A 72089-nucleotide genomic window follows, 5' to 3' on the forward strand; every position below is an offset into this window, starting at 1 on the left:
AGAAGTTAAACATCCGGTAATACTAGCCAAGGATCTACATATTTCAGATTTGATTCTGCGGCAAATTCATAATGACATTGGACATTGTGGACGGAATTATATGCTGGCTAATCTACGACAGAGATATTGGATCCCTGGTGCTAGCACGGCTATAAGAAGAATTTTGTCAAAGTGTGTAGTTTGCAGACGCCTTCATGGAACCACGGGTTATCAGCAGATGGCAGATTTGCCGCAAGATAGAGTCACACCTGACAAACCACCATTCACGCATGTTGGATTGGACTGTTTTGGTCCTTTTGAAGTGAAACAGGGAAGAAGTGTTGTAAAACGTTACGGAGTAATCTTCAAGTTTGACTATAAGGGCTGTTCACCTTGAACTAGCAACTTCACTTGATACAGACATCGTCTTAATGCATCTTTCATCCATGCATTAAGACGATTCATTGCACGTAGAGGACAAGTAGTTGAGATCCGTTCAGACAATGGTACTAACTTTGTTGGCGCTCAACGTGAACTGCAGGAAGCTATGAAAGGCTGGAATCATGATCAAATCAACTCATGTCTGCTTCAAAAGGGAATTAAGTGGAACTTTAATCCCCCGGCTGGTTCGCACTTTGGAGGAATTTGGGAAAGGCTTATAAGATCAGTAAGGAAGATTCTGAATTCTATCCTTAGAGGACAAAGTTTGGATGAGGAGGGTCTCTACACACTCCTTTGTGAAGTTGAATCCATCCTTAATAATCGTCCTATATCCGGAGCATCTATGGATGTGAATGATTTGGAAGCACTTACTCCTAACCATCTCCTTCTGCTAAAAACACAGCCATCTTTACCACCTGTACTATTTAATAAGGACGATCCGTATTCACGACGGAGATGGCGTCAGGTCCAATATATGGCGGATTTACTCTATTATTCTACAAGAACGCCAGAAGTGGCTGGTGAAGAAATGCAATTTTCAAGTGGGAGATATTGTGCTTATAGTGGATGATACTGCCCCAAGGAGTTCATGGGTTATGGGCAAGATTATTCAAATCATGCAGGGTAAAAAGGGATTGACACGTCAAGTAAGAATCAAGACCAAGAGCACCTGCTTGACCAGACCTATTACTAAGATTTGCCATATGTGACGTTTTAGCTTGTCAGTTAACTAATCAGTTAGGTTGCTAGGTTGTAAACCTGCAATGAAAACACAAAACAAACATCAGAATTAACTAATGAAATTACACAATCATGAGATATTAATTCTTAGTCTGAATTACTAGCAATGCCAGTTTACAGACACTCACCGGCAAGCGTACCAGTCCTGATCAACAACAGAATGAAAATGAACCTAGGCGGCGCTTGCGCACTGACTATGCACTAACTACGCATATACAGATACACAATCTGGTGACTAGGAACGATAATAAAACATATCTGTAACATAGTAAGATTATAACATATATGAAATATAACATAAATGTGCCTGCATTTAGAATAAGATGGTAAATATACACACTTATTTCTTCAAATACCCCTGAACATAATAATAACATCTATCACTTGTAATATACATACGCAAAACAATAGTGACACCTGCTGGAAAGTTCTACAACATGACCATTGATAGCTTGCAGACGATCGCTATGCAAAAGCTGCGCGTGCTCGTCACTCTTTAGCTCCGCTCACATGGCACGCCTCGGCAGAAATTCCCAGAGGATCATCATAAAATAGAAATTCCACTTCTTATTGTCATTTTCAGGACTCGACCAAAACTCATCTGGACACATGAAACATTCAGGTGAATCTGTGAAAGACAGAAAGAAATACAGAGAACAAGAGGGAAAATTATATAATAATTACATTTACATACTTTCCTCACCTGTTGTATTAGAAATCTCTCCATCTCCGCATGACAGACAGTCAAAACAGCAGACGGGAAGTCCCTTCCTCCTGACCCGTCTGGTTCCTGGGGGGCAGCTTTCACTGCAAACAGACCGTGGGGGCTGCAGGGGTATTATTAGTATTTAAATCTATGGGTATTTGCATGTACTTAAAAAGTATATGTATGAATAGTGTATAGAGTTGACCCAGTAATCCAGCTAATGAAAACCATTAATATAGTAATTAATTATTAATTTATGTAATTAAGTAATTTATTGTTACTAATCATCCAATGAAATGTTACTGAAGTTTGTTAATCGTTCAGACATCTTCATCAAGAATTAAAGTAACATGCTTTATGCTAATTGCCTTTTTTGTCTCAAAGTTCCAATATAATGCATCGTCATCCAGTGTGAGCACCTTCTCTGTTTTCGCCCCTTCATTTACCACACCAACCGTGCAGACAATGATCGACCCATCAGACCTCAGGAATTAACTTAAAGCTTCCAAAATAGTCCATTACAATCCAAAACAAAATAACACAAAATAATTGGTCTATCATCGAGACAAACACTGCAACAATATTAGGGTAAATCCAATAATAAAGTTGGTCATTTTCACTACATCAGTTCTGATAACTAAGACACACGTTGGTGCCATGATGGATGCTTTTGTATGAAACAAGAGTACGAGTCTGCAATGTGATACAAATTTAACAGCAGCTTCAGTTATACACATGATGAGTGTATTGGGAACATCTGACTGCTGAATGACCAAACAAAGTATTCAAGAGAGTCTTGTAATAATGTATGCTATATAGAAAATCTGGTTGACCCACAGTGTCTGTTTATGTCTACTAGGTGTTACTGAGTGTACCAAGTGTCCCCAGTACTATTGGCCAAACAACCGAAAGGGTTTTCTGTGTTGCTGGTGTGGCAGTACCAAATGGAGGGGAATGTTAATCACCATTTAAATTTATCTGACTACGCCACCCTGGTGGGAGGCCAGGGAAATAACTCCCAATAAAAGGACACACAGATAAGTTTCACCAATTGAAGGCAAAGAGATAAGGGAGACGTGAGTACCAATACAAAAATAGACTTTATTATAAAATCACAAGCATTGATTAAAACTCTCTCTCACAGGAGGAACTCAGGAGGTCATCCAAAACCCACCTCAATTCACACCAAATCAAACACCACGACCACCCACCAAAGGGAAGTTGTATCAGCACACACAGCACACTGTGAAACACCACAGAATGAAAGCAGCTAGCCTCTCCAGTTGCACACAAGAAAAAAAAAAAAAAGAGCATTTAGAAAGAAATTCAAACAAAAATTATATTAATTATTAATAAAAAAAATAAACCAAACACCAAAATAAAGTAACAAACACTACTGTAGCAGCTCTGACACTCAGGCCCCAGAGGACACCACATACAAAACAGACAAATAACCAGCACCTGAGTGGAACTAGAGCGATGAGTCAATGAATAATAAAAAAAAACCTTTACAACGAACAATACATAACCAAAAGAAAAATGAAAAATGTAAACATACTACAATAGTGACAAAATAAATCAAAATCAAGACAAAAATACCAGACCAGACCAGCAGATCAATATCTTCTGATGAGACGGTAACACTTTATAATAACATTCAGTTATAAGTCCCTTGTAAATTGTTAGTTAATGATGAACTAATCATTTACAAAACATGATTATATGTTTATAAATGATTGATAAGTGATATGTTAATATTTTATGAATGTTGTATTAATTCCGTTATAGGTCATTTATAAATTATTAGATAATGTTCAACAAATAATTTACAAAACATGAATATGCATTCATATATGATTAATAAGTGATATACTAGCATTTTATGAATGTTTTATTAATTTGGCTATAAGTCATTTATAACTTATTAGTTAATGATCAGTCATTAGTTAATGATTATTAGTAAATTATCATTAGTAAATGATCAGTATATGATTTATTGATGAAGTTGTAAGCTGGTCTGTGTTCAAAAGCACAAACATGCTGGTATGCTAAAGCACTATTTTTAAGAAGAGTAATTTATTTGTTTTGAAGTGGATAAATATTTATAAATGCCTTACAGTCAGGTGATTCCAGTGGATTATATTAAATCCTTTCACTCGTCAGCACAGACTTGTGTTCTGTGTGGAGTGTGTGGGGTCTAGTGATGAAGTCATCCTCTGATCCGGATTTACCTTCCACTGAAGCTCACGTCAGGTGCACAGAGTTAAACACTCCATGTGTATCAGAGAAGACAGCTGTCTATACCCTCAACAGTCAGCATTTACACTGCAGTACACACTACAAAGTGTTCAACAACTGTTATATATGATGTGTAAAGGCATGAATAAATCATTTACAAAGCTTTCTGCATTCCCTATTCTAGTGTAAACTATTCATCACTTATACATGTTACACATCATTTGTAGACCTTTCTTTCCTGTTACAAATTATTTGTATATGTACAGTATACAAGTCATTTATAACACTTTCTGCATCCCCTATTCTAGTGTAAACTATTCATCACTTATAAATGTGTTACACATCATTTGTAGATATTTCTTTCCTGTTACAAATTATTTGTATATGTATACAAGTCATTTATAACACTTTCTGCATCCCCTATTCTAGTGTAAACTATTCATCACTTATAAATGTGTTACACATCATTTGTAGACATTTCTTTCATGTTACAAATTATTTGTATATGTATACAAGTCATTTATAACACTTTCTGCATCCCCTATTCTAAAGTGTAAACTATTCATCACTTATAAATGAGTTACATATCATTTGCAGACCTTCTTTATAAATTAAATTTACCATTTATTTGCCATATGCAAAGTATATATTTCAGTTACAGGATCTAAAAATCTATACGAATCCCGATATTTAAATTATATATTTTTATATAAAAATTATGATATTTTATGCAAATATATTTTACTATTACTATATACTATATTTTACTTTGAGCCCCTAACTCACCCCTTATACCTAAACATGACCACTTTTTAGCCACTTCACAAAAATAAAAACGCAATATAGATATATTTACAGTGACTGTTATCTTAGTTGATATACTGTTGTATAAAAAGTATAATTTTAAGCTCCCTACTCCACCCTATAACCTTAAGCATAACCATTTTGTTACAGATACATGTACGTTAGTCACAATAATTTATTTAAAACATTACAAAAATTAAATTAATTAAAAAAATTAAAGTGTTTAATCGCTGCAAGCATTCCTCTGATCTGCATTTCCATCCTCCAAAGCGTCGCGCTGAAACTAACACAGCTTCTCAAATTCGTCATGTCGCAAACACTCTATGGTAGTCGCAAATCACATGTGACAGCCAATAAGGAGCGAGGTTTGACGTTACTGCCACAAACCTGTGTCGTATTGTAAGACGCGCCAATTTTAATTTGAAAGTTATGAAACGGCGGATTGATACGATTATTAATGTATAATGGTTATATTAGGTTATAAGAATCTTTTCCTCACACGATGGCATCCTACGACTTCTGAAGACTTGAAAATAATGCACGAAATAATGGACTACGTTTATTATCAGTTTATGGTGCGTTTTCATGTTATGGTGAGGAGCGGTTCCATGAAAAACAAAATAAAAATTAAATGATTAAGTGCTGGTTAAACGGTGGCAGAGTGTTGATTTTTTTTTTTTTTAATAATGTAAATTTTAGGCTTGGGTAAAGTGATGGAGTGAGATGATAATGTAACAGTGTAATTCCTCCAGGTACCAACAGACACAAGTGGCTTTCTCATACTGATGGATTTATTGAATCCAGCTTAGTCAGGATCATAAACACACCGTGAAAACTAAAGCACAGAACAAACAATAATTAGCTTAAAGAAAGAAAACTAACAGATAAAACTATTTTGACAAATACAACATACAAAACATACCTCGTTGGCTGAGTACCGAGAGAGGAATTAGTTTAAGTCTTTTTCTTCTTCTTTTTGTTGATCTTATTTCTCTTATTAGCTTAGTGACCACACTTTAGTCATGCATCTTTCTTTCTCTAGAGAGATCGCTTCTTTCTCTAGAGAGATCGCTTCTTTCTCTAGAGAGCTCGCTTCTTCTTCTTTATTAACCTCTTCTCTGCATACGAAGCTTGCTCTTAAGCTACAGCGCCCCTAGTGGCACTTAACGGTAATAATAATAAAATACAGAAAATGAATAGAAACGCAAATGTGGCAGTAACACTCCCACCAATCTCACAACTCTTACTGTGGGATTTCTATGACTTACACTCAGTCTGACAAACTGAACATGAAAATAAACACAAACCCTTAGTCTGCTTCTAGCAAAACAATAACCTTATGAATAGGTCGTTCTAATGAGACTGTCTTAGTCACAAGTTTACTATGCTTGTCATATGTCCTTTCACTAACCAAAAGTCGAACCTTTCTCACTTTGTTATCAGTTCCTGGATAGACATCAGTGACTTTGGCAAGCTTCCATTCATTACGTGGTGCCATGTCATCTTGTAGAAGCACTACATCATTTATCTTCAGATTCCTTCTGTGTACATTCCACTTCTGTCTTGGTTGCAAGTTGAGCAAATATTCTTTCCTCCAACGAATCCAAAACTCATTGGCTAAATATTGTACTCTTCTCCATCTTTTTTGAAGATACAAATCTTCTTTCATAAACTCTCCTGGAGGAGGTTGAACAATGGTTGACTTCATAGTGAGGATGTGATTGGGCGTTAATGGCTCAGGACCTGTTGGATCACTTAAATGCTCGATGGAAAGTGGCCTACTGTTGACAATCGCCATGACCTCATACAACAAGGTTCTCAAGGATGTACTGTCGAGTCTCTTTGCTGACTGGTCAAGGATGGCTGAAAGAACACTACGGATGGTCCTGATCTGTCTTTCCCATATTCCACCCATATGGCTTGCCGAAGGGGGAATCATGAGAAATTCACATCCAAGCGCTTTTACCTTCTCCTGATTCATTTCTTTCATGAGATCTGCGAGTTCTCTCTGGGCCCCAATGAAATTGGTTCCTCTATCACATCTCAGTTGACGCACATTTCCTCTTATTGCAATAAATGCTCGCAGAGCATTTAGAAATGCGTCTGTACTCAGGTCGTCTACTACTTCAATATGTATGGCTCGTGAACATAGACAGGTTAGTATGAGTCCATATCTCTTGAGCTCCTTTCGTCCATCTTTGACGTATATTGGTCCAAAGCAATCCATCCCAACATAAGTGAAAGGCGGGGTAGACTCAGTTCGTTCTACTGGCAAATCTCCCATACTTTGATGCTCCGTTTTCCTTCTGTATTTGCGACATCTGACACATTTGAAGATGTATGATGAAACTGCACGGCTGCTCCCAAGAATCCACCAACCATTTGCACGCAACTCATTCATAGTCATTCCACGACCTTGATGTTGAACCTTCGTGTGAAAATGTCTGATCAGCAAAGTTGAAATATGACTGTCCTTGGGAAGTATGGCTGGATGTTTTACATGCGGGTGTAGTACAGCTTGACCCAAACGTCCACCCACTCTGAGGATTCCTTTTTCGTCCAGAAACGGACTTAGTTTGTACAGATTATGATTTGTGGTCTTGGAGACTATTTTCTTTGATTTTAGACTCTTTATCTCTTCTGCGAAAGCTTTCTCTTGAACAATTTTGATGATAAACAGTTCTGTTTGTTTTCTTTCTTCCAAAGTTGTACTTTCTTTGATCCTTTGTATATCACCCTTGTGTTCCTTGACCCTTCTTCTCAAGATTGCAAATGCTCTTATCAATCTGGACCATTCTGAAAACTTCTCAAATCTGCTGAAAATGGTTTGCTCTTCCTTTGCATTGATGGTATACACAGAGGCTTTGCGAAGTTCTGGATCATTTTCCCTGATCTCTCCCACCTTAACATCTCTATCAGGAATGTTCTTCTCCCAGAGAAATGCTGGCCCCTCAAACCATTCAGAGGACTTCAGTTGTTCTGCGGTTAAGCCTCGAGAAACGTAATCTGCAGGGTTCTGCTCTGATGCGACATACGCCCATTGTTCTGGCTTTGTGCTTGACTTGATCCTTTGTATCCGATTCGCTACGAAGACTTGAAACCTTTTGGCATCATTATTTATGTAGCCGAGAACAACGGTGGAGTCGGTCCAGAAAAACTCAGTAACGTATGGGATTTCAAGTTCTGTCCTGAGTAGATCACTGACTCTAACTGAAACAACTGCTGCTGAGAGTTCGAGTCGAGGGATAGTTGTGACACTAGTAGGTGTGACTCTTGACTTGGCCATTACCAAGCAACAATGGACTTGATCTGATTGGTTAATGGCTCGCAGGTAAGTACAAGCACCATATCCATTGACACTGGCGTCTGCGAAGTGATGAAGCTCGTAGCTTTTAACCTGACCGAAATCTGTAGGAATGAAACATCTTTGAATCTGCATGTTAGCTAAACTTGGAAGGTCTTTAATCCAGGATTCCCACTGGGGTTTTAAGTGCTCTGGAAGCTCGTGGTCCCACCCAACCTTATCCTTGCACATTTGCTGAAGAATCTGCTTTCCCAAGAGGACGAACGGTGCAATAAACCCCAGGGGATCGTAAATGGAGGCGACAGTAGAAAGTAAACCTCTTCTTGTAAGGGGGTTCAACTTGACTTGAACTCTGAATTTGAATGTGTCTGAAGTGACGCACCATTCAACTCCAAGAGCTCTTTCAATGCGTGGTAAACTTAAAGACAAGTCAAGGTCTTTCACTGTGGCACACTCTTCTTCTGGAATAGTGGACATAACTCTCTCACTGTTACACACAAATTTGTGGAGTCTTAACTTTCCTTTGGAACAGAGCTCTCTTGAGTCTTTGATGAGCTGAATGGCTTCCCTTTCAGTAGGAACGCTTGCCAAACCGTCATCAACATAAAAGTTTCTCTGTATAAAGTGTATGGTGTTTTCTTTGAATTGACCTTGTCCTTGGGCAGCAAGGTGTTTCAGGCCAAAGTTGGCACAGCCTGGAGAAGACGCTGCTCCAAAAAGATGGACCTTCATACGGTAAACTGATGGTGATGCTTCCAAATCTCCCTTCTCCCACCAAAGAAACCTTAAGTAATCCTGGTCTTCTTTTGTGACATGGAACTGGTGAAACATCCGCTCTATATCACACATGAATGCGACAGAACTTCTGCGGAAACGACAAAGAACACCAACCAATGCGTTTGTCAGGTCAGGACCAGTTAAGAGGTGGTCATTGAGAGAAGTATCCTGGTACTTGGCCGAGGCATCAAATACTACTCTGATTCTTCCGGGTTTGTGTGGGTGATAAACCCCATGATGTGGGATATACCATGCAGGAGTGTTATTCAACTCTTTGTCAGGGACTCTTTCAGCATCTCCTCTTGAGATGATGTCATCCATGAAGTTTGTGTAATCATTGTAATATGATTTGTCTTTCTTTAATCTCCTTTCAAGACACTTTAGGCGATGCATTGCACATATTCTATTGTCTGGTAATGTGGGTCTTTCGTCACGAAACGGTAGTGGCATCTCATAGTGGCCGCTCTCATTTTGTGTGATGTTTTCTTTGAGTTTTGTGAGAAACTTTAAATCTTCTTGTGATACAGGGTTGCCCTCAATGGCTCTTTCAGAGAAGTCTCCTTCAAGTGCTTTGATAATGTCCGAAGGGGTGATGTCCTTTACTGTTGTCCTATTGACATAGTGGACTTTGTTCTGAAGCTTTAGAGAAGGCTTAAGCTCTGGGATGACTTTCTTGACAATAATGCGATGACTAATTCCAATTGCATCTCCATAGTTCAGGCAGTGATTGGTTTGTCCAACTATACTCCAACCAAGATCGGTGCGTTGAGCGTATGGCTCGCCTTCCTTGCCTGACACAATCTCTCTCGGCAGAAGAGCTTGTGAGCAGTTGTATCCGATCAACAATCCTACCTCGCAATCTTGCAAAGGTGCGATTTCTGATTGAAGGTGTTCCAGATGTGGCCAAGCTTTGGCTGTTTCATTAGTTGGAATGTGAGCTTTGTTAGCTGGAATGAATTCTCGTGTGTATGTAGGAGGTAAAGTGATTCTTTTACTTGAGTAAAGGCCACGAACTTGAAGATTTTGAAGTCTGTCGGACTGAACAACTGTAGTCTGGGAAGACATAGTAGACAGTTCTAATTTAACAGGTTCTTGGTTTGTCTCTAGTAACTTTGCAACTTCACTGAGAACAAAGGTTGTATCGCTTTGCGAATCCAGTAAGGCATACACAAGAACTTCTTTGTGTTTTGTGGAAGATGAAAGCCACACAGGAATGATTGCAGCTGTCTGTGTGTTATTTTCTTGACTTGCAACTCGGTTAGTCGTAGCCATGGCTGTAACTTGTTCTTGAACTCGGTCGCTTTGACTTGACCTATCGTTGCTTGGATTTAGATTAGCTATTGGTTGCCTTTGTTCTCCTTTGTCCTTAACTCTATCTTCATGAAGACAAGTCGGATGCCCTTTACTGCACCTTTCACAAATATTGCGGTTGGTACAGCTCTTCGAATGATGGCCTGGTTTGAGACAACCAAAACATAGCCTTTCTGACTTAATAAAGCTGACTCTGTCTGACACAGCCTTTTCCAGAAAACTTCTGCATTTGTGTAAACTGTGCTTAGGTTTCTTACAGAATACACATACCAGTTGTATCTTTTCTTGTGAAGTTGTCATCAGGGTTTTAACTCCAATTTCTTTCTGTTTTGTAAGCTTCGGTTTGTCTGATTTGTTAGGCTCACATTGTTTAAGTGACTGTAAAGATGTAACAGGATTACAGGCTATCTTGGCTTCTCTCGATAAAAACTCAACAAACTGGCTGAAAGTGGGAAACTGATTTGTTTGTTCTTCAATTTCAATAACTTTGCGGTTCCAACTAGCAGCAAGCCAGTCTGGAAGTTTGGAAAGTATCTTTTGGTTCTCATTGCAGTCATTCAAGATCTCTAATGACTTGATGTGAGCTGTAGCAGCTTCACAACTGCGCAAGAAATCTGCAAAGTCTCTTAGTTCGAAACTGTCTCTTGAAGTAATTTTGGGCCATGCATGCAGTTTGTCTCTAAAGGCTTTCGCGATTGTGAATGGATTTCCATATCTTTCATCCAGAATCTTCCAGGCAGCAGCATATGCAGATTCAGTTCCAAGCAGGAAATATCCTTCAACCGCTCTCTTAGCCGGTCCATTCACATATCTCCGAAGGTAGAATATTTTCTCCTTGTCTGGGATATTTTTTTGGTCTATCAGCGTTTGAAATGACAGCTTCCAGTCACTGTAACTTAAGGAATCCCCAGAAAACACAGTAGGTTCCGGAACAGGGATACGGCTAGCACTTAATGCACTTGCTAGCACTTTAACAAGATCTGATGTACCATCACTTGTAGGAGTGACTGCAGCTTGGGGTATGACTTGTTTAAGCAGAGATGGGAAGCTTACATGTTCAGCGACTTTCATTTCGTTGTTAATCTTTGTTACATCGATCTTTTGCGCTTCTACTGCACTCATTTGGTCATAAACCTGCATCTTTGCTTGTGCTGCCTTTAGATCTTTGACCTTTTCCAGGTGCAGTACTTTTCTTTTCTTTTCATCAAGTGTTCTCTGCAGAGCTGCATACTCTGCTTCTTGTTGAGCCTTAAACTTTGCTTCGTCTGCTTCTCTCTGCATTCTTAATCTAATTTCTTCTGTCTCTCTTTCTAAGCGCTTTTGTCTAATCAATGTTTCTTGTTCTACTGCTTTTTTCCTGACTTCAGCTTCTAGTCTTTCTATCTCTTGCTGTTCCGTTTCTTGTTCTTCTAATATTTTGAGAACAGCTTGACTCGCTGCTGCTTCTGCTGCGGCTTCTTGACGTTTTATAGAGGATCTATGTGAATGCTCAGATGAGTTCTTAGTGGTGTTGAAGGAGCTTGACTTATTGCTTACAGTTTGAAAGAGGGAGCCTGTTTCCGGCCAATCTTGTTCCTCTTTTCCTTCCAATCGGCTGGTTGCTTTATTCACGAGGAAACCTGAGATCTCCACACACAGATCAACTCTGCGACGTGACTCCTGATCCGGTGGGGTGAGCTTACGTAACTCTTCATAAACTTTTGTGACATCTGCACAAAGACCTCTAACATCACCAATAATATCTTCAAGTATGTCTTTATTCAAGGGTTCTGTTTGAGAGAGGGGTAACTTGGATGCTTTTGCACGTGTTCTCCACTTTTCATAGTTGTAGTTAAATCTTTGCTGGAGTCCTTTAATCCTCTCATCCTGCATTTCTCTTCCCTTTTCTGTGAGTGTTTTCACTCTCTGACTTCTTCTAAGTTGTACTGATTCTTGCTGCTCACTAAGATCAGTACATTGGGTTTCTTCAGACTGCATCTGGGGTTCTGCACTATTTAGTGGTATATTTGGATCAGTCATTTTAACGTCTTGTCACTTGTCACTAAACAGCAAAATCTTTACGTTAACTAAAAGTCATCCCTGTACTGCAGGCAGTTAAAATATAAAGGCAGAATAAAATAAAAATGTAACACTGAATCTTAATGCAGTAATATGAATGTAACTTAAATTACTGTCAACTTAAATATACCCAAAACGTATTCGAATAAGAGTTATTCACATTTAAACCGTTCACATAAAATACAGAATTTTACAAATAGCCCAATAAAACAAAACTAGGAATAGCAAAACGTTACTTTCACTTTTCACAGTTTGATTAATCAACCATAAACTTGTGTTTTGTTTTCCTTGTTTAGACAAACCCTTAACTTATGAGTGTCCACAAATCTTATTGTCTTATCTTAAAGTGTTGCTCTTCAAATCGTGTGCTTTGGTCCCGTGCGCGCTCCCTGCTCTGTTCACGTGCCGATCACGCTGTGGCAAGACTGCTGCTCCTTTGATCATGCCGCCTCACCTCCACCCGCATGCAGATCAGTACGAGTTTTCACTGTAATTCCTCCAGGTACCAACAGACACAAGTGGCTTTCTCATACTGATGGATTTATTGAATCCAGCTTAGTCAGGATCATAAACACACCGTGAAAACTAAAGCACAGAACAAACAATAATTAGCTTAAAGAAAGAAAACTAACAGATAAAACTATTTTGACAAATACAACATACAAAACATACCTCGTTGGCTGAGTACCGAGAGAGGAATTAGTTTAAGTCTTTTTCTTCTTCTTTTTGTTGATCTTATTTCTCTTATTAGCTTAGTGACCACACTTTAGTCATGCATCTTTCTTTCTCTAGAGAGATCGCTTCTTTCTCTAGAGAGATCGCTTCTTTCTCTAGAGAGCTCGCTTCTTCTTCTTTATTAACCTCTTCTCTGCATACGAAGCTCGCTCTTAAGCTACAGCGCCCCTAGTGGCACTTAACGGTAATAATAATAAAATACAGAAAATGAATAGAAACGCAAATGTGGCAGTAACAAACAGGAACATCTGCAAATGATGTGTAACACATTTATAAGTGATGAATAGTTTACACTAGAATAGGGGATGCAAAAAGTGTTATAAATGACTTGTATACATATACAAATAATTTGTAACAGGTAAGAAAGGTCTATAAATGATATATAACACATTTACAAGTGAAGAATAGTTTACACTTTAGGGGATGCAGAAAGCTTTGTAAATGATTTATTCATGCATTTACACATCATCCTTTTGTCAGTTCTGCTGTGTTGTCAGACAGCGTTTAGATTGGTGTAGTCCTCGTGACTTGGTTGTATTCGTCTTCCACTATGTTCGACCATCTCTGGCGGTCTTTAACCATGAAATAGAACGCCGGTTACTGGTGTAACCTTGGTTCTATGAATAGTGGAAGACCACCAGAGTCTCTGGTCACTCGGACTGAGAGAATGACTTCAGAGGCTGACCGTGACATGAGCAGAACGTCACTGGTTTGACGAATTTGTAGGTGTGCCAATAATTGTGGCCAACATGTATTGGAGAAAAACATTTTTTCATAGTGTGAATTGCACATTCACATTTTTTTCACAGCCACCTTTGCTCATATTTGCTAAGGGTGCCAATATTTGTGGAGGGCACTGTATAATAAAATTCATAAAACTTATCAGTAAAGTTTTGGCCATCATTCGGACGGGGTCCACTATAACACGCTTGTACTACTAATAAACTAAACTATAGCTGTTCTGTCTCCATGCAGCATATATTCTCTGGCTCTGCAGGCATCATGGTCTGACTCCGGTTCGAACTGAACACCATTACTGACATTTACAGTGTGTTGCACTTTTTTTGACTGTGAAAGAGACAGCTGCTTGAGTTCAAGCTCAATAAATTCTTCACCTTTTGAGCGATGTTCACTTCAAGTGTCCTTTCTTCTATTAAAGTATGATATAACTAAAGTAAAGCTAATTTAATCAATGGCAACTAATAGTAAAACTAGTAATAAAGTATGTAATTCACCTCTATTCAAAAGAAGAAGAAAAATCACTCAGAGGTGTTATTACATCAAAATAGAATGTATTAATAATCAAATCAAATAAACAAACAAAATAAAATAATATAATAATAAAAAATGTTTCAGTTCACAAAATCACTGTAGAAATAAACTACAGTTCCACAGATTTGGGTATTAAATGTTTTAAATAACAGTATAGCATGTATGATATCTAACAATGATTGATATATAAAAGAGTTGTGTGTCTTAGTGGACTTTTGTTGATACTTTACCCATTAAGTGTTTTTTAGTATTCTGATCTGGCCTAAATACAATAATGAAACACTTAGGAGCAAAAATACAGAGAATCAGACCAAAGCTTGAAGCTAAAATGGCAAATATCTCCACAGCTACAGTAAATTTCCCTGGAGAGCTGACATAAGCTGGAACAAATGTGATCCAAACAGCACAGAATATGATCATACTGAATGTGATGAATTTAGCTTCATTGAAGTTATCAGGCAGTTTCCGGGCCAGAAAAGCTAAGATAAAGCAAAGGAAAGCTAGAAAGCCAATATAACCTAGTACAGCCCAGAAACCAATAGCTGATCCTAAACTGCATTCTAGAATGATCTTTTCTTTGTAGTGTTGCATATTATTGTAGGGAAAGGGTGGGGATATTGTTAACCAAAGCACACATATAAGAACCTGTACAATAGTGAGACTAAAAACACAAAGTCTCTGTTGATGAGGCCCAAACCATTTCATAACATTACTTCCTGGAAGTGTAGCTTTGAAGGCCATTAACACCACTATTGTTTTCCCCAGAACACAGGAGATACAGAGGACAAAAGTTATCCCGAACGCTGTGTGACGCAACATACAGGACCACTCAGTGGGCCGACCAATGAAAGTAAGTGAACAGAGGAAACACAGAGTCAATGAGAAGAGCAGCAGGAAGCTTAGTTCTGAGTTGTTGGCTCTTACTATTGGAGAAGCTCTGTTTTTGTATAACACCCAAGAAATACTCAAAGCCACTAAAGAGCCTGAAATAGAGGAAGCAGCCAGTATAATCCCAAGGATTTCATTCCAGGATAGAAACTCCACTGGTTTAGGAAGACACATGTTCTTCTTATTATTAGGCCAGTACTCAGGAAGGCATTTGTGACAATCTAAAGAATCTGTAAAATAAAAAATAAAAAAATAAAAACATCAGTGCCCAACAGTCATTCATGAACCACAGGAATAAGAGAGATTCTAAAACAGTGTAGTCTGATAACCTGTATACACTGTATACACTGTTTTGGAATAAACAACCCATAAGGTAATTTTGTCCTATAAATTATTTATAAAATACATTCAAATGTAATTCAAACATACAATGACTTGAATAAAACCCTCCTCTTTAATGAGCATGTTCTTAAAATGATTACAAATTTTTAAAGGAGTCATGAATTGAACAAAAAAAAAAAATCCTAAATCTTTTGATGTACAAGAGGTCATTGTATTCTCTCTCTCTCTCTCTCTCTCTCTCTATATATATATATATATATATATATATATATATATATATATATATATATATATATATATATATATAACATATGTTTCAGAACTCACAACTTCATTGTTAGTCCAAAAACAACTTTTATTGAAATCAAGTTAACATTACCTTTCAAAGGATCCTAATGTAAGGAAAGGGGCTGTTTATTTTCAACTATGTGAATGTGGTTCCAAAAGGGGGTTTTCGTAGCAATAGCATAGAAGAACCATTTCCATTCCCCAAAGAACCTTTCAGAGAACAGTTCTTAAAATAACCAATTTTTAGTGTGTAGAACATTTTGATAATAAATCCACCTTATTCCTGACCATCAGTTTGACTGAATAAGCTGTCAATTTTTCTTTTATGTTTTATTTTCAGACATCATAAGAATAACGTAACACTTGGTATTTTAACGTGACATGTTATAACAAGAATACTACGGCAAGAGCTCTTTTCAGTCGCTGCTTTCTATCCTCATGATTATTTTCTTTAGTCCCTTTGCATTCCGCTGTAATAGTATGAAAAATTACAACATACTACACATGTGTGGTCTGTTCTCCTTATATAATTTACAATATCCTATTAATAATTCACTGGAATGCATGAAGAATCTCTCATTTTCTCCTCAAATCCTCACATCTCTTTCCAGGTTTGTTTTTACAGGTAAAAAATGATGGAAATCACTTTGAAATTCAGTGTCATTCTGTCAGTTCATTAACCTTTTTTATTAAGGCAACATATATTACATAATACAGATATATTTCACTACAGTTATATTTAACCTGTCTGTTATTGCTGTGGAAAGAATCACGGTTTTTCCAAAAAAATGCATTATTGCATTCATAGAGTGAGCCTTTCACTGACTGTTTACAGCTTAACAGGAGTTACACCCATAATTTGCGCAAAGCGTCATGGGCCGTTGGAATAAGGTGGTTAACATTTTTCCAATGCAACAATGGAGCGGTTACAAATGTAATAAAGAACCTTTATTTTTAAGAGTGTATAGAATTATTTGTTTTGTATATTTCACTGTGGATTATTTGGTGCGATTGACTACAGTGCTCATTCCTGCAACATTTTATGCAGTGAGAGTAGATCTAAATATGATCCTGTATCAGCACTTCCACTATTAGTTAATCTGGATCTTTTGAGGTCCAGAAAGGTAGTAAAGACATTGTTAGAATAGTCAACCTGACTAAAGTGGTCAAACCTTAATGTTATGTAGCAACAAGAATACTTTTTGTGTGCAAAAACACATGCGCCGTGCTGCTTGTGTGTACAGTGTCAACCAATACTGAGCCCACATTCGGATGTAAACATGGAAGCGCTGAACTGTGTTCACTACGTCAACTGCATATGACTACAGTTTAAATTGTTAGTCATTATTTTTGTTTTGTTTTTGCGCACAAAAAGTATTCTCGTTGCTTCATTACATTAAGGTTGAACCACTGTAGTCACATGGACTATTTTAACAATGTCTTTAATACCTTCTGGACCTCAAAAGGTGCAATGACATTACTGCCTATGTGTGCTTCAGAAACCCTCAAATTTCATCAAAAAATATCTTAATGTGTGTTCCGAAGATGAACAAAGTTCTTAAGGGTTTGGGACGACATGAGGGTGACTACTTAATGAAAGAAATGTAATTTTTGGGTAAACCAACCCTTTAACTCATGGGACTGTGATAAGTTGTTGCCACAAGATCATTTTTTCAAGGTAACAACATACTTATGTCGAGGCCATGGGATGCCTCAAGATCCTATGATGAGGGAGGACATATTTTTCTCGTGGCCACAACTTCTTTATATGCTTGCACGACCATAGTAACCTGCAATTATCAGAAATGGATAGTCCTATAATAACACAGTAGCCTATGTGACAATAAATGAGTGTCTGTTTTCATTTGTAGCCCCTCATGCAAGTATTAGAATGAAGTTTGAATAATTTGTTATTATCAATAGGCTATATGTTAAAAGAAGATGCACTGGAATTTTACAGGAGGTTCACTTTAGTGGAATTTAACATATTTAATTTTATTTAGGTTTAATAGGCATAATAATAATAACAATAATAATAATACTAATAATACTAATAATGACACAATCAGTGAATGGATTTAAAAGGCTGTGAGATGGGATGGATAAAAATGTTTTCTTGTAGGCCTAAACTATTTTAGGTTACATATTATTTTATCATTTATTGATAATAACAAATTTCATTTGAATGCTGTCTATAGGCAACATTGTGTACAATACAATAGGTTATAATATATTAAAATAATCATTTCTTAATTCCGCCCTTATTTTGTCATTCTTACTTAAAAATACATGTTTTATTTTATTTATTTATTTATTTGATAGGGACAGTGTGTGTTAATGGACAGACATGATAGTACATGAATGTAAACACACCGGATTGTAGCCCAAGGCTAAATCCGTTGTCCCGTTGTTTTTATAGGCCTATCCATTTCTGACAACTCCAGGTTGCTATGGTCACACAGGTTGTTTACACATTTAACTCGTGGCTATAACAGATATCGTTCCCTCAACATGAAGTCATGACCATGAGAAAAAACGTAGAAAAAAAATATTAAATGCTACTAACATTATAAATAATTTTAAAAAATGTATCAATAAAAATGTTTTAATGATGTTTATAAATTATTAATTCATTATATTAAAAAAAAATGTTAAAAACACTACCTTGAGAAATATATTTTACGTTTTTGAAAATAGAGATTATGTACAAACATGTATTAAATCACATGTTTGTAAGCTGTAAAGGAAATATAATTACTTTTTGATTGTTGTTTCATTATTTTTTCTCAGTTTAAATATAAATATTATGGTATAAAATTATTTGACAATATTTTTCAGTGCCCTTGTTTTACATGTTCTACTTACTGTACAAATAATGGTAAAGTATGAATAATTACGAGCATCTAATCCTAAACCAAATGCTAACCTTTTCTATAGTACGTATGGTGTTAATTAATATCACTTAGCTTATAATTGTATAAATACACTGTGACTAGGACACAAATAATAAAGTGTAAGCAAATATTTCTAAGAACTTTGCATGTCTTTTAAGCTAGATCTTTAAAACATTTTTACAAGATCATTTTCTTTATCTTAGACTCTCATATGGCATTGACCCAGTACTATGTATGATTAATTCAAGAATGTCCAATAAAAATAACCTGTCTCATTGCTAATCTCTCCATCTGCACAGGTAATGCAGTCATAGCAGCAGACAGGCCTTCCCTTTTTCACAGCCTTCCTAGTACCTGGAGGACAGCTCACACTGCACACAGACACGGGCACCTGCAGGTGACAAGAACACAGAGCATCAAGGTCAAACATTAACCAAGGATGGTTACTGCATGTTATTTATAATTATTTATAAATATTTATAATGTAATTCTGGGATGGGCAACTTCAGTTAGATGGTTACTTTACTGCAGAGTTTAGCTGCAACACCAATCAAAATTGCACCTGCCTACAGCTTTCTAGTAATCCTGAAGACATTGATTAGCTTCAGGTGTTTGATTAGGGTCAGAGCTAAACTCTGCAGGACAGTGGCCCTCCAGGACTGAAGCTGCCCATCCCTGATGTATAGACATCAAATTGTAGCTATACCTTTTCACTGCCATCATACCAAATGATAGTTCTGCTTAGACTGAATTCTTGGCCTTTAGGCTGGGATGCATCATATTGACCCAATGTCACAAAATGAACTGAACCTCCCTGAAGCTGCCAATTCACAAGTTCATAGGTGGCCACAGGGTCTCCATTGGAATCAAATGAAACAGAATAATTATTTTTGGTGAAGTTCACTTGTTTGAGCTGATCAAAAACCTGCATGATGGGCATAAAAAAACTCAGATTGTGGTAATTTGCTGAATAATCAGTAGGAATTCTGAAATATTGGGTGTGGTTATATAGATATTTTATAGCAGGCCTACATGTATTGTAATATTTCAGTTGTAATAGTTAAGTTGTTCCAAGATGAGAAATCTTACCTTACGGGGATCAATTTTGATGTTTTTGCCACATCCTTTTTCGTTACAGACAATGCCATGGAGGGCATGAGCTATAGCATATGTGGCTTTGTACACCATGTTAGTGATCCGCAACTGGGACGTGTCTGTGTACGGGTTCTGTAACGCGCGTAGATCCTCCGTGCCATTACATGCAGGCATAGAAGTAAAATAACCTGTCTGTTGTTTTAGACTACAGCTAAATGAGCTTTCCCAGAATTCTGTCAGCAAGGGAGATTTCAGCACCTTCGCTGGAGAGAGGTCAAGTAGAAAGTTACGAAAACCCGGGATAACAGACCGCGGGATTGCAAAGCCTACGGCACCAATACACAAATTAAACCGCAGCATTTGTGGGTCTGTAACCCACGCCTCACTGCCAATCCACTGCATCGGAGGGGGAGGCTGCTGACTCAGCTCTTCTAGGAGAAATCTCATATCACCAACGGACATGAAGGCAACTATTACACGAGCTGTTGACCTACGAATGACATCTGCGACTCTTTTTAGTTTACTGCGTGGCTGGGTCCTGTAATAGGCCTCAGAATACTCCACACAGATTCCCTCCTCCACAGCAGCCTTCAGGAATGATGCCATGCCATTGTTTCCATAGTCTGAATCACTGCGCACAGCCCCAATCCACGTCCATCCAAAGCGCTTGACCATCCGTGCCAGTGCGGCTGCTTGATGTTGATCACTGGGTATGGTCCTGAAGAAAGTAGGATGCTGCCGCTTGTCACTGAGACATGCACACGTTGCGTAATGACTCACCTATAGAGCACCGTTAAGAAGAAGAATAAAAAGAAGAAGAAGAAAAAAAAGCTATTTTTTTCTTTAACATGAAAGAACATTTAAAATATCTTCATTACTCGAATCCATACTTTAAAATCACATTTACATGTGTACTATCTGCCCTGACACAAATGTCAAATGTGTCTGATGTTACAAGTATTTTCACATTGTCATTGTCACAGTGCCAACATTTCAAGAACAAGATCAAGAAATAGCAATATAGAGCATGCACCTGTGGAATTCCAAAAGAACCGAAAAGTCTTGAAGTGCTTATAGCCGCAGTGGAACCAGATTCTCCAACTAGTGCAAGAACTGCAGCAGATTTTGCACAGGAATCAGTGTCGTTAAATACCAGATCTAGCCCATTGGCAAGTTGAAATGCTACTTTCATTACCATTGGTACAGAGGCACAAGAGTCATATATATGGTACCCTAATGTGATGCCCGGTAAGAGATCAGAGCTGTTGTTGATCTCTTGGATGGCAAATTGTAAGACACGAGCAAAGCGCAGCTCCCTGAAGTCCATGCTGTTGAAAAGCACAAATGAAAAACTCTATTATAATAAATTGTAATAAAATATAAACACCCGTAGTGAAAGTTCTGCTTGTATGATTCTCATTAACACAGTTTACATAAAGTTTACATAAAAAAGACATTTATGAACATGATTTCAGCACAATTAATTGAGCCCATTCAACCCTGTTGTTTTAAGGATTGTATTTAGTTTTGTCAAACTCTAACCTCCCAATGCACTCTAGTGGTTGTGGCCGTCTAGTATAGGTGTGCATCTCTGTCCTCAGATAGTAATGAATGGTGAAAGCCCCTCCAATAATAAAGTCTCCATCCTTGAAGAGAGCAGGGGGCTGAGGGTCACCTTGGAGGATACAGGTGCCTAAATTAACCCCACACACAGCAGGACAGAGCCCGGTAATACACACCACTGTCAATAAAAGATTAACATGCATTTCTTCTGCTAGGCAAGCAGCCACTCCAAATGTGAGGTCAGCATTAAGCCATGTTTTATATATCCACCAACCACTACTGTTGTATGTTGTAACTCCATACAGGAAAGGGGGTGTGGTTACTATTTTATATCAGTTAATCATGGTGAGAGAATGTGTCTCATAAGTGTATCATTGCATTTCAAAACACCACTTTTCTTCTTTAAGGTCATCTGTCAACCCAAAACGAAATGTAATGAGGAAAACAAGTTTTGTTTTAAATTTCATCTGACTTGCCATTTCATTTGCTTTTAAGAGGTTTGTCTTGTCTATTTCAGACTCCATGTTTCGGTGACACAAAAATGACTGTAAAGCTTTCTGTAAATCATATCATATTGAGTAAATGTTGCAGAAAGTTGTTTAAACTCAAGCTTTTATTCTAAAAATATTTTAAATAATATTTAATCTTGAGATTCATCCTTTCACACTCAGGACAATTGAAGAAACTATTGCAAAAAAATGGAATGCAAAAATGTACTAATCCTCAAGAAGGCAAAAAAATATGGCAGTGGCTATTTGCACTAAATGCCAATAGTGATTGATGCTATTTACACCAAGTGTAAATAACAAATAGATGCTATTTACACTAAGTGTAAACAGCACATTTTCTGAGCAATAGATGCCATTTACACTAAGTAAAAATAGCAATACATTCTATTTACACTGAGTGAAAATAGCAGTATATTCTATTTACACTAGGTGAAAATAGCGATAGATTCTATTTACACCATGTAAAAGTAGGCTATCAGTTCTTTTCAATAAGAGTAAATGGGCTAGTAATTAGATGCTATCTATAGCCTACTTTATATTGGCAGATACCAATTGCACCTCAGTATTTTTGTACATTAACAGGATGCAATAATATCAAAAAAACCCTCCCCACACCTTCCCCAAACCCTACCAAATAAAGACTTTTAATATTATTAATCATTTGCAGTTTATTTCCAGTTTTAGAACATTATTTTCATTTTTATTGAAAATAAATGGCAGCTTGGCAAAAGGCGGATTCGAACTTGTGTCGATTGCGTCAAAAGCCAGGTTTGCAAGTCTCACGTACTACTGCTGTGACACTGAAGATGTTAAACACTGTGCATCTTTTTTAAAACTTAAAGGTGCTAAAGAGGATGTTTTGTTTTATACATTTTTGCAATATTACTTGAAACTGTCTTTACTAACTGATAAAAGGCTATTTATTAGGTGCACTGAAAGGAATAATATTAATATACATCATCTGTGCACGAGGTAGGGCCTTAAAAACATCAGCCAATCGTTTACGCGATCATCGCGTAAACGATTGGCCCTCTGGCTTGTCAATCACTGCCGTGACGTTCCTTGTGAGAGACGTGCGCTGATTGGCCCTCTGGCTTGTCAATCACTGCCATGACGTTCCTTGTGAGAGACGAGCCCGGCTGCACGCTCCAGTAACTTTCCACACTCTACAGGCGCCGCATGCAATGTTTTTGTCTGGAGACAGGAGTAACAACTGCAGATTATGAGTTACCTGCGGTGAGTCCGACATAATGAATCCACTAACACGATACAGCGAATGCCAGTGGTAAACACTCGTGTTCCAATACTCGAGTATATTCCAATATAAACGAGTTTTTGGAGGCATTCCCTCGAAAGGAGGGGGGTTGTTCTTACGCATGCGCTCATTTCAAAAACTCAGTAACAGTCTTTGGTTTCTCAGTCGACGAAAAGATCCTCTTTAGCACCTTTAAGTGTCCCAACCAGACATTGGGGGGCGGAGCTAGTGCAAATAGCATTTGCCAACAAGGGACGCTATTTGCACTTAGTGTAAATAGACACTCCAATAAAATATACTGGCATCTTACCCCATGGGTCTAATTTTATTTTTTCACTTCAAAATAAAAACTGTAACTTTTACTTCAAAAAAGTCCACAAATTCCCCATTACCAAACAGAAACAAAAAACTTTGATGTCCAACAATGATACAATGTCACTATTTGGAAATTCACTATTAAAAAAAAAAAGAGATAAATTAACCTCAAACCTATTTGGAGACAAGTAAGTAACAACAGGAGTCCTTGAGGTAAGCATACAGGAAGAGTCCTTAGTGTGAACGAGACCGGACAGTGAGTGAGTGTGTGCGAGTGTCTTTTATGTGCGGGCTGATTGCTGATGTGATTGCGTGCAGGTGTGAGTGATCAGTATTCAGGAGAGGGAGTGTGCTGTGATTGGCTGATGTTGGAGCCTGGCGTTTCTGTGACATCCTCCCCCTGGAGTGGGTGTGGCCTAAATGAGCTCTGTCTCTATGATTGACTGATATAAAATAGTAACCCAGTATGGAGTTACAAAATACAACAATATATATTAATAGTTATATTACTGATTGCGTCACAGTAGCGCAACAAAGGCTGCACCCTTCGAAGTCTGCACGATATATCGTTTTAGCATCTAAATTGCGATGTGCGCATCCATGATAGTCACATTGCAGGATATGCGATGTTGAGTATAGGAATTGTTTCTTCTTTGTTTAAATTAGCTCAAATTTACTGTTAAAGGTAATGTAATTACCTTGACAATCTATATATCATTAAAAAGATCTAAGACTCGAGCTTCAAATTTTAATCTTTATTTTACTCTCAACATCGTATAGTGACCGTTATTTGTTAATATGCGTCGGGAGTTATGAATATGAAAAACAGAGTCGTTACCTTTTCATTGAAATATGAGCGTCAGTCTCAGCCATTGAGAAAAAACTCCTGTGAGATCGTCATGGAAAAAATCGACAAAATAACATCCCCCAGGGCTTTTAGCTGAAAGGCATGCACATTTGGAGAAATATTGATGCTCATACATTTATGTGAATTTTCTATATAGAGGAGTAATATTTATTAAATTTTTACCCAAAACGCACAGTTGTCATCATATTAACGCTGTATACACTGATCTACTGTGTTTTCAACTCATTCTTTTTTTCAAGAAGGGCATTAGATACAGTTTCAAAGAAGGTAAAGTGAGAAGTTTGGTCAAAGAAATGAGGGATTAAATCTTGAATAGGACATTGTCAGTCTAATTATAATAGAGACAAAAGAAAAGAATAATCTGAGCCATAAGCAGTCCGGAGAGGTATGAATGTGTTCAGGGGAGACTGAAACTGAATGGGGCAGTTAGCACCACAAAACAATATAGACAATACACTTGAATAGATGACAATAAACATCAGTTAACATTTTAGAGTCTTTTCTAAACAAAATCACATGACATGGTCTTGAAAAACATTTAATAAAACTTTAAGTTTTAAGCTTTTTTAAACTTTAAGCTTTAAGTTTTAAACTTATCATCTTCAGATTTGAAATGTAACATGGTCAGACATGTGGCTTCAGCTGCAGTGCATTTCTAGATTGCTAAAAGGCCAACTTCACTTTTATTTCCATAAAGATATTTCATAAAAATACATTTCTAATAACATTTCATAAGCTATTTTTAACTATTTTCTTCATTGTGACAATAATTATGACTTTACAATAAACTGCAAAGTGTCTGCTTTCAAATGAGACCTTACTTATGCTTTTAGTGCATTGACTTTCATGAACTGTATCTGTTTTAGTTTGGATATGTCATTTCTTGGGATTTTCCAAAAGCGGGGGTGCTGGCTAACAGGTTAAACATTCAAGAGAACTAAATTCAGAAAATGTGGCTGTTTTTGTCAGGTCAGATCAGAACACGGACTCGGATTTATTTAAAGTCTTTTCTCAAACAGTCAACACAAAAGCAGATCTTTCAAATAATCAACACAAAAGCAGTCTATAATCCAGACAGGAGCAATCTCAGAAGCAAATTTAGAGCTGCGTTTTACAGAGAATTACACAGCCGCTGAAGAGCCTGAATAGGACAGTGTCATGCAGCAGAGGGCGCAGTTGAGGCGGAATGCGGGTGGCGCTCAGGCAGCGTGTGAGACCGGGCAACGGCACAGCGATCCGTGCAGGAAGACGGAGAGTGCAACCAGGGCTGAATGCAGGAGAGACCAGTCTGGGAATTCAGGAGAAGAGGTGAAAAACAAAACAGCATCTAAAAGATGAAAAACAAAAACTGAAAAACTCCGATACGACACAAAACAAAGAGGCAGGAATCCACACGACACGACAGAACACGAAACAAAGCTGGAAGCTTGCTGGCACAACGCACAAACAACGATCTGGCACAAGACAGCACACGAGAGGGGATTAAATAGAGGACTTGATTGATGCCGAACAGGTGGAAAGAGTGAAACAATAACGAGATGGTGAATGGAATAACAAGGGGGCGGGGAAAGACACCACAATGACAGCGCACACATGTGCTACAGATGACAACAACAACAACACGCGACAGACAGGGGAACAACAGACAGATCAGCCCAGGGACATGACAGTACCCCCCTCCTAGGAGCGCCCCCTGGCGCCCCAGGGAGAGGCCTACCACGCTTCCGGTAGAAGTCCTTGATCAGAGACTGGTCCAGAATATCCCGAGCCGGAATCCAACTCCTCTCCTCCGGACCATATCCCTCCCAGTCCACAAGAAACTGAAAGCCCCGACCCCGACGTCTAACATCCAGTAACTTTCTGACTGTGTAGACTGGAGAGCCATCCACTAGACGGGGAGGAGGGGAGGTGGGGACAGAAACAGATGGGTTAAGTCTAGAACGAAACACAGGCTTGACCCGAGAAACATGAAATACTGGGTGTACCCGACCAAGTGAAGGAGGTAACTTGAGCTTAACCGCCACTGGACTCAACACTTTAGTGATCTGGTATGGCCCAATGAACCTGGGGGCTAGCTTGCGAGAAACCACCCGGAGAGGAAGGTCCTTGGTAGACAGCCATACCTTCTGACCACATATGTAGCGAGGGGCAGGAGTGCGGTGACGGTCAGCCGCTGCTTTGGTTCGTCTGGAAGCCCGGGCCAAGGCCTCCCGAGCCCTCCTCCAGGTGCGACGACACCGGCGGACGAAGGCTAAGGCAGACGGAACAGCAGCATCGGGCTCCTGTGATGGGAACAAAGGAGGTTGAAACCCAATGGAACACTGGAATGGGGACATACCTGTAGCTGCCACCGGCAAGGAGTTGTGGGCGTACTCAATCCAGGATAGCTGTTGGCTCCAAGAGCTCGGATTCTGGGACGTCAGGCAGCGGAGCGCTTGTTCCAGATCCTGGTTGGCCCGCTCGGCCTGCCCATTGGTCTGAGGATGAAAACCTGACGACAGACTCGTAGAGGCCCCGATCTGCCGACAGAACTCCCTCCAGAACTGGGAGACAAATTGTGGCCCCCTATCGGAGACCACATCTAACGGAAGACCATGAATCCGGAAGACGTGATCAACCACCACTTGAGCGGTCTCCCTGGCTGAAGGCAATTTAGGGAGGGGGATGAAATGGGCCGCCTTGGAGAAGCGATCAACTACCGTCAAAACTACTGTGTTGCCCCTTGATGGTGGAAGACCAGTGACAAAGTCAAGGGCTATATGTGACCAGGGGTGGGAAGGGATGGGCAGAGGGTGAAGCAGACCAATGGGTGGCTGGTTAGAACTCTTGTTCTGGGCGCAAACCGAGCAGGCCAACACAAACTGCCTGACATCCTGGGCCATGGATGGCCACCAGAATCGCTGGCGGATGGCGGACAGCGATCTCCGGACTCCCGGATGACAGGCCAACTTGGACGAATGGCCCCACCAGAGGACCTCAGGGCGCAACCCAGCCGGCACGAATAGCCTGCCCTCCGGACACTCCCTTGGCACCTCTCTCTCTCGTACAGCCTCCTCCACTCGCCTCTCGATACCCCAGGAAAGGGACCCTACCACCATCTCCCTGGGAACAATGGTATCGGCCGGCGCACCCCCTCCAGGGGCCCCAAACAGACGAGAGAGCGCATCGGGCTTGACGTTCTTGGACCCGGGACGATACGAGAGAGTGAAGTTGAACCGGCCGAAGAAGAGTGCCCATCGGGCCTGGCGTGAGTTCAACCTCTTGGCTGAACGGATATATTCCAAGTTCTTATGATCCGTCCAGACCAAGAAGGGCTGCGTTGACCCCTCCAACCAGTGACGCCACTCGCCCAGAGCAAGCCTGACCGCCAACAGCTCCCGATTCCCTATGTCATAATTCCGTTCTGCTGGGCTCAGGCGGTGAGAGAAGTAGGCACAGGGGTGTACCTTCCCGTCTCTAGGGGACCGCTGAGAAAGGACCGCGCCTACTCCAACCTCAGAGGCATCTACCTCTACAATAAACTGCTGTTCAGGGTCTGGAAAAGAAAGAACAGGAGCAGAGATGAACCGGGACTTGAGAACATCAAAGGCCCCCTGGGCTTTCGAATTCCATTTAAATGGTACCTTGGTAGAGGTAAGAGCAGTCAAGGGTGCAGCCACCTGACTAAAGTTCCAGACGAAGCGCCGATAGAAGTTGGCGAATCCCAGAAAACGCTGCAGAGCCTTGCGTGAGTCTGGAGTTGGCCACTCGGCTACGGCCCTTACCTTAGCGGGATCAGCTCTAATCCCATCCGCCGAAATGATGTAGCCCAGGAACGAAACTGACTCCATGTGGAAGACACACTTCTCCGCCTTAACATACAGCTGGTTCTCCAACAGCCGTTGTAGCACCTGACGAACATGCTGAGTGTGTACCTGAACAGAAGGAGAAAAAATTAGAATGTCGTCAAGGTACACGAAGACAAATTTGTTAATCATGTCCCTCAGCACGTCGTTGACCAGGGCCTGGAAGACAGCTGGGGCATTGGTCAGGCCAAACGGGAGGACCCGGTACTCGAAGTGTCCCGAGGGAGTGATAAATGCTGTCTTCCACTCATCCCCCTCTCGTATCCGGACCAGATGATAAGCATTGCGGAAGTCCAACTTACTGAAAACCTTGGCTCCCTGCAAAAGTTCAAAGGCAGATGACATTAAAGGCAGGGGATACCTATTCTTAACCGTAATGTCATTCAACCCCCTATAATCAATACAAGGACGCAGGGAGCCATCCTTCTTCTTGACGAAGAAGAACCCTGCACCAGCCGGAGACGAAGAGGGGCGGATGAGACCGGCATCGAGAGATTCTCTAATGTATTTGTCCATAGCCTCTCTTTCTGGACCAGACAGGGAATAGAGGTGACCCTTGGGTGGAGAAGTGCCTGGGAGGAGATTGATGGCACAATCATATGGCCGGTGAGGAGGTAAGGACAAGGCTCGGGACTTGCTGAAGACCTGCCGAAGATCATGGTATCTCACCGGGACCCCAGACAGATCTGCCGCCTCCACCTGCAAAACAGGAAGCACAGAGCCAGGAGAGGAGGCCATACCCATACAAGACGCAAGACAAGACTGATTCCATGATAAAACAGAATTACCAGCCCAATCCACGTGAGGACTGTGCTGCACCAACCACGGATGCCCCAGAACCACTGGGGCACTCGGGGAGTGGAGGAGATACAGCTCAGTGACATCACGGTGATTGCCAGAGACAACAAGACTTACAGGGGGGGTGACGTGAGTGATGGTGGTGATAAGGGAATCGTCCAGGGACCGAACAGAGATGGGACTAGGAAGGAGAATGGCCGGAATGCCCCACTGCTCCGCCATACCATTGTCCAAGAAGTTACCGCCGGCCCCAGAATCCACTAGAGCAGAGCAGGAGTAATTAGATCCTCTGAACTGGACAGTAACAGGAAGGAGGGTGCGAGAAGAGGGGGAGGAAACAAGGGAAGAAGTGCCCACCAGGATCCCCCTGGCTACTGATGGGCCCTGGCTTTTAAAGGGCACTTAATGGCAAAGTGCCCAGCCTTTCCGCAGTAAAAGCATAGGCCCCGAGTCAGTCGTTCCTGTTTTTGCTGGGGAGTGAGGCGCAGGCGTCCCAGCTGCATTGGTTCAGGATCAGCTGGAGATGGCAAAGGCTGAGCCGGAGTAATGTCATTAGTGAGCTCTCCGAAACTCCAGGGGGGCGAGCAGCCAAGCGCTGATGCCGAAAACGAAGGCGGCTCTCCACACGGAGAGCTAAGTCAACAAGGTCGTCGAAACCACTTGGGATCTCATGGGTGGCAATCTCATCTTGGATCTCCTCATTAAGTCCAGCACGAAACATAGCTCTACATGATGCCGCGTTCCAGTCACAGGAAGCCGCTAATGTCTTGAATTCAATTGCAAACTCAGTCACTGAGTGCTTTCCTTGACGTAGGCGTGCCAGCTGAGCCGCTGCTTCCTCACCTCGAGCAGACCGGTCGAACAGCTTGATCATCTCATTACGAAACGCCTCAAAGGTAGCGCAAAAAGGGGCATGAGCCTCCCAGACCGATGTTCCCCAGTCACGGGCTTTTCCAATGAGCAAGGTTAATACATATGCAATCTTGGTCTGTTCTTCTGCATACCGACGAGGCTGTAGAGCAAAAACCAGAGAACATTGAGCCAAAAATGCACGACAAGAGTTTGGGTTACCATCATATGGCGGCGGGTTGTTAGCATGAGGTTCTTGCTCATGACGGGGAGAAGAAAAGCTGGTAGTGGCATCTGCTCTGTTAGCTGAAGTCTCCCTGCGAAGCTCCTGGAGTTGGACCGTTAAATCTGCCAGCTGAGATGTTAAAAACTCAACCTCCTGAGATGTGGCCGAAAGCTGGGAGGCATGCTGGCCCAAGAGCATGCCCTGCTGAGTGACTGCTGACCTGAGGGGATCTGTGCCTGCTGAGTCCATAACTGGCCAGATCGTTCTGTCAGGTCAGATCAGAACACGGACTCAGTCTGCAGGCTCTCAAAAGATTTATTTAAAGTCTTTTCTCAAACAGTCAACACAAAAGCAGATTTTTCAAATAATCAACACAAAAGCAGTCTATAATCCAGACAGGAGCAATCTCAGAAGCAAATTTAGAGCTGCGTTTTACAGAGAATTACACAGCCGCTGAAGAGCCTGAATAGGACAGTGTCATGCAGCAGAGGGCGCAGTTGAGGCGGAATGCGGGTGGCGCTCAGGCAGCGTGTGAGACCGGGCAACGGCACATCGATCCGTGCAGGAAGACGGAGAGTGCAACCAGGGCTGAATGCAGGAGAGACCAGTCTGGGAATTCAGGAGAAGAGGTGAAAAACAAAACAGCATCTAAAAGATGAAAAACAAAAACTGAAAAACTCCGATACGACACAAAACAAAGAGGCAGGAATCCACACGACACGACAGAACACGAAACAAAGCTGGAAGCTTGCTGGCACAACGCACAAACAACGATCTGGCACAAGACAGCACACGAGAGGGGATTAAATAGAGGACTTGATTGATGCCGAACAGGTGGAAAGAGTGAAACAATAACGAGATGGTGAATGGAATAACAAGGGGGCAGGGAAAGACACCACAATGACAGCGCACACATGTGCTACAGATGACAACAACAACAACACGCGACAGACAGGGGAACAACAGACAGATCAGCCCAGGGACATGACAGTTTTATGTGAGCACACAAACAGAAGCATGTGAACACAGAATACTGTTCCCTTTCATGGGAACATCGACGCTGCGTTGAACGCATTGGGATCACCTCTGCTTGATTGCGTCTTGAAGCACTTGTGAAACTGAACCAATAGGGCGACGGGACGTCAGAGCGGGTGACGTCACGGACCAGGAAACTATAAAGCACTCCTGAGAACAAAGAACGCCAGCTTCTGTGTCTTCAGCAAGTGCTCTGTGTTATCGTGTGTCTTATTTGGTGTTGTCTCTTGTCTCACCCAGTGTCTCTCCTCTGGTTGCGGAAACATGCACTGCGGTTTCTTCCCCCCAGAGAGAGACATCGGCACTTCATCTATCCAACTCTGAGGAGGTGGATGTGGTGAGCGTCGAGGCTGGAGAAGAGGACTCGCCATCCTCATCTCCAGCATATGAGGAGCTGCTAGAGGTTGTTACCAGGGAGGTGGCAAATTTAAAAATTGAATGGCCAGCAGAAAGAGCTGAAGCCCGTCAAAAGAGCAAGCTGGATGAGCGCTTTCTGCCCGCCCGGTCACAGTCTCAGTGTCGGGGACTGCTGTTCTTTCCCGACCTCCACACCGAGGAAATAGATGAGAGTGGGGAGGTGAGTTTCAAAATGATACAGGAACTCAGAAAAGCCACTGATCTTTCTCTCCGGGCCACCAAGGAGACGGCTAAAACAATCGGCCATCCTATGGCAGCCCTGGTGGCCACGGAGAGGCATTTATGGTTAAATCTGTCAGATATAAAGGAAAAAGATAAAAGTGTTCCCCTGGATGTGCCACTGTCTTCCCTGGGCCTCTTTGGCGACTCGTGACCTCACTTCGGTCGTCGAGAGGTTCCAGGAAGCCAGAAAGCAGTCAGCGGCCTTACAGATGTTCCTCCCCCGCCACTCTCTACCCCCGAGGCTGCTGAGCGGGAGCAGTCTCGGCCATCAAGCAGCTCATCTGCGCAACAAAAGCAAAGTGTCGCCACCCGTGCTCCCCCGCAAAAAGTTTGGGGACCGGGATGGGTGATACAGTCGAAGTCTTTCAAGGGTAAGACAGATCTGCGGACTGAAAGTCAGCAAAAAAGGCTTCGAAGAAGTCCTGACATCAGTGGTGCAGGACTTCTGAGGCAGCCCCCTCCGGAGAGGGTCCCGTATCACACTATATGGTACCCGTCCCTCTTCGGTGCCCTCAGGACCGTTCTGCCAACCCTGCCACCTTGTGTGCTTCAGGGCGCAGTGGTCCCAGCGTTTGATTCAGTTGTTCCCTGCCAGTTCACCGTTTAAGGGATATGAGTCAAATGCACAAAAAACCAGAGGCCAGTCTCGATAGACTGGTTCCCTTAGTATAGTTTTTGGCAGAATGGAAACTTCTCCCAAATATTTCTTGATGGGTGCTGCTCACAATAGAAAAGGGTTACAGAATTTTCAGAATGAGCAGCAGAACTATCAAGCATGAATATAAGGTATTTAATATATGAAACTACTAATACAGAGGTTATACACCTAAATATGCACAGAGGATATACATATATACAAAAGCAAAAGTAACAAGGACAAGAGAGAAGACAAGTAGCAAAACTTACAAACAGTCCTTGAGAGCCAGCAAAGAATCAGTATCACTTTGTTAGGTCGTATGCTTTATCACACCTAAGATAGAGAGAAGTGGTACTTGCATGAGTTTGCGTGCTGAGTTTCAAAAGATACAGGTGACGGTTCAGTGTGGCTACAGTTCATTGGCTTCTTCCGTTTCCGCTTGAAGATCTGAACTGAGGACTTGAAAGTTTGTTTCGCTGGAGATGGTCGTCCCGAAGAAGATAAGCACGTGATGGAAGCGCAGTCGCCGAGGCGTCCGGGAGAGATGTGCACGAGATGGCGAGGGACAATTGAGACAATCGAGAGACAAAGGAAAAATGCATGTGGTTGTCTTTTATGGAAAAACAAGCCAACACGCTTCCTTAGGTGAAACAGCCAATGATAGGGGTGCAATCTTGGCGGGAAAACTTTTTCTTTGTCTTGTGGCTCAATTTGCATAATTTATGAAGTGTTAGATTAGAGTACATTTTTCTTCTAAGTTCCATTAAAAGCGAGCATGGGATGCCTCCCTTCTTGAGTCAGGACCAGGCCTGTAAGACTGTCTTTGCCATTCGCTGTGTGGATAGTCCATAATAATTTACACTGCGCTCAAAGTGCTGGGAATGACACTCCACTGCACGAACTCTATGCTCAAGAGCTTCTTGAGTAGCTGGACCAAAAACTTGTCCAGGTATCAGTGGTAGCTGATGAAGATTGTTACGGCAAGCCTCTGGGAGTTTGGATTGTGCTAGCCAAACCTGCCTCCTAGCTTGTGTAATAAGCCCAAGAGCCTATTCACTAGAGAAAGCAACTGAACCCAAGACCTGCAAAGAAGTGTCAAGCAACTCTTATGCGGTATTAATTGGATTCTCATAATAGAATGAAGTGCTAACAGAAGATGAGCCATGGAATTCCCTACACGACTCAAGACTGAGAGGGTGTTATAAATCCAGACCAACAGATCATCAGTGCATCTACATTCCAGGCTAGGACAGCAAATATTCTGTCTAAGGGCTTCATCTGGTGATACTATCCGTGAAGAAATGCATGGCTCAAGTGGAGGCATGTTAACAAGGCCCTTTTCCTGGGCCTCAGCCATTGCTGCTAGTGTGCGAGCCACGCGATCTGGTCTGGATGAGGAAGCGGACCGAAACACAGAAGAAACAACATCTGTAAGTCAGGACAACTTGGCATTAAGAAATCCTCTTGCTGAGAAGCTGAGCAATGCAAGAGGTTTAAATGGCCTTGCACAGGAAGAGGTGATTCCTCTTCAAATTCTTCTTAGCGAGCGCCATCTTGAGTGTATCCTGCAGTGAGAATACCACTGAAGAAGTAGCATCCTGAAGGCCAGAGCCGTCGTCGCTATGGGAACATTTAAACTGGGAATGTGAAGGCAACGTCTCATCCAAGGGTGTATAATAATCCTGCTCATCCCTATCTAATGAGTCAGAGGCCGCAATAGACAAGGAGTCTGGTTCCCCTCTGGAAAAACTGGATGTCAACTCAAACCTGGGCAAGGGAGAAGCCGATACACATGCCCTACTCACATTCCGATGAGTACTGATAATAAAGCTTTAATAACCTGAACTGTGTTTGCAAGCTCAGCTACTTGATGGGCCAATGTATCTGACTCCGAGGATGTCCACTTCTTCTTTTCAAGGCTTTTCAACTCCACTGGCAGTATGCTTGCTACCCACATGCAATTTTTAAATTCAGGATCTAATCCAGCCAATCGATGCTGTCTCCAAGGACATTAAACTACACTCAGGAATCTGAACTCATCATGCAAAACACATGATTGCTCCAGTCCGTCTGTGCCAAACTGCCACCGATGTCAAGCTATATGGCCTGGGCAATGTAAGACAGCATACCATGATCCTTCAAAACAACTTCTTTACACCAATACATGTCACACACACACACACACAACAAACACGCATGGAGACTGTATTTACATGTAGCCTCAAAATATGACTATGCCAAAATGTATCCCCTTTTGTATTCAGTGTGTATGCATGTATCCATAGTATATAAGCTTAGTTCCAACTGTAGTTGTGTTACTTTTACTCTAAATGTTTACACCGCCTTCCAAATTATTATTTTAGTTTTTCTAAGAAAATGTTCCTTCTAAGTTCCTGTTAAAAAAATTAATTGTATTAAAAGGGTAGCTATAAAAAAAAAAAGCCAGTGTTGAGCAGCAAACAGGTATTTGAAGCTTCTGATGTCTCTGGTGTCTCAAGAAGCTCTCCATGCAGGCTGGCAGTTGTGTGTAAAGATGCATTTTAGCCACTCCAAACCAAAGCTCACAAAGAGAAACATTGGGACTGAGGGTAAACCTACAGAAAAGCTGCCTCACTCCGTGTCAGTCATTATGCTTCCTGGAGTTACATCTAGACTCCAGAGTGATGAGGGCCACCCTCACAGCATGCAGGAGGCAGGCTATACGGGGAGCTATAGCGAAGCTCCAGGTTTGACGCAAGCTACCTTATCTCAGCTTCCTCATGCCTCACGGCAAGTGAGGCAAGTCCATCGACCATTCATTTAGGGTTTTTACATCTTCACCCATTTCAGCGCTTCTTGATAGCCAGAGGGTTGTCAGCAGTCCACAACCGACATACCCTGGTTTTGGTGACAAGCAGTTGTTCTGTCTCCCTGAGGCTTTGGAGACAGGAAAGATTTCTGCAAATGGGTGTACCAATGGGACTGCCCCCAGCACGCAGGGAAGTGGTTTCAACAGATGTGTCCCTCATCAGATGGGGAGGACTGTGGCAACATCAGGGCATATGAGGCAGCTGGATCCTGCAGCAGAGCACATCTCACATCAATGTCCTGGAGCTGTGGCCAGTGCTTCTTACCCCAAGACACTTTAGACAGGAGTTATAAGGGAGGCACATTCTGGTGCGGAACCACAGTGGTGTTTTTAATCAACCACCAGGGGGGCACGAGGTCTCCATCTTGCCTTCGACTTTCACGAGTGCTGCTGTTGTCGGCAAATAAGCACTTTCTGTCGATTAGAGCAACACACATTCCCTGGTCACTGCAACAGCGTGGCAGATTCAATCTCTGAGGCCAGGGGAGTGGTGTCTGCACAAAACGGTAGTTCAGTCAGTTTGATGAATTTATGGGACCTCGGAAGGACCTGTTATCGCAAATGAACGGGGCCCTTTGGCACCCCTCACAGAGCAAGTTGAGGTTATGTGTATGGCCCCTGAGATTGAGCAAGAGCTCTCGCAGTGTTCAACTGGTGTGAGGAACACTGTCATGAATGCTAGAGCTCCATCGACACATTGCACTTATGCCAATAAATGGAATTTTTTTGTTTCATGGTGTACAGAGCAGTCTCTTAACCCAGTCACTTGTGCCATCAGTTCAGTATTGGAATTCTTACAACATTTATTGGACACTGGATGGTCCTCAGCGACTCTAAGAGTGTTTGTGGCATGCTTATCAGCACATCGGAACCCTGTGGGGGGGATATCCATTGGGGCGGATAAATTGGTGTTGGCTTTTCTTAAGGAAGCAGTACATCTTAATCCACCGGCATGTGTAGTGCATACACAACGGGATCTGCAGATGGTCCTTAACAGCTTACGTTCAGCACCTTATGAGCCACTTGAACAAACTGATATTAAAAGTCTTTCTATGAAGACTGCTTTTCTTTTGGCTATAACATCAACCAGGAGGGCAGGTGAGCTGCATGCCCTCTCGGTCAGCCCACAATGTCTCAGATGCAGACCTCAGGACAATCAGGTTACACTCTGGCCAAATCCAGTGTTCCAGCCTAAAGCGTTCAGATTGGTGTAGTCTTCATGACTTGGTTGTATTCGTCTTCCTCTATGTTCGATCATCTCTGGCGGTCTATAACAGTGTACTGGTGTAACCTTGGTTCTATGAATAGAGAAAGACCACCAGAGTCTCTGGTCACTCAGACTGGTAGGATGACTTCAGAGGCTGACCGTGACGTGAACGGAACGGATATAGCTTCCGACACGTCACTGGTCAAGGTCACAGGTGACAAATTAACGCAGGAGTCTCAATATGTCTCACGAAACGTGACTCCTTTCGACCGTATCTGACGGTCTTCCACTATTCATAGAACCAAGGTTACACCAGGTTGCACTGTTTTCAATGCTATATATTTTTTCCTTACAGCCATTTTGAATTTTGTGAAGCTCAACAATCTTTTGCTGCACATCAGAACTATATTCTTTGGTTTTTCTCATTGTGTTGAATGATTAAGGCAATTTGGCCTTTGTGTTTACACATATTTGTACTCCTGTAGAACAGGAAGTCATGGCTGAACAATTTCATGCACGTAGTAACCCTGGTGTGCTAAAACATGTAAATATGAATGGGAATATACTTCAGAGATATTTTACTCATAAGAATTTGTAGGTGTGCCGATAATTGTGGCCAAGATGTAATGGAGAAAAATACATCCCCCCCAATTTTAATTGTTTTACTTTGATGAAAGGTTAGAATTTTGTGTGTGTTTTTTTTTTAAATGAAAGATCAAAAGAATGAACAATGCAGATTTATTTTCACAGCCGCCTTTGCTCATATTTGCTAAGGGTGCCAATATTTGTGGAGGGCACTATATAATGAACATAATAATGACATAAAACTTAAAGTTTTGGCCATCATTCGGCCAAATTTCATTTTTGACTGTGAAAGAGACAGCTGCTTGAGTTCAAGCTCAATAAATTCTTCAACTCTGAGCGATGTTCACTTCAGGTTTTCTATCTTCTATTAAAGTATGATGTAACTAAAGTAGCTAATTTAATCAATTGCAACTAATAGTAAAACTAGTAATAAAGTATGTAATTCACCTCTGTTGAAAAGAAGAAAAAAAAAATACTCAGAGATGTAGAATGTATTAATAATCAAATCAAATAAACAAGCAAAATAAATAAAATAATAATAACAAAAATGTTTAAGTTCACAAAATCACTGTAGAAATAAACTACAGTTCCACAGATTTGGGTATTTTTTTTTTTTTTAAATAACAGTATAGCATGTGTGATATCTAACAATGATTGATATGTAAAAGAGTTGTGTGTCTTAGTGGACTTTTGTTGATACTTTACCCATTAAGTGTTTTTTGGTATTCTGATCTGGTTTAAATACAATAATGAAACACTTAGGAGCAAAAATACAGAGAATCAGACCAAAGCTTGAAGCTAAAATGGCAAATATCTCCACAGCTACAGTAAATTTCCCTGGAGAGCTGACATAAGCTGGAACAAATGTGATCCAAACAGCACAGAATATGAGCATACTGAATGTGATGAATTTAGCTTCATTGAATTTATCAGGCAGTTTCCGGGCCAGAAAAGCTAAGATAAAGCAAAGGAAAGCTAGAAGGCCAATATAACCTAGTACAGCCCAGAAACCAATAGCTGATCCTAAACTGCATTCTAGAATGATCTTTTCTTTGTAGTGTTGCATATTATTGTAGGGAAAGGGTGGGGATATTGTTAACCAAAGCACACATATAAGAACCTGTACAAGAGTGAAACTAAAAACACTGAGTCTCTGTTGATGAGGCCCAAACCATTTCATAACATTACTTCCTGGAAGTGTAGCTTTGAAGGCCATTAACACCACTATTGTTTTCCCCAGAACACAGGAGATACAGAGGACAAAAGTTATCCCGAACGCTGTGTGACGCAACATACAGGACCACTCAGTGGGGCGACCAATGAAAGTAAGTGAACAGAGGAAACACAGAGTCAATGAGAAGAGCAGCAGGAAGCTCAGTTCTGAGTTGTTGGCTCTTACTATTGGAGAAGCTCTGTTTTTATATAACACCAAAGTAATGCTCAAAGCCACTAAAGAGCCTGCAATAGAGGAAGCAGCCAGTATAATCCCAAGGATTTCATTCCAGGAAAGAAACTCCACTGGTTTGGCAAGACACTTGTTCTTCTTATTATTAGGCCAGTACTCAGGTAGGCATTTGTGACAATCTAAAGAATCTGTAAAATAAAAATATATAAATAAATATAAACAACAGTGTTTTGGAATAAACAACCCATAAGGTAATTTTGTCCTATAAATTATTTATAAAATACATTCAAATGTAATTCAAATATACAATGACTTGAATAAAACCCTCCTCTATGATGAGCATGTTCTTAAAATGATTACAGATTTTTAAAGGATTCATGAATTGAACAAAAACAAAAACAAAAAAAAAAAAAAAAATCCTCAATCTTTTGATGTACTAGAGGTTATTGTACTATATATATATAAACATAAGTTTTAGAACTCATAACTTCATTGTTAGTCCAAAAACAACTTGTGAATTTCAACTATGTGAATGTGGTTCCAAAAGGGGGTTTTCGCAGCAATAGTATAGAAAAACCATTTTCATTCCCCAAAGAACCTTTTAGTGAAAAGAAGAACCAATTTTTAGTGTGTAGATTTTTAGAATTTACACACTAAAATCTATAATCTACACTATTTTGATAATAAATCCACCTTATTCCTGACGAGCCTACTGTGTTTATGAATTATGGGTGGAATTTCCGTTTTGGGGAACTTCCATTTAAAAAGACTGAAACTAATTATTTCAAATTATAATGTTGCCCAAAAATAAAGCTTATCCATCAGTTTGACTAAATGAGCTTGTCAATTTTTCTTTCATGTTTTATTTTCAGACATCATGAGAATAACGTAAGGCTTGGTATTTTAACGTGACATGTTATAACAGTAATACTGTGGCAAGAGATCTTTTCAGTTGCTGCTTTCTATCCTCGTGATTATTTTCTTTAGTACTTTTGCATTCCGCTGTAATAGTATGAAAAATGAGAACATATACTGCATGTGTGGTCTGTTCTCCTGATATAATTTACAATATCCTATTAAAAATTCACTGGAATGCATTAAGAATCTCTCATTTTCTCCTCAAATCCTCACATCTCTTTCCAGGTTTGTTTTTACAGGTAAATACAATTTATTATCTGTAAAAAATGATGGAAATCACTTTGAAATAGTATAACGCAATGCTGAAGTTCATTAACCTTTTTTATTAAGGCAACGTATATTACATAATACAGATATATTTCACTAGTTATATTTAACCCGTCCGTTATTGCTGTGGAAAGAATCACGGTTTTTCATGGTCTATTGAAAGTACCTTGTTGATGCTTTTACACTTTTAAATGTCCTTTTAATTTTCGTTGGTTGAAGGGTGAGTAGAATATTGTCATCTCATTGTAAAAAAAAACAACAAAAAAAAAAAAACGCATTATTGCATTCATAGAGTGAGCCTTTCACTGACTGTTTACAGCTTAACGGAAGTTACACCCATAATTCGCGCAAAGCGTCATGGGCTGTTGGAATAAGGTGGATAACATTTTTCCAATGCAATATTGGAGCGGTTGCAAATGCAATAAAGAACCTTTATTTTTAAAGTGTGTATAGGATTATTTATTTTGTATATTTCACTGTGGATTATTTGGTGCGATTGGCTACAATGCTCATTCATGCAACCTTTTACGCAGTGAGAGTAGATCTAAATATGATCCTGTATCAGCACTTCCACTATTAGTTAATCTGGATCTTTTGAGGTCCAGAAAGGTAGTAAAGACATTGTTAGAATAGTCAACCTGACTAAAGTGGTCAAACCTTAATGTTATGTAGCAACAAGAATACCTTTTGTGCCCAAAAACACATGTGCCGTGCTGCTTGGGTGTACAGTGTCAACCAATACTGAGTCCACGTTCAGACATAAATAGAGATGCACCGATTGCAATTTTCTTGGCCGATTCCGATTTCCAATTTTTTGTTAGTGTGATCTGCTGATACCGATTTTCTTTCTAAGAACTATAATTGACAAAATATACAAACAAAAATCTACTTTTCTTCAACGCATTTTTTTATTTTCATGGTACGGAGCCCCTAAAGGGACCTTTGCAAAAATAAAAAATGAAGGAGTTTCGCGTGCGCACGAGAAACTTTCGCGTGCTCACGAGAAACTTTACAATTACAACTTTACGTTACAATTTCCAGTTTGTGTATACTATAACCTACTTCATTTGTGCGTCACTGCCTATGAAGAATGCCAGAGTATGGATGCACATAAACTAATAGAGATCATGAAAATTAAAGAGAAAATGAGAGTGGATGCACATGAACTAATACAGCTGATTCCGATTTCCAATTTTTTGTTAGTGTGATCTGCTGATACCGATTTTCTTTCTAAGAACTATAATTGACAAAATATACAAACAAAAATCTACTTTTCTTCAACGCATTTTTTTATTTTCATGGTACGGAGCCCCTAAAGGGACCTTTGCAAAAATAAAAAATGAAGGAGTTTCGCGTGCGCACGAGAAACTTTCGCGTGCTCACGAGAAACTTTACAATTACAACTTTACGTTACAATTTCCAGTTTGTGTATACTATAACCTACTTCATTTGTGCGTCACTGCCTATGAAGAATGCCAGAGTATGGATGCACATAAACTAATAGAGATCATGAAAATTAAAGAGAAAATGAGAGTGGATGCACATGAACTAATACAGCTGTATTTGTACAGGCCATATTTATATTTTCCCATGTAAAAGTACTGGAACTGTAAAATGTAGGCGTACTAAAATTTCATATTTCACAATATCAAACGGCCCTTTATTAAACCACTTTGTCGGATTTAACGCATCCTTACAGGTGGCAGAGACATGCTTATTTTCTCCATTCAATTCTAACAGCGCTTATTGCGAGCAGAGCCATTGACATAAAGCACTTTAGATATAAGGAAGGCACGTGTTTAATTAAAACGAATAATTAGCTGGATTCATCTTAGACGATCTGGTCTAAGAAAGCCAGATTTTGAGCAAATACAGCTGTATTAGTTCATGTGCATCATCCATGTGCATTCTCGTGCGCACGCGAAAGTATCTCGTGCGCACGCAATACATTTCTCGTGCGCACGCGAAAGTTTCTCGAGCACGCGAAAGTATCTCGTGCGCACGCGAAAGTATCTCGTGAGCACGCGAAACTCCGTCATTTTTTTATTTTTGCAAAGGTCCCTTTAGGGGCTCCGTATCATGGAGAAAAAAACAACAAAAAAAAACCACACAAGTAAAAAGTCAGTAATAAAATATAAAAAGCTCAAATAAATGCAATAGAATAAAGAGAGCTATGAAACTAAGTTTTTCAGGTTAACTGGGTTTTTATTCAGGAAAGAAATACTACATAAAGTAATCAAATGTAAAATAACACATTCAGTATAATTATGCATTGGTTACCTTAATTTCTGTAGTCTTTATTGTAGATATTAATGCAGATCAATTCTTACCATTAAAGTTACAAAACGTATTTGTCTTTTGTTTTTTTGATTAACATGACAGACAGCAGCAGGAATATTGGACTGCTGTCCCTTTAATGGTGTTCAACGGACCCATACTGTTACACACAACATGGTTTCACTTTCTTAGCTATTTAACGATTCACTCTGACTGTGCTTATCTGAATACTCGCCAAGATTGCCTGTGCCGCTGGTTTTGACATACTTTTGTATGTTTTGACAGTTTAAGCGCAGTAAACCACTTATTTTGGTACTTGTGTTGTGACTCTGTTTGACTTCTATCTTGTGGCTTGTCCGCTCCACCGATTTAGATCAGTGGTGCGCGTGCTTTTGGTGTGAGCACGAAACCTGCGGGAATGACTAAAATTATGTGCAATACAAGCACTATTTAACCGGAGCGAATGAGACGAGTGCGCCCGCGCGGGTGTGTCACTTCACCGTGACAGAGAAGAGAGCGAGAACGCGCAGCTGACGTTATTGCCTGTGCCACTGGTAACAAAACGGATCGGCTCGGAATCGGTAAGAAAGACTGATCGGCCGATCACCGATCGGCCCGATCATGAGGGAAATCGTCCGATTCCGATCCCTGGCCGATCGATCGGTGCATCTCTAGACGTAAACATGGAAGCGCTGAACCGCGTTCAATATGTCAACTGCATATGACTACAGTTCAAATTGTTAAAGTCGTGATTTTTGTTTTGTTTCTGCGCACAAAAAGTATTGTCGTCGATTCAGGATTGAACCACTGCAGTCACATGGACTATTTTAATGATGTCTTTAAAGGCGCTAAAGAGGATCTTTTCGTCGACTGAGAAACCAAAGACTGTTAGTGAGTTTTTGGAATGAGCGCATGCGTAAGAACAACCCCCCTCCTTCACATCTCATTTCAAGGGAATGCCTCCCAAAACTCGTGCACAAGTATTGGAACACGAGTGTTTACCACTGGCATTCGCTGTGTCGTGTTAGTGGATTCATTATGTCGGACTCACCGCAGGTAACTCATAATCTGCAGTTGTTACTCCTGTCTCCTGACAAAAACATTGCATGCAGCGCCTGTGGAGTGTGGAAAGTTACTGGAGCGCGCAGCCGGGCTCGTCTCTCACAAGGAACGTCATGGCAGTGATTGACAAGCCAGAGGGACAATCGTTTACGCGATTGGCTGATGTTTTTAAGGCCCTACCTCGTGCACAGATGATGTATATTAATAGTATTCCTTTCAGTGCACCTAATAAATAGTCTTTTATCAGTTAGTAAAGACAGTTTCAAGTAATATTGCAAAAATGTATAAAACAAAACATCCTCTTTAGCACCTTTAATACCTTTCTGGACCTCAAAAGGTGCAATGACATTGCTGCCTATGTGTGCTTCAGAAACCCTCAAATTTCATCAAAAAATATCTTAATGTGTGTTCCGAAGATGAACATAGGTCTTAAGGGTTTGTGACGTCTGAGGGTGAGTACTTGATGAAAGAAATGTAATTTTTGTGTAAACCAACCCTTTAACTTATGGAAACGTGATAAGTTGTTGCCACAAGATAATTTTTTCGAGGTAACAACATACTTATGTCGTCGCCACAACTTCTTTATATGTTGAGGGAACAAAATATTTCTCATGGCCATGAGTTAAATGCATAAACAACCTGCGCGACCATAGTAACCTGCAATTATCAGAAATAGATAGTCCTATAATAACATTTATTTTTAATTAAGAAAAAGCACAGAATTAAGAAATTATTATATTAATGTATTCCCTATTTTATCAATATTAAATATGCAGTGTACATTTTTATCTATCCAATCCAACAGTCTTTTAAATACATTCACTGATCATTTATTTTTTTATTTAATATTTTTATATTATTATTATTATTATTATTATTATTATTATCATCATCATCTTAAATTTTTATGTATTATGTATTTGCTTCATTTCATGTAGGCCTATCTTTTTACTTTTCTGTATAGGCTATTATGTAACTTAAAGTATATATTTTGTAAATAGGCTAAATGCCCAATCATGTCAATAAACTTTTGACTTTATCACTGTATTTCTGTAGATTACACCAGTAGCCTATGTGACAATAAATGAGCGTCTCTTTTCATTTGTAGCCCCTCATGTGAGTATTCGAATGAAGTTCGAATAATTTGTTATTATCAATAGGCTATATGTTAAAAGAAGATGCACTGGAATTTTACGAGAGGTTCACTTTAGTGGAAATCAACATATTTCATTTTATTTAGGTTTAATAGGCTTAATAACAATAATAATAACAATACTAATAATGACACAATCAGTGAATTAATTTAAAAGGCTGTGAGATGGGATGGATAAAAATGTTTTCTTGTAGGCCTAAACTATTTTTATAATTACATATTATTTTATAATTTATTGATAATAACAAATTTCATTTGAATGCTATAGGCAACATTGTGTACAATACAATAGGTTATAATAAAATAATCATTTCTTAATTACACCCTTATTTTGTCATTCTTACTTAAAAATAAATGTTTTTATATGCCTGTAGGAGCCTATTTTGATTGGATTCAGTTTTTGAATATTTTTGTTTCAGTTGGCTTCATTTGTGAGCTTACTTTGTTTGTGTGTACCATTTGGAGAAATATTCTGTATTTTTACATTGAAAATATGTAATATGTTAAAATTGTGCACTGGCTCTTTAAGAATCACGACTGTGAAGCTTTGGCGGTAGTGCGCTCTTTGGAATACAGTGGAGTCGCACAGTTTTCTTTACCGCATCCGTGATATTGACGATCTAAGATTATATTTTGCTTTTTTAATTTTATTTGTTTTATTTAACTGACAAGCAAGATTAAATGAAGATATTTTATCAGAAAACGGACTACGTGGATTGTTTTATTGGACACGGAGCGAGTGAAACCAAAACTGAAACAAAATGCGCACTCACATTAGTAAAGAAAACTAACTCCTGAAGGATAAGGACATTTTTGACACGAAGATATGTGGATGTTTTACGGAACAGTGGATCTTGCAGTACATGTTATGTGGAATTTCGCTGGAAAAGGACGTTCTAGGATTACCTCAGAAGCGCGGCCTTATGATCTACGATCTAATGGCGCAGTTTCTGCAGAGAATATTTCTGAGGTAAAAAATTTAAACGTGATACTGCACAGTTCAGTAAACGATATAAGGACAATTAATCATTCGTTTTGATGCTTTAAACTAAAGAATGGATGAAAGTACGAAGAAAAATGAGGATTGCACTAGTGCTAAAAGGCCTATAAAAATGACAGAGAAAGCAAAGGAAGACAAATTGCAAAGGCTTTTGCAGTCAAGGAAAGCTAAACTTGCTCAGCTCACAAGTAAATCTAAGGAAATTGAACAACTTATGGATGATTCTGCACATATTGACATTGTTCGAACTAAACTGGAAACTGAGTACAAAAATTTGTATAAAGATTTCTGTCAGTTGAATCACGCTGTTGAGGAGTTTATGTCTAATGAAGATTATGCAAAGGACAAGCATACATGGTTTGAACCAAGAGTTAGCTCATGTGAAAGATTTATTAATGCAGTCAACAAGTGGATGAAACAGGTTGCAGAAAATGCTGAGCAAGCAATACAGTGCGATCTAGAAGTGAATCCTGATGATAGCATTTCCTCTGTGTCAGTGACTTCCAGTAAGAAGCATAAGAAACATGGGTCAGTAGATGGCAGATCTACAGCTTCTACAACTTCTTATGCACGAATATCTGCTGAAGCAGAAAGAGCTGCACTGCTTGTTAAACATGCTGCATTGAAGAAGAAACAAGCTATTGAACGACAAGAGACTGAACTAAAAGCTAAAAGAGAAGAATTCGAGCTAGAAGTTGCCCTTGCAGTGTCAGATGCTAAGATTAAAGTTATTAAGCAGTATGAAAGTTGTCGGTCTTCAGCAGTAAGTCACAAGGAAATGGATCTGGAAACAGGTAAGCATAACGCCTCGTGAAGATGTACTGAAACAGGAAAGTCTGCTTGATAACGTTTTTCAACCTCTTAGGCCACAGTCAACTAATAACTCCAACCCAAATGAGCCTTCTACAGGTAGAGAGGGACACGTAGTTGGTACATTATGCAATGCTATGGAGCGACAAGCCAACATCACTGAGTGCTTAGTGAAGCATCAAAAAATGTCCATGCTTCCTTCAGTTGACATACCTATTTTCAAAGGAGATCCTCTCGATTATAAGCTGTTCATTCGGGCCTTCGAACATGGCGTTGAAGATCGTACCGATAATGATAAAGACCGTTTGTACTTCATGGAACAGTACACAACTGGAAAGCCTAAGGAACTGGTTCGTAGCTGTCTACATATGAATCCATCAGAAGGCTATCTTAAGGCAAAGCAACTTCTGAGAGAGCATTTTGGAAATGAGTATCAGATTGCAGACGCATACATGAACAAAGCTCTACACTGGCCCTCTATCAGACCTGAAGATGGAGAAGCACTTCACTCCTTTTCATTGTTTCTGTCAGGCTGCTGCAATGCAATGTCAGATATAAGTTACATGGAAGAGATGGATAATGCAGCAAATCTAAGAGCCATCGTGGTGAAACTTCCATACAAATTAAGAGAAAAATGGCGATCGGTGGCATGTGATATTCAAGAGAAGCGAAATGCTAGAGTGAAGTTCAAAGATTTAGTTGATTTCATCAACAAGCAGGCAAGAATTTCTCTCCATCCAGTGTTTGGAGACATAAAAGAAAGTTCAACAGCTAAAGGACAAGCTAAGTCACAAGCAGAAGCAAGCGCTTATAAAAAGGCTGTAACAAAAAGGGTCTTCACGACTAGTGCTTTACCAGTTGACAAAAAGGTTGAAGATGATGACAAACTTGCAGTTCAAAGATCGCAAAATAAACATGCCAGCAGCCAGAAGAAACCATGTCTTTTTTGTAAAGGACTGCAACACAACCTGGAATCCTGTAAAAGATTGAAAAGTAAGACACATCAAGAGAAAATCGACTTTTTGCGAACCAAGGGATTGTGTTTTGGCTGTTTAAAGCACGGTCACATGAGCAAACAATGCAAAGATAGAATGAGCTGCAGTGAATGTTCTTTGCCACATCCAACCATACTGCATATGAAGTCAAAAGAAACTGCTTGTCTTCAGGAAGACAAAATGGATAGCTGTGAAAGACAGTCTGTTACAAGTGCACTAGTCTGTGCAAAAAAGGACACAAGTGGAGATGAGGATACCTGTGAAAATGAGTGTACTTTGTCAATTGTTCCTGTACAAATTAAGACTACTAAAGGTACACATCTAGTCAAAACGTACGCCTTTCTCGACCCAGGAAGTTCAGATACTTTCTGTACAGAAGCGTTGATGTCTGAGCTGAAAGTGAATGGAAGAAAGACTGATATACTTCTGAGAACCATGGGAGATGAAAAACAAGTCAAAACTCACATAGTGTCTGGTTTGGAGATTAGTAGTCTAGATGGTGATGAGTTTGTTCAACTTCCTGACGTCTTCACACAGAGAACAATTCCAGTTCACAAGAGTAACATTCCACAGCAAAAGGATTTGGAGAGATGGCCGTATCTTAAAGAGGTTTGTCTCCCTAGCATCGAAGCAAAAATTGGACTACTAATAGGAGCTAATGTGCCTGAAGTCTTGGAGCCTTGGCAAGTTATTAGTAGTAAAGACAATGGACCTTTTGCTGTTAGAACCAAGTTGGGCTGGACAGTGAATGGGCCTCTCAGGAATAGTAATGATGTCACAAGAAAAGGAAGGTGTACTCCAGTATTGGTGAATCGCATATCAGTAGCCAGATTAGAAGACTTGTGGCAACAGCAATTCAAGCAGGATTTCCCTGAAGCAGAAAAGGATGATCAAGTGGAAATGTCCAAGGAAGACCTCCAATTCATGAAAATGATGTCTGAGTCAGCTAAGCTTGTAGATGGTCATTACAGCTTGTGCCTGCCTTTGAAGAACAAGGCTATACAGTTGCCAAACAATCGTGTGGTGGCTGAACAACGGGCTCTGAATTTGAAAAGAAAATTCATCAGAAATCCGGATTTCCACACAGAGTATACATCTTTCATGAACAGTCTCATCAAAAATGATTATGCTGTTGAGCTCACAGAAGACAACCACAAGCAAATAGATGGCAAAATATGGTACATACCTCACCATGGGGTGTACCATCCCGTCAAGCACAAACTGAGGGTTGTTTTTGACTGTGGGGCATCTTATCAAGGGATGTCGTTGAACCAACAACTTTTACAAGGTCCCAACCTCACAAGTAATCTTGTTGGTGTCATTACAAGATTCAGACAATAAAGGATCTCCTTTATGGCAGATGTGGAAGCTATGTTCCACCAGGTTCGTGTCCATGAAGAGGATTCAAATCTTCTCAGGTTCCTGTGGTGGCCTCACGGAGATTATAACAGAGATTTGGTGGAACATAAAATGGTTGTCCACTTATTTGGCGCTACTTCTTCGCCCAGCTGTGCCAGCTATGCTTTGAGGAAGTGTGCTGAAGATCATGGCACTCTGTTCAAACCTGATGTTGCTGATGCTGTTCTTCGGAATTTCTACGTAGATGACTGTTTAAAGTCCACAGCCACTGAGACACAAGCCATAGAGTTATATCATGGTCTGCGAGCAATATGTTCCAAAGGAGGTTTTCGCCTGGTCAAGTGGACAAGCAACAGTCGCGCTGTGCTAGCAGCTATCCCTGAGAATGAATGGGCTGATGGAGTGAAAAACTTGGATCTTGATCAGGAAACACTGCCAATGGAAAGAGCATTGGGCATCCACTGGCATGTCGAGTCAGACACATTTCAATTCAAAATAGTCATTAAAGATCGTCCATTCACTCGACGAGGGCTGCTCTCGATCGTCAGCTCTATCTATGACCCATTGGGGTTTCTTGCACCTGTAGTTTTACCAGCAAAAATGATCCTGCAGGATTTATGCAGACTGAAAATAGGATGGGATGATGATCTTCCAGAGCAAGCAAAACAAAGGTGAACAGACTGGCTCAGTGGACTTCATCAGCTTGAAGAGTTCAAGGTGAGCAGATGCATTAAACCAGCAGATTTCGGAGAAACTGTTGTGGCACAGCTACATCACTTCGCAGATGCGAGTGAAGATGCATATGGTACAGCAAGCTATCTTCTTCTACGTAATCAACAGGACCAGGTGCACTGTGCATTGATGATAGGGAAGGCCAGAGTTGCCCCTCTAAAAAGGCCTACAATCCCACGAATGGAATTGACAGCTGCGACAGTTTCCACAAAGATGGATCTGATGTTAAAAAGAGAGTTACAGCTGAAACTTAAACCTTCAGTCTTCTGGACAGACAGCACAGCTGTACTTAAATATCTCAGAAATGAAAGCACAAGATTCAGAACATTTGTGGCGAACAGAGTCACAACAATTTTGAAGGCCTCAAAGATCAAACAGTGGAACCATGTTGTAACTGGCTCAAATCCAGCAGATTGCGCCTCGAGAGGGCAAAAGGCCAACACTTTCATGCAAAATGAAAAATGGATCTCAGGCCCAAATTTTCTTTACCAATCCACTGAGGAGTGGCCAAAGAGCATGGAAGAAATTATGATATCTGCAGATGATCCAGAGATCAAGAAGTCTGTGTTGGTCAATTCAATACAGACCCAACATAATAACAGTTCTGTTAGACAACTGATGGATCATTTCTCCTCTTGGATAAAGCTTCAGCGCATTGTAGCGTGGATTCTAAAATTTAAGACCATGCTGTTGGAACTTGTGCAAAAGAGAAAGACACTTACTGCTGCAGAGACTCTAACCAATTCAAGTAAAGGCAAGCAGATAGTGAACAAAAAGATGGAAGATATCAAAGCTAAATGGAAAGGAAGTAACATTTCAGTTGATGATTTGAAGGTGGCTGAGCTTGAAATAGTGAAGTACTGTCAAAGAGAGAAGTTTGCTGAGGAGATATCAGCTCTGCAAAGTTGGCAAGCCATAAAGAAAAACAGTTCGATCTACAGGTTAAACCCCCAGTTGCACAGTGAAGTTTTACGTGTCGGCGGAAGACTTAGCAACGCTGCTATGCCGGAAGAAAGCAAGCGTCCTATGATTATTCCAAAGGATCTTCATGTTACCAACTTAATCCTCCAGAATATTCATGAGAAAACAGGACACAGTGGCAGAAATCACATGACTTCTACACTGCAACAGAAATACTGGATACCAGGTGCCAAATCTGCAATCAGAAAAATGCTAGCAAGATGTGTTATTTGTTGTCGTTTACATTCCTCCACAGGAAAGCAAATAATGGCAGACTTACCAACAGACAGGGTGTTACCAGATGATCCACCTTTTACAAGAGTAGGTGTAGATTACTTTGGACCATTCATGGTTAAACGTGGAAGAAGCCTTGTCAAGAAATATGGTGTTATCTTCACTTGCTTAGCAATTCGTGCAGTGCACATCGAAGTGGCTTCTTCGTTGGACACCGATTCCTGTCTGAATGCTATACGTCGGTTTGTAGCCAGAAGAGGACAAGTAAAAGTTCTCAGGTCAGACAATGGGACCAATTTTGTAGCTGCCGAGCGTGAATTAAGACAATCCATTGAAAAATGGAACAACAAAAAAATTCAAGACCATCTCTGCCAGCAAGGAATTAAGTGGGTTTTCAATCCTCCCACTGGGTCTCACCATGGTGGGGCATGGGAGAGACTGATACGCTCAATAAGAAAAATCCTTAATGCTACAATCAGAGAACAAGTTCTTGATGAGGAATGCCTTCAAACTGTTTTCTGTGAGGCAGAGGCTATTATTAACAGCAACATCAAGCGACGTAAATGATCTAGAAGCTTTGACACCGAATCACTTGTTGTTACTCAAAACAAAGCCATCATTGCCTCCAGGACTGTTTGACAAAGACGACCTGTATTCTAGACGCAAATGGAAACAGGTGCAGTATGTTTCTGATTTGTTTTGGAAACGTTGGTGTCGTGAATATTTGCCACAACTGCAACAGAGACAAAAGTGGAATGACACAAAAAGAAACTTCTCTGTTGGAGACATTGTTCTGGTAGCTGATGACTCCGCCCCTAGGAATTCATGGATGTTAGTAGGGCTGCACGATTAATCGCATGAGATTGTCATGCGTGTCTCGTCAGTAAAGCCGGTTCTGTGATTAGCGGTAAATGTCCATCACCTGCTTTCAAATGGAGCGGCACTTAATATACAGAGCCGTAGTTCGCGGACAAGCTACGCAATATCGCGTTCATAATCGCAGATGAATCGCCTTCGATTATGAACGCGATATTGCGTAGCTTGTCCGCGAACTACGGCTCTGTATATTAAGTGCCGCTCCATTTGAAAGCAGGTGATGGACATTTACCGCTAATCACAGAACCGGCTTTACTGACGAGACACGCATGACAATCTCATGCGATTAATCGTGCAGCCCTAGATGTTAGCAAGAGTTATTGAAACTATTCCTGACAAGAAGGGTCTCGTTCGACAAGTCTGCATAAAGACAAAAACCAACATTTTGGAAAGACCCATAACAAAACTTTGCCTGTTGCAGGAGGCAGAATGAGTAGTGAAGGCAATATGTCTATAGGAACCTAAATTTGTGTTGCTTTGGACTTTTAGAATTTACTTAGGATATTGAAATAATTTGGCTCCTTCTGTTTAAATTTAAGTAATTGTTTCAAAGAGTTTGAGAACAATTAGGGGCCGGTAATGTAGGAGCCTATTTTGATTGGATTCAGTTTTTGAATATTTTTGTTTCAGTTGGCTTCATTTGTGAGCTTACTTTGTTTGTGTGTACCATTTGGAGAAATATTCTGTATTTTTACATTGAAAATATGTAATATGTTAAAATTGTGTACTGGCTCTTTAAGAATCACGACTGTGAAGCTTTGGCGGTAGTGCGCTCTTTGGAATACAGTGGAGTCGCACAGTTTTCTTTACCGCATCCGTGATATTGACGATCTAAGATTATATTTTTCTTTTTTAATTTTATTTGTTTTATTTAACTGACAAGCAAGATTAAAGGAAGATATTTTATCAGAAAACGGACTACGTGGATTGTTTTATTGGACACGGAGCGAGTGAAACCAAAACTGAAACAAAATGCGCACTCACAATGCCTATTCATTTCTGATAATTCCAGGTTGCTATGGTCACGCTGGTTGTTTACACATTTTACTCGTGGCTATAACAGATATCGGTCCCTCAACATGAAGTCATGACCACGAGAAAAATTGTAGAAAAAAAATTATTAAATGCTACTAACATTATAAATAAATAAAAATGTATCAATAAAAATGTCTTAATGATGTTTATAAATTATTAATTCATTATATTAAAAATTTTTTTTTTAAAAACACTACCTTGAGAAATATATTTTACGTTTTTGAAAATAAAGATTATGTACAAACACATGTATTAAATCACATGTTTGTAAGCTGTAAAGGAAATGTAATTACTTTGTTGTTTCATAATTTTTTTCTCAGTTTAAAAAAAAATTAAAATATTAAAATAAAAATTATGGTACAAAATTATTTGACAACACTATTTTTCATTGCCCTTGTTATACACGTTCTACTTACTGTACAAATAATGGTAAAGTATAAATAATTACGAGCGTCTAATCCTAAACCAAATACTAACCTTTTCTATAGTACGTACAGTACAGTCCAAAAGTTTGGAACCACTAAGATGTTTTTAAAAGAAGTTGCGTCTGCTCACCAAGGCTACATTTATTTAATTAAAAATACAGTAAAAAACTAAGTAATATTGTGAAATATTATTACAATTTAAAATAACTGTGTACTATTTAAATATATTTGACAAAGTAATTTATTCCTGTGATGCAAAGCTGAATTTTCAGCATCGTTACTCCAGTCTTCAGTGTCACATGATCCTTCAGAAATCATTCTAATATGCTGATTTGCTGCTCAATAAACATTTATGATTATTTTCAATGTTGAAAACAGTTGTGTACTTTTTTTTTCAGGATTCCTTGATGAATAGAAAGTTCAAAAGAACAGCATTTATCTGAAATACAAAGCTTCTGTAGCATTATACACTACTGTTCAAAAGTTTGGGGTCAGTAAGAATTTTTATTTTTATTTTTTTGAAAAGAAATTAAAGAAATGAATACTTTTATTCAGCAAGGATGCATTAAATCAATCAAAAGTGGCAGTAAATACATTTATAATGTTACAAAAGATTAGATTTCAGATAAACACTATTCTTTTGAACTTTCTATTCATCAAATAATCCTGAAAAAAAATATTGTACACAAATATTTTGTACAATTGTACACATTAAATGTTTCTTGAGCAGCAGATCAGCATATTAGAATGATTTCTGAAGGATCATGTGACACTGAAGACTGGAGTAATGATGCTGAAAATTCAGCTTTGCCATCACAGGAATAAATTACTTTGTGAAATATATTCAAATAGAAAACAGTTATTTTAAATTGTAATAATATTTCACAATATTACTGTTTTTTACTGTATTTTTAATTAAATAAATGTAGCCTTGGTGAGCAGGCGAAACTTCTTTTAAAAACATTAAAAATCTTAGTGGTTCCAAACTTTTGGACTGTACTGTATGTTGTTAATTAATATCACTTAGCTTATAATTGTATAAATACACTGTGACTAGGATACAAATAATAAAGTGTAAGCAAATATTTTTCTTAGAACTTTGTATGTCTTTTAAGCTAGATCTTTAAAACATTTTTACAAGATATTTTTCTTTATCTTAGACTAGTATGTATTATCTTAGAGTAGTATGTATGATTAATTCAAGAATATCCAATAAAAAGAACCTGTCTCATTGCTGATCTCTCCTTCTGCACAGTTAATGCAGTCATAGCAGCAGACAGGCCTTCCCTTTTTCACAGCCTTCCTAGTACCTGGAGGACAACTCTCACTGCACACAGACACAGGCACCTGCAGGTGACAGGAACACAGAGCATCAATGTCAAAAATTAACCAAGGAAGGCTACTGCATATTATTTATAATTATTTATAAATATTTATAATGTAATTCTGGGATGGGCAACTTCAGCTAGATGGTCACTGTACTGCAGAGTTTAGCTGCAACACCAATAAAAAATCTCACCTGCCTACAGCTTTCTAGTAATCCTGAAGACATTGATTAGCTTCAGGTGTGTTTGATTAGGGTCAGAACTAAACTCTGCAGGACAGTGGCCCTACAGGACCGAAGCTGCCCGTCCCTGATGTAATTATAGACATCACATTGTAGCTATACCTTTTCACTGCCATCATACCAAATTATAGTTCTGCTTAGACTGAATTCTTGGCCTTTAGGCTGGGATGCATCATATTGACCCACTGTCACAAAATGAACTGAACCATCTCCCTGAAACTGCCAATTCACAAGTTCATAGGTGGCCACAGGGTCTCCATTTGAATCAAATGAAACAGAATAATTATTTTTGGTGAAGTTCACTTGTTTGAGCTGATCAAAAACCTGCATGATGGGCATAAGAAATTCAGATTGTGGTAATTTGCAGAATAATCAGTAGGAATTCTGAAATATTGGGTGTGGTTATAAAGATATTTTATAGCAGGCCTACATGTATTGTAATATTTAGTTCAGTTGTTCCAAGATGAGAAATCTTACCTTACGGGGCTCAATTTTGATGTTTTTGCCACATCCTTTTTCATTACAGACAATGCCATGGAGGGCATGAGCTATAGCATATGTGGCTTTGTACACCATGTTAGTGATCCGCAACTGGGAGGTGTCTGTGTACGGGTTATGTAATGCACGCAGATCCTCTGTGCCATTACATGCAGGCATAGCAGTAGAAGAACCTGTCTGCTGTTTTAGACTACAGCTAAATGATCTTTCCCAGAATTCTGTCAGCAGGGGAAATTTCAGCACCTGCTCTGGAGAGAGGTCAAATAGAAAGTTACGAAAACCCGGGATAACAGACCGCGGGATTGCAAAGCCCACAGCGCCAATACACAAATTAAACCGCAGTATTTGTGGGTCTGTAACCCACGTCTCACTGCCAATCCACTGCATCGGAGGGGGAGGCTGCTGACTCAGCTCTTCTAGGAGAAATCTTATATCACCAACGGACATGAAGGCAACTATTACACGAGCTGTTGACCTACGAATGACATCTGCAACTCTTTTCAGTTTACTGCGCGGCTGGGTCCTGTAATAGGCCTCAGAATACTCCACACAGATTCCCTCCTCCTCCGCAGCCTTCAGGAATGATGCCATGCCATTGTTTCCATAGTCTGAATCACTGCGCACAGTCCCGATCCACGTCCATCCAAAGTGCTTGACCATCCGTGCCAGTGCGGCCACTTGATGGTGATCACTGGGTATGGTCCTGAAGAAAGTAGGATGCTGCCGCTTGTCACTGAGACATGCACACGTTGCGTAATGACTCACCTATAGAGCACCGTAAAAAAGAAGGGAAAAAAAAAAGCTATTTTTTTCTTTAACATGAAAGGACATTTAAAATAATTTCATTACTTGAATTCAGACTTTACAATCATATTTACATGTGTACTATCTGCTGAGACACAAATGTCAAATGTGTCCGATGTTACAAGTATTTTCACATTGTCATTGTCACAGTGCCAACATTTCAAGAAAAAGATCAAGAAATAGCAATATAAAGCATGCACCTGTGGAATTCCAAAAGAACCGAAAAGTCTTGAAGTGCTTATAGCCGCAGTGGAACCAGATTCTCCAACTAGTGCGAGAACTGTAGCAGATTTTGCACAGGAATCAGTGTCGTTAAATACCAGATCTAGCCCGTTGGCAAGTTGGAATGCTACTTTCATTACCATTGGCACAGAGGCACAAGAGTCATATATATGGTACCCTAATGTGATGCCCGGTAAGAGATCAGAGCTGTTGTTGATCTCTTGGATGGCGAACTGTAAGACACGAGCAAAGCGCAGCTCCCTAAAGTCCATGCTGTTGAAAAGCACAAATGAATAAATATAAGCACCTTAGTGAAAGTTCTGCTTGTATGATTCTCATAAACACAGTTTACATAAAGAAAAAAGACATTTATGAACATGATTTCAGCACAGTTAATTAAGCCCATTCAACCCTGTTGCGTTAAGGATTGTATTTAGTTTTCTCAAACTCTAACCTCCCAATGCACTCTAGTGGTTGTGGCCGTCTAGTATAAGTGTGCATCTCTGTCCTCATATAGTAATGAATGACGAAAGCCCCTCCAATAATAAAGTCTCCATCCTTGAAGAGAGCAGGGGACTGAGGGTCACCTTGGAGGATACAGGTGCCTAAATTAACCCCACACACAGCAGGACAGAGCCTGGTAATACACACCACTGTCAATACAAGATTAATATGCATTTCTTCTGCTAGGCAAGCAGCCACTCCAAATGTGAGGTCAGCATTAAGCCATGTTTTATATATCCACCAACCACTACTGTTGTATGTTGTAACTCCATACAGGAAAGGGGGTGTGGTTACTATTTTATATCAGTTAATCATGGTGAGAGAATGTGTCTCATAAGTGTATCATTGCATTTCAAAACACCAAAACCATGACTTTTCTTCTTTAAGGTCATCTGTCAACCCAAAACAAAAAGTAATGAGGACAACAAGTTTGTTTTAAATTTCATCTGACTTGCCATTTCCTTTGCTTTTAAGAGGTTTGTCTTGTCTATTTCAGACTCCATGTTTCAGTGACATATATGACTGTAAAGCTTTCTGTAAATACACCCATAAATAATTTTGAGTAAATTTTGCAAACAGTTGTTTAAACTCAATCTTTTATTCTAAAAATATTTTTTAAATAATAATAATAATAATAATAATAAATATAGCTGCAAGCAGCAATTACGGGGCCAAGCACAAAAACGGCACAAGAAGCCAGCCAGCATGGCTGTGAGCGTCAGACCAAATGCAACCGTGAGCAATTAAAGAACTATTAAGATCATTTTAGGCAAAAGAGCTGAAAAATGATCAAAAATGAGGATTTACTGGTTCATCACTTTCGACCAATAGGTGGCGCTGTGACCAAATTAATGTGGTATGGTCAGAGTGAGGTGACAATGACACTTGCAAAGTTTGGTGTCAATATGTCAAAGCACTGAAGAGATACAGCTTCAAGAGTCGTTTTTGCATCATGCCTCAAATTCTTTGCTCTGGTATATGAAAACGGTTTGACATATCGACTTGAAATCCATAACTTTTTGTCGGCATGGTCTGAAGATGACACGTTTCAATTTTGGTGAAAATCGGAGCATCTAGGAGGAGTTCGAAAAAGTAGGTTTTTAAAGTAAAACAATATGGCGGACAGGAAGTTTAGCTGACTATGGCAAATTTGATATCTATGTTCTCAGCATGACCCAAAGAAAGTTTCATTACAATTGGTGAATACAGTCAAAAGTTATTAAAATTTTTGTACAATTTGTTATAACTTTTGACCACAAGGTGGCGCTGGTCCGAAACTTCTCAGGCTCCTTCAGGGCATTGTTGGGGATTAACAGTTTAGGACCCTTGAGACCAGATATGTTGAATAAAGACCCGGAGTCAAAGTTTTTAAAAAAAAAATAAATTGAAGAAAAATTTAATGAAGAATAGTTTGCAGTTTCATCAGCAGAAGCCAGCTTCATGTCTCACAAGGAGTTCGTAGGCCGCTCTGCGTACATTCACATTTCCACAACAATTATACTCTAACAGAATCAACTAACTACGTCATTACTTCAGGTTGAATGATTCTGATTGGCTAAGAAAAATAGACAAGATTAGAAATTTTCCACACATGGACAGATAGTAAGAAGCATATCTCCCTTCGTCGCGGTGATGACGAGGGGGACCCTGGATTTAGGTACCGGATGTCCTTTTGGGGTCATGATGTGGCGTCTGCTGGTCTCAAGCAGAATGCCAGTTGTCCAGTACAAAGGGACCTGCACAAAACTCTTAGCACACATACACAGATACACATGATTCACAGCTTCTTCAAGGCTGAAGTTGATCTGAGCTCTGCTCTGAGCAGGAAACTTTCCCCAAAACATACTGATAACATGTTCTTTTCTCTCAGTGAGAGGTACAGAGGAAAATAGACGCTTTAACATACATTGAAGAAGTCATTCAAATATTTTAACAGAAATATAAATGTTGATTAATAACTTAAAAGATATATATTGAAGCGGCAGTGGATTCCAGAATCCACCCCTTCAGTCCCCCCTTAAAAGGCCGATGTGAAGTCTTAAACACCACATCTGGTCTTAACAATTTAGGCCGCTTCAAAATTTAACATTGCTCACCCATGCTCCCCTGGCATGTTACAATTGTATAAAATAGACAATAGGTTTTCCCTTGAAGGACTTAACTAGAACAGAATATTCTACAGAGCACATAGTGCATTATTGATCTTCAGTACTTACACATAGTCGTCTTTATCAATCTTTGTTATTCGGTTTTATCATCAAATTCCTTGACTACAAAGCAAATACATATTTATTCTCTGGAAGCCGGGCTAAATGAGCAAGCACTGTTACTGCATTCCTGGCATGGGCCAGACCCTCAATCACTCCTCAGATTCTAAATACAGACATTGCCTGTAATCATAAACACCAGGATCTATACACTGGTTTTTAGAAAAATATAATTTCCAATTCATTATATATTACAAGGTGATGGATCGCAAATCCACTCCTTTCACTATACCTTTATAGATAATTTTTAATATTAAAAACAAAATTGTGGTCTAATTCAAAATAAACAACAAAAAATAAATAAATAACTAAGACCATCATAATCCATCTAAGTATTGTAAGTTTCTTAAATCATTGTTCAGTTTACAGACATAGCATGTACCACCTTAATTGAAGAACATCTTTTAAATCTCTTTTTTTAAACACCTTTAAAAATAGAAATAAAAGAAAACAAATTTACATGACCGTTTCAATTATCATTTTCAATAAAACATAGAATTGTTACTTTTACTTAATAATCCTTTTGTTAAGATTTCTTTTCACAACAGATCCATTATAGCCCACAAAAAAAATAAACAATATAAATAAAAATAAACATAAACCTAAACCTTTGAATTTCAAAACATTTCGTTAAAAACCTTTCATCAAAATGAAATAATCATCAAAACATATAAATTTAGTTAGAGTAACAATTTCTTTGTCTTGACTGATATCTTTATCATGACATTCACTGCTAATAATACTCAATACCTAATTATTATTAATCTGAAACTCAATTTTCACAACATTTCACAGTATTGAGACAGCATTCAAAATAATTTAATAATAATTAAGACTTCCTTTAAAGTCAGTTTTAAACTCAAGTTTCTTGTCAATTATAACTGCATAGGCTGACCAAAATCTTAATGACCAAAATCTTAACCCTCTTCTTTGGCAGGGATCTTTTTCATTATTACCCACTGCCCCAAAATTGTCAAACAAAAACACAAATGGACAGATTTTCTTCCATAACACTTATAAATTATACAAATTTGTACTATAAGACATTATCAATTTCTTTAAAGCTGATTTTGAAACAGTTTCTCCTTTTTTTTATCATCATAATTTCAACTGCTTATAATTTTGTCACTCTATCCCATTGAATTGTTAGTCTGCAAATCTAAAAATATATTATCGTTACTGTCTCCAGTCCCACTTATCTCTATTTTTTTGCAGAAACCAAATTATTGTTTTTCTCAAATCCCTAGGTTGCACAAACAGCCTGATAGCTTCTTTCACCTTCAACCCTTATTACATAAATTATATTTCTCTAGGCATCTAATGTCATGCATCCATTTAATGGATGAAAAATAAAACTTTTATCAGTTATATTCACTCCTTTGTTTGCCCACCGGCCTGACATAAATTTGAGGGGTTTCTCTGGATAATTTACTAGTGACTTAGCCAATGTGTCACTTTGTCTCTGCCATCAAATCTTATAACATTTACATTTATCATTCTGATCACACAAATAAGACAGTGTTTAAATTTAGACCCTCAGTTGAATTTAGACAAGGGTTTTTAACCCATGGACGGCAATCTTCAATTACACAATTCCAATTTATATAAATGTTCTTAAAAATACTAATCCGGAGAATAATTAAAATCAACATCATAAATGACAAAAGTCATAATTACCATTAGCAGACAGAGCTGGATATCCAATCCACTTAAAGCTCGTCCCATGTTCTGTATCGTCTTTTCATAAGATTCAATCCGAAATATCGGCTTGTCAAAATTTGTCATTTCACTTAACCCATCTGTAATGATAAAACACTCATTCCAGAGGTTAATGACATACACACACTGAGGACAGATTATTTCCTCAAACTAACACATACAAAACATAAAGTTCAGTCAGCCTCACACACACTAGACACATGAATATGAACCGCTCATTGTCAATGTTAGCTTTTTGTTTTAATTCTGAAAACATATTTGAACTTAACAGTTTTCCTGTAGGTTTTACTCTTATTCAGTCTCAAATTATGTCTCTTCACTATAATTTGTTTTCAGAAAGGTCAGCTGGGTTGTTTTGGTTCTAATCTCATTGTTTTGTTTAAGCTTTAGCAGACTGATAACAGACAGACAGAGCTCCATCCTTTTCCTCCACTCAAGCAGTCTCTCTCTCTTACTGCACTAATAATCTTTTCAACAGAATCAAAAGTCTGTAACTTAGACAGAATTTAATATTAAATTATTATATGGAAACCTTGGTCATTCACAAAGGTTAAAATGTACATTTTTTTTTTAACTTCCAAATAAAAGCCATTACCACCATCTAAAATGTTATGCTAGTAGCCATTTTTGAGGTTATCTTTAGTTTAAATGCTGAATGCACTTATCTGTCTCTTGACTCTTCAAAATCAGTCTTTATCTTTAACCACCACCATGTCTACGAATTATTCTCTGCCATGTCCAATGACCTGCAGGAGTAAAAACTATAATACAGACAATTAGTTCAAAATCAACACAGCCTCATGAATTCAGGGATTCGCAGTACTGTTGAATCTAAAACTTCTATACAGTCCTTGCCAATAGGGCAACCAACATCATGTTACTAAACTTTACTCTGGTCTCCCCAGAAATTACGGACAATCACCTCATGGTCTCAGTCGGCTCTTGAAAGCTCATTCCCATTAGCTCTTTATCAATAATCTTCTTCTCCTCAGGGTCTTGTCCCCTGGCATAGTTGTGGACTTGTCACAATGAAAAACAAGCCATCTTAGGAATGCGGTTTTTGGTGAGTGGTATAGAGGAACATTTTTGGGTCAGACTGCTGTACCTCTGACAGCTCCCCCCTTTTGATGCTGCTGGCCTCACAGACATCCGCTCAACTCTCATACCCATCTCACATAAACACCTCCCTCCAGGGTAGATGCCCAGTGGCGGCGGCAACCCCCTGCCTTAGGTTGTCCTCTGTATGGCCAAAGAGGATCTTACCCGTCATTGAGAAATCACCTCGTGCACACTGGTACCCGCTCTTTCCCATTCCAGATCTTTGACAGTTTTCTTCAACAGAATCAGGTGTTTTCTGGAGCTTAGGGAAGTTGCATTCAAGAGCCACCAGAGCCATTGGACTGCCTAATAGTGTTAAAACATGGAGACAGGTTAATAACAGCAGTATTTAATCACTAAAATCATTAGACTGCATTCTCTCAGCAGTAACATATTAGTGCTGAGATTATACTCAGTGAATTTAATTCTCACTGTCCATTCAGTGTAATGTTCTGTCACATCTGTAACTGGAGCCATCGGCCCTGCACATGGTGGTGACAAAGATCAGACAAAAAGTTACTGGTCATAGAAAAAATTCATCAAAATAGTCACTTCTATCATTCAAGGGTTGTATTACCATTTTAAAGACATCTTTACTCTCATTGAGTGTAAAAGTTTTACTTTGACACATTTAACAACAAATGGCCGTCTTTATGGCAATCATTTCTTTTAACATCTCTGTGTCCATGATTTTCAACTTAGACACTGTGCTTCACTATAAGCAGCTTGTTATCACTTATGACACAAGCTCAGATAGCAGCATTTAGCTGACTTTGAGTGAGAGAGAGACTCTGAGGATTTCAGGACTGGTACACTGCCTTTTTATAACTTTTAACTTTACCTATATCTTGTAACTCTGGCCCAACTTAAGACTTTGCCAGAATTGACATCTGTTTTCAAATAAACATTATTTTTATATTTGTCTTTCACCCATATATCAAGGAACTGAGACATTACAAACTTCCGATCAGGTTGAGTCTCTGTGACACCGGCAGTCTCATTTTTGCCATTTAAACCTTCGGTCACTTTGACCATCAAAAATCAAATATTTAGAACTTAGATGTCCTATATTATTTAGTTATTCACATTCACAGTAGTGATGTGTTAATCACAAGATAACATACTTGAGACTGTTCAAATATTTCTCCATAAAGTGAAACATTCTTTCAGAACATTCAATCATCCCTATTTTCATCCTCTATTTACTTTTTATATATATTTTTAACTCACGTTTTGGATTCATTGTCTGTAATTTTTCATTAACCATTTGTCCATTCAATATAAAACTTATTATTATAGATTTCCCTTCAAAAGGAGTTCCTTAAGACTACAGTCTTTTGACCTTATTGTTATCTCTTGTTCTTTCTCAATTTCACAAGCTCTCAGACAGAGTGGAAGTCTCTTTTTTTGTTTCTTTCTTTTCTTTCTTTTGTTTACAATATTTTGCAATATGGCCAAGTTTCCCACACTGTCTACACCTTTTGGGTGGATTTTTACAATTACGGGCGAGATGGCCCTTCTCACCACAATTAAAACACTCCTTGTCATCTTTATCCCATTGGGTAATCAAATTGAACCATCCCTCAGTTACTTCTGGGATTTTTCCATCAGGGGTTAATGGCACCCTGACCATTTTAAAAATATGTGAATAAGCACAAATGGCTAAAAAGTGAATTTTTCTGGTTCTTTCCTGTTTGTAGCCAGTCAGGTTGTTGTTTAATTTTCCAATCAGAATCAAAACCCTGACTAACCATTTTCTTAATAATCTCTGCAAATGTTTTTGAAGTGAGGGTTTTAGAGCAGAGCTGCTTACAGCATTTTGCTCTCTTCAACCTCATTATCTGTATCAGAACTGATCAAGTTACTGATCAAGTTACTCAATTTGTCAGCCATATTTTAGTCAAAGTTAATACTCACCTGAAAGAGATGGAGGCGGCGATCTTTAAACAACACAGCTTTGGCTTCTGCTTGATGAAACTGCAAAGTATACTCCAAAATCACAGTTACATACTGGTCCAATCCAATTAGGGTCATAAAGTTTTTACTTTTCTCTGAATCGTTCTAGATGCATCCCAGGCAAACAAGAAACCCTATCTCTATTTAATTTTTATTTTGTAATTAACTAATGGTTTTAGTCCCTAACTGTCTGAATCACTAAGTTCGGGGTACCCCTATCTGATGTGGAAGAGACAGAGTTAGGTTCACGGTGCCACTGGAGCTTCCAAATCCAGTGCCTTACACTCCCTGTAGGGGTACGTGACTCCTCTGTGTTGCAGTTGAGCTCTGTAATTTGCGTTTGCAGTCTGGACTTGACAGCAAACTTGACATTCTCTGACATACTCTGCCACATCTTTCTGCATGCTGGGCCAGTACACCACTTGTTTCAAAGTCTCATAAATAGTTCTGGTGCCATGGTGTTTGGCACATGGTGTGTCGTGGGTGTATGTCAGTTCACCCCCCTTTTGGCCCTGTGGCAGTACGAGCTTTGGCGCTGTGAGGACATCAGGGACATACTTTAGAAAGTTCATTCCCACACGCAGCATGTGGTTGGTCTGATGTAGTTGTTTGTGGCCAGGGGCCGCTGTGGGACCAGATGCCGTGAACGGGAGGTTGGAGGGGTACGAGTGGTGGTGCAAAGCATTTCGCATGGAAGTGTTGGCAAGTTTGGTTGTCAGTGGCAGTGGCAGTAAGGTGGGAAATGTTGCAGGAACAGTCCGCTGGCTGCGGGTTGTTGTTGCCACACTAAGGGTGGGTGACTGGGGTGGGTGTGACCATAGTTTGTTATGCAGCGTGCCGGTCTTGGCAAGGGCATTCGTTTGGTCGTTCACGCCTTTGTCACGCCCTGGTTGCTTTGAGCATCTTTTCACCTTTTCCCAGTAAACGATCATGTTGTGTGCTTGGGTGAGGTGATCACGTGTCTGGAACAGGTGTTGATGTTTCACCTGCTTGTTGCATTCAGTCTTGAAACCAGTTTGTTTCCAGCCCAGAAGATGGCATGTGAAACAAGGTCTGGCATAGTGTGCGTCCGTGCACATGAGTTCTCTGATGTTATGGGCTGAGGAGACGTGGAGGGTTTTGAGGGTAGCTGCTGCTTCACCGTACTGACATGAGTGGGGACCCCACCTGCTGTTCTGTGGTTGGCAGGGTTGGTTTCTTAACCATTGTACCCCTGCACTTGCCTGTAGGATGCCCTCATGGATGTAGAAACGTCCATCGAAGTAGGCCATGGGCATTCCTTGGCATGCATTCTCTTTGAGGTACCTGTGACAGGTTGGTTGTTGTTGTTGGGGCACCTTTATCTTAAGTGTCAACGTTGGTGTGCTGTTATAGAAGTTTTGGCAGGCAGCTGAGTCTCCGCTCTGTGCAGACTTGTGCTTTCTGGCACATCGTGGCAGTGGCACTTGCTGGTTTGACTTTCTGAAGTCGATGGTGAGTCGCCACTTGCTGTCTGGTTTGACAATGGACCAGATGGAGACTGAATAGGTGCTGTTGCATGGGCAGCTAACACCTTTTTCTTCCATGAAACGAATAGTTTCCTGCACTGGTTCATGTGAGGCAATAGGACCATTGTACTGTTTGATGCAGGTGGGAGGAGTGTTTGGGTGTGTGGAAACACCCATTGTATGAAAGTTAGTGAGGCCACAGTCTAAAGAGTCTTTGGCAAATGACACTCTGGATTCGTTCAGGAACTGTTGAAGTTTTTGACAGTCTGCATCATTCTTTGGGACATTTGCATCTTTCTGAATCTGTTGGTCTTTAGACTCCAACCTGGGGAATGGCTCCTCTGTTGTGGTGTTAACTGTCAGGTTGGCTGTCAGAGGTGCAGCGCCTTTTTGAGTTTCACAGGCAGGCTGGTTAGAGACTGTGGGTACTGCAAGGTGTTTGTCCTCCATCAGCTCCGTTCTGCGCACCTGTTCAGTGGGTACCAGTATAACAGCCTCAACCACTTTAAGTACAAAACTGCTATAGATCTGATTTTTAGGGAAGGGAACCACCAACTTACATAGACCTAATCTAAACCAGGTATAAATCACATAGAACAGTCATGCAATGAAAATGTGTTTTTGCAATTTTATATAAGTAAACCAACCCACAAACAACCAAAAAAACAATATATAGACAATAAACCCAGCAATGGATATTGAAACAAAACAAACAATGAACATGTGAAAAAAACAGACTGTATGAATGTAGGCAGGCTCGGCTTTAAATAGGTTTCACAGTCCTTGAAACCAGTAAAGATGGCAATTGTAGTCTTGAAACATAGAATACTCCACTCCACAATGAATAAATCCAACGTGCAGTCAATCCCAACAAGAACAGTCAAATTTTCCTAATCCTTGTGCATGAGATCCAAAAGATCCACAAGGTGAAGTAAAGACATAGTTCATGAATGGACATCATCTTTTGAACTCCCAGCAATGAATGGTAGTCATAAAATTGCCAGTAGCAATAAAGAGTCCTTTTTGATTGAGCTCAAGACCTAAGTTTCCCAATCAGGACTCAAAGTGGTTTGTGGTAACACAGAAGATAGGCCATGCTTCCTCTGCCCAACAAATCTAACTTCCTCTACTACACACCTGGGTATAAACCATACACCCGGGTCTCCTGGCACCTCTGGTGGTGTGTAGTAATATTACACTCAGTCAGAAAGGACATGTCAACAGGCCTTTGCCTGTTACACCAGTTTGATGGGAGTGATGGAGATGCTCTTGAAGGATGCTGTGAAAATTGTGTTGCTTAAGCTTCCTTCTGGGACCATGGCAGCTGGTATTAAGTTAATGACTGTTAACCTGAGTTCAAAGTCATTGCAGTTGTAGTTCAGTGTCCATTCTAGATGGTAGGCTTTGGGAATGCTGATGTCTGTGACCATGCCTTCGTTGAGCCAACTGTGAATTACATAGGGTGACACTTCAGTTAGGGGTGTGGCTTTTAGAGTGATTCCAAGTTCCATGCCTTCAGGTGGAGGTGTGAAGGAGCCCAGCGTGTGTCTTAGGGTTTGACCACATTGCCTGTTGAGCCAAACAGCACCCCCTCTTGTGTAAGGTGGTACTACCATTTCCTGTATGTTGATCCAAACAGCACCCCCTTTGGTGTAAGGTGGTACTACCATTTCCTGTATGTTGCTCAGGATGCAGACCTGTTGGATGGTCTGGCCTGACATTAAGTTGGCAGTGTTGACAGGAACAACAGGAAGCTGTACAGTCATTGGGGCCCACAACAACTCATTTGCACTGTCCGTATGAGCATTAGAGTGCATCAGGATGTCTGGAAGGACCAGGAAGTGATGGGTTAAATGCCGGTTGTTCCATTTGAAGTTCACAACGCAGATGTCCTTGACAGTCATCATGGTTGACAGACGAAAGTCCAATGGGAAGCGTGTTTGCATGTTGACAAATGGGAGGTCCAGTGTTCCTTCAATGAGAGCACTTAACAGCGTGTGGCTGAAGGCTGAGTTGTCTGCCCACAGTGTGAGAATAATGTCTGTTGTAGTTACATCATTCAGCTGTGAGTCTGTCATGACCTTGGAGCAGAGGAAGTTAAAGTCTATGGTGAGTTGAAGTGTGCAGGGCAACAAACTTGAACCTTGCTCTGAGACGGGGTTCCCGCAGCTAGCTGTGAGGTTTCCCGTGACCTCTGTGACCCGACCGTCTGGCTCAGGTGGTCTGGGTGACTGGGAAGGCAGAAGTTCACACACTTGAGCCCAGATTTTCAGCGGTCTGGCGTTCAATAAGGGCTCAAAGCAGTCTAGCAGGTCTTTGTAGATGAAACAGGGAAACGTGTCCATTTGCGCTACACACACAGGAGGTACCAGGCTCACTCGACCAATGGTGTGGTGCATGGGAGCTGTGTGTTCAAGGTGGACCTCATTTGGACTGTGCGACTGCACATTCAGCTCACATCTTTGTGACTTGAGAGTCTGATTTTGTCTTTCAGCTTCATTTCTCAGTCTTTCAAAAAGGTAAGGACAGGTTTCTGGGCAGTGATCGGAGACTGTATAACTGGTTTGATTTTCTACAGTCTTTTCAGGAGCAGTGTTCTGCTTGGAGTGAGCTTCATCGACCAAGTTTTGCAGCTGCTGAGTAGACATACTGCGTGAGCAGGCCAAGGCAGCCAGATGATCACTCACCGCAGGGTGCAGCTCTCGGAGAAACAGAGTTTTGAAGATGAAATTTTCCTCCATTGCTGGCTGATCACGTGCTCTGAAGTAGGCCATTTGCAGTCGGCTGTAGCAAGTGTATGGGTTTTTCAGTCTGCCCCGTTTAAGGTCCATGGCAGCGGGGAGCCCTTGATCTGATGCAGGGTCAGAAAGCTTTTGAATCAGAGCCTGTTGCAGGTGCTGGCAGTTGGATGTGACAGCTGCTGGCAAAGGTTCTTGGCCGCTGGATGTTTTGGGCAGTGGACTTTTAACCCCATTTGGAATTAGGGCTTCTTGACTGGTTAGGGGAAACTCGGTGATGTGTGTTTCCCCTCCCAGGCCACTTTTCAGCTCTCTGTAACCAGTGTCAAGTTCATTCACATAGTCTCTTTGTTGTTTCAGTGCCATAACTCCTTTCTGGGCCTGGTTAAGTTGATTTTCACAGGCCATGGCTTTAGTGTGTCTGTCTTTCAGCTTAGTCTCTGCTTTGGCTAGGAGAGCTTTGCTGTGTTGGCGTTTTCCAGTCAGTTCTTCTCTGGATACCTTTTCCAACAGTTCTCTACGCTCCACCTCCAGGTGGAGCTCTGCAAGGGCTTTTTGAAGTCTTTGCAGCTCCTCCTGTAGCTCGGGTTTGGATTCATCCGCTGTCCAACGCTGGTCCTGGGTCTCGACGAGTCGCTGATCGTGGTGACGATGAATCTGGGCCTGATTCCTCCGGGCATCCTCCGCCTGGAGCTTGAGGTTGTGGGCGATGGCTCGGATGACTTTCGCCCATTCTTTGTAGCTCGGCGTCGGATCGTGGGCCATCAGTCGTTTCAGGTTGTCGTCCAGCTGCTCGTTGCTTAGGTGCTGGGGATCCACGGCGGCGTTGGACAGGAACGTGCTGGTCAGGGAGCCCAACCAGGTCTTGAGTCGGTCCCCGTGGGTGCTGGGGCTGGCTGCTCTGAACACGTTAGCTTGCTGTTGGCGAGAGAAAGACAGCACAAACAGAACCAATGCAAGCACGCGCAGAACTAACGACTTATAATAATGCATGATTATATAATTCTTTGGTTTGGTTCCAGTTAACTGGTGCAGACAGTTAGTGGAATGTAGGCTAGACACTTAATTGTCGATAGCCAAAAGGACCACGTGGGTCAATTTGTGTGGGTGAGTGCTGGATTTAAACAAATAATTTGACAGGCGGTAGCTCTAAGAGTCCTTTGATGACTCTCGCTGCTCGGTCGTCTATCTATTACTCAGTTTTCCGTGATGGCTCTCACAGGCTCTGCTTTTACATGAACTGAAAGACGCAAATGCAGTAGAAAAGCAAACAGAACAGGGTTGATGCAATTAAGTGAGAAATAGAGCAGTAAACAAATAGAAAGGAATAAAAATAGAATAGCAATAAACTAAAACAGAAGGGCTAGAGGGGAGAAGTGACACTTAAACTTCCTATTCCAGCTGGGTTTATGACGGTGTCAGGCGAGTGCACTGTTGCATCATAACACCTAGAGGGATGGCATGGCTTAGGAGTATAAGGGTTGGCCCGCACCTGAATAATCGAAGAATATGTAATATTCTGTGGCTTTCAATTAGGTGAAGTGACTGTATGTCACTAATTTAGGCCTGGGTGAATTGTGGGTGCTCAGATAAGAACTCAATGGCAGGCAACCTTTCCTAGACGTTCAAACACTCGACTACGGTGTCCGTGGCCACCTGTCCCCTTTGTACCACGGTGCAACCTCTCAAACAAGGAACACCAGCACAATTGCGCACTTCGGTAAGGTATTTGCGCCAACGGCCAGCTTGACCGGTCAAAATTGAGTTTTCCCTGAACTCAGAGTCTGTCCCCTTTACGGGCAGTTACTCCAAACGGGCGGTTCTGTCGTGCAGAAGCCTGAGCAAGGAAATTAAACAAAATTGCCGTTTGTTGTCAACCTGGGCTCGTTGCCTCCCTGTACCTGATACACAACTCGCTGACGTCCTTGCGTGTTGCCCGTGATACGAGGTCAGAATGTCCCCGATTCACACACAGTTAGTGCAAGACCCGCCAGGCCAGGCAGCTCCACTCACTGGAACTCACTGGGGCGACCGTCAACTCACCACCAGGCGGTGAAGGGCCTTATCTGCAAATACACAAGTGGTCACACAAACACAGCTTAATTGTAAATTTAAATCTCAGTTTAAATCTTGTTTAAACCAAATTTAAATAATTAAGTGTGTATGACAAAAGAGAATGAGCCTAAAATGACAGTCAGAATGAACTAGTTAAACTAGAACTGAAATGAGCAAAAGGGGGTAAAGAAATAACAAAATAGTTCAGATGCACTTGATTCAATTTGCATTAAACGAGTGCGCAGAATAGCAGAATGGGAAAAGAGAAAGCAACGAGGATAATTCAGATGCACTTGATTCAAATTTGAATTAAATCTTGTTCAATTAAATTTAAATGAGTGCATAGACTAACAGAATGGAAAAAGGAGAGAAAAGAGGACAATTCAGATGCACTTGATTCAAATTTGAATTAAACCTTGTTCAATTAAATTTAAATGAGTGCATAGAATAACAGAATGGGAAAAAGACAGGAGAAAGCCTTCCCTATTTGTGAGTTCCCTAAAGAGAATTGCTTCTTTATGAGTGAAATGCCAACTGATTGACACTACTTAATTTTAAAATTCAATTAAATGTTATTTAATTACATTTAAAATAAGTGTATGAAATAAGGGAGGCTTGGGTGTGCGTGAATGTTATTCCCAGCCAATAACAAACAGGACCCAGAACTAAGAGCGAATAAAATAAAACATTAAGTGATAGAAAGGAATGAATTTCCAAAGTAAAAATTAAGAAATAGCTTGAGAGACAGAGAGAGGAAAGACAAAAAGGGAATAGATGAAATAAAACAAAGTAAAATAAAATAAAATAAAATAAAATAAAATAAGAGTAGATCTGTGAACACAGGAAAAGAATACAAGGAAAAGAGAATTGACTTATCTGGTAGTGTCCACCAGGGGGAGCACTCTCAGGAAGTGAATTCTCTTGTTGGAAGGGAAACTTAATTTAAATTAAAACTTTAAATGTGTTTAAATTAAATTTAAATCAGCAAACCACATTCCAACAACGACTGGAAAGCATAACCACCAAAAGCAAATTACTTTTACAACTCCCCGCAGTATAGAGCAGCACAAGATAATTTGGAGATAATTTCAGTTCAAAGTATGGAGAGCGGCTTTAACTCAGAACGTCCACACGGTGGCGTCAATGAGTCCACACAACAATGAAGTAGGGAGGGGTGCCCCACCTGGACAGACTGCCCTCTGGCGTCTGGTCAGAATTACTGCATCCCCCTTCCTTAATTCGTGATCTAAACGAGCGCGCTTGTGGGATTCTACGGCTGTTTTAACTGCACGATCACGATTACAACTATAGAACCTCAGCGGATTCTTTCATAAATATATGTGTACCGTTTTACTCACGGGTACACAACTTTTGGGAATCAGTCCCTTTGGTGCAAACTTTAATGCACGCGAATATGTAACTTTTGCGGGGTTTCTTCGCCGCGGTTACGGTTCACGCTGGATCAGGGCGTAAACGGCTCCAAATTCTCACACATCAATCGTTAAAGCAGATAGACTGCTTTCCCGATTAGATCTGTAATGGTCACATGGGTTGGGTAGCTAAACCAACGCATGTACCAAGGAGCGCCAACTATTGTGAATTATTTGGACGACACAAGTAATTCAGATTTAATAGTGGCAGATAATAATAAGGCCTTTGACATAGAGATGCAGGAATCTCGCCACGACTCTCTAAACTCGCTGAACATGATTCAGTTCGTTTATTCAAGCGGAAATTAATATTAAAACTGTATTGCAAAAGACTGTCGCCCTCTTGCATACGAGTTTGAATATTAATGAACTGCAGTTATTTCACGGTCAACCAAGGCTAGGCCTGCAGTGTTTTTAGACACAAACAGCAGCTTGTTAACAGTGTGTAGAGTGAGGACGCGTGCGTCGTCTCACTGAATAAAGCGCGCATACACACATTAAATCATACAAAATTATTCTACATTGCTCTTTTGCCAAAAACCAAGTTTAAAACGTACCCACATTCTCCACCAAAACATGTAACGATGTAGCGGTTATTAATCTATTTATGGGTGGAATATGAATATAATAATTCATAAGGTTTTATGAATCACTATGCACATACTGACCCAAGGGGGAATTAAACATATATTGTGAATCAATTACAACGAATTATAATTGATTACATATGTGATTAGTTCAGGTTCAATAATTATTTAGAGAAACTACCAGCTCGTCCAGCAAACCGCTGCTTCTCATAGAATATTATGAACGGAGTTATTCTCTGGCCATGAGATAACTTGCTATTATAGCATCAAAGCATAAAACGATCGAAAACGTTAAAGTGACTTGGTCTTCAGTTGAAAGAACAAACAGAACAATCGAGCGTGAATAACGTTTTAATATATGCAAACTACGAATACAGAGGTTATACGTCTAAATATAAACAGAAGGTATACACAAGAGTGAAAATGAAGAAAAGGAAAGAGAGAAGGCAAGTAGCAAAACTTACAAACAGTCCTTGAGGCCAGCGCGGGAAGGTTTGAACTGAGGACTTGAGAGTGAGTTTCGCTGGAAGATGGCGGTCCCGAAGCTGAGCGCGATGGCAGCGCGTGGTCACCAGAGACGTGCACGAGGTGCTCGTG

At 40.1% G+C, this 72089-nt stretch overlaps 3 protein-coding genes across 4 annotated transcripts; all 3 read right to left on the reverse strand.

The window, feature by feature from the left end:
- Positions 1–5652: 5652 nt before the first annotated feature.
- On the reverse strand, positions 5653–14361 carry LOC125254498. 2 transcript variants are annotated; one of them, XR_007181677.1, is made up of 3 exons: positions 13032–14361; positions 5832–12944; positions 5654–5744 (listed from the first exon to the last, which is right to left on the reverse strand). XR_007181677.1 is itself a non-coding variant. In XM_048169130.1 (2 exons), the coding sequence occupies exon 2, from the start codon at positions 12318–12320 to the stop codon at positions 6219–6221; it is 6102 nt and encodes a 2033-aa protein (XP_048025087.1). In that variant the 5' UTR covers positions 12321–12944; positions 13032–14361; the 3' UTR covers positions 5653–6218. The 2 variants fall into 2 exon arrangements, 1 of the variants encoding a protein (XP_048025087.1); XM_048169130.1 differs by having other exon boundaries at positions 5653–12944.
- Positions 14362–14505: 144 nt separating this feature from the next.
- On the reverse strand, positions 14506–21921 carry LOC125254499 (extracellular calcium-sensing receptor-like). The gene is made up of 6 exons (XM_048169131.1): positions 21416–21921; positions 20907–21201; positions 19868–20653; positions 19485–19703; positions 19046–19169; positions 14506–15484 (listed from the first exon to the last, which is right to left on the reverse strand). The coding sequence occupies exons 1-6, from the start codon at positions 21637–21639 to the stop codon at positions 14571–14573; spliced, it is 2562 nt and encodes an 853-aa protein (XP_048025088.1). The 5' UTR covers positions 21640–21921; the 3' UTR covers positions 14506–14570.
- Positions 21922–37061: 15140 nt separating this feature from the next.
- Positions 37062–56552, reverse strand: LOC125254291 (extracellular calcium-sensing receptor-like). The gene is made up of 6 exons (XM_048168851.1): positions 56106–56552; positions 55630–55924; positions 54605–55390; positions 54230–54451; positions 53784–53907; positions 37062–38645 (listed from the first exon to the last, which is right to left on the reverse strand). Exons 1-6 carry the CDS (start codon positions 56327–56329, stop codon positions 37732–37734), a joined length of 2565 nt encoding a protein of 854 aa, XP_048024808.1. The 5' UTR covers positions 56330–56552; the 3' UTR covers positions 37062–37731.
- Positions 56553–72089: the final 15537 nt, after the last annotated feature.

This window comes from Megalobrama amblycephala, linkage group LG19 (assembly GCF_018812025.1).
Source record: "Megalobrama amblycephala isolate DHTTF-2021 linkage group LG19, ASM1881202v1, whole genome shotgun sequence".
Lineage (NCBI taxonomy): Eukaryota > Metazoa > Chordata > Actinopteri > Cypriniformes > Xenocyprididae > Megalobrama > Megalobrama amblycephala.

Excerpts from the sequence above, each read along its gene's own strand:
- LOC125254498 (XM_048169130.1), bottom strand. The coding sequence starts at position 12,320 with ATGACTGATCCAAATATACCACTAAATAGTGCAGAACCCCAGATGCAG.
- LOC125254499 (XM_048169131.1), bottom strand. The coding sequence starts at position 21,639 with ATGCATGTTAATCTTTTATTGACAGTGGTGTGTATTACCGGGCTCTGT. Across the intron at positions 19,170-19,484 it reads GGTATGATGGCAGTGAAAAG|GTGCCCGTGTCTGTGTGCAG; the intron begins GTATAGCTACAA and ends TGTCACCTGCAG. Across the intron at positions 15,485-19,045 it reads AGAGATTAGCAATGAGACAG|ATTCTTTAGATTGTCACAAA; the intron begins GTTATTTTTATT and ends TTTATTTTACAG.
- LOC125254291 (XM_048168851.1), bottom strand. The coding sequence starts at position 56,329 with ATGCATATTAATCTTGTATTGACAGTGGTGTGTATTACCAGGCTCTGT. Across the intron at positions 55,391-55,629 it reads GTTCTTTTGGAATTCCACAG|GTGAGTCATTACGCAACGTG; the intron begins GTGCATGCTTTA and ends GGTGCTCTATAG. Across the intron at positions 54,452-54,604 it reads TCAAAATTGAGCCCCGTAAG|GTTTTTGATCAGCTCAAACA; the intron begins GTAAGATTTCTC and ends CCCATCATGCAG.